Raw genomic sequence first — 72,089 nt, 5'->3', positions numbered from 1 at the left:
AAGTTAAGACATAAATACCCCAAAGAAAGATCTTCTCAATAGTTTATGCTTTTTATTGGCTGGCTGTGCTTGGTTGTTGCTTAAAAAATACTTGTGAGATGGTTAGATAGTAATAAACGCATACATAAAACATAATTTTGAGAGCATTAGCTTTCACACGAAGGGCAATTATTAGCAAAACAACTAGTCAATTACAGTATATTCAAATGCATAAATATCCACTCTGTTTACATGTAAAAGAGGGAAAATGTTTTTGAGTTGTAATTATCAAAAGAGAAAAAAAGAAAAGCCATAACACAAAGAATAACATATGTTGGGTTAATTATTAATTAGCTGCTGAGGTTGGGGGGGGATGATTTATAACTGCCGGAGTAGTTCATTTTTGATTTAATTTTGTACATTTTGTTTGTTTTGTACACACACACACACACACACACACACACACACACACACACACACACACACGCTTGAGCACTTGAGAATATGTGGAGGCCAGAAGATAACAACCTGAAGGAGTCTGGTCTCTCCTTCCACTATGTTGGCCCCAAGAATCTGTCATCACTGCTGAGCCATCTCCTCAGCCATGATGAGATATTTTTAAAAGGGAAACCATGCTGTTGAATTAAGGATGGAGTTTTGATTGACAGTCAGCCAGTCAGCATGAATGATGTACTGTGCTTTCTGTTCCTTCACTTCCATGGCATATTCACAGTAGTGAAGCAATCTGGAATTTCTACTAGGGTATTCTCTAGGGAGCACCCCCTGAACTCATTTTGCCCTTCCTTACCCTGTGGAAGTTCTCTAAAAGTGACCAGCAGCTTCAGGGAACATTGCAGAAGTGAGGCAGGTGGGATGTAAGAGCTGTAGAGGCGGGGTGGGGGGGGGTGGGATGGGGGGTGGGGGGGTGGAGGCGGTGCTGTGAAATGCATCTTCTGGACATAGCCTGGATGGGGGCACTCATAAACCCACAGCAGCTAAGGTTCCCTGCACAAGATGATGCCAACTGCAATGGAGAACACTAACTGAACTCAGTGGATTTAAAAACAAAGCATGGGGCTGGAGAGATGGCTCAACAGTTAAGAGCAGTGACTTATGCAGACCCAGGTTTGAGTACCAACAGCCACAGGGTGGTTCACAACCATCTGAAACTCCAGTTCCAGGTGATCTGACTCCTTTTTTTCTGGCCTCTTAGGGCACCTGGCATTGTATATATTTATCAAACTGTCAAAGAGCAAATAAAAGACCCAAAAGGAAAAAAAGTCAGCATTGGCCAGGTATGGTGGCACACATGTGTAATCTCAGGAATCAAAAGGCTAGGGAGGAAGACCAGGAATTCCAGGCAAGCCTGGGGTATTAGTTTTCTTTCTACCATTGTGATAAACAGCATGACCAAAAGCAACTCGAGGAAGAAACGATTTATTTCAGCCTACAGTTGTTATCCATCCTGAAGAGAAGTCAAGTCAGGAACTCAAGGTAGGAAATTGGAGGCACTAACTGAAGCAGAGACCATGGAGAAATATTGCTGACTGGCTTTCTCCAGGGGGCTTGCTCAGTTACTTATCTTATACAACTCAGTATTACTTGCTTAGGGGTGACTCCGCCCACAGTGGGCTGGGCCCGCCTACATCAATCATCAATCAGGAAAATGCCCCACAGATTTGGCCAGAGGCCAGGCTAAGGAGACACCCTGAATTGACATTCCCTCTTCCTAGATGACTCTAGCTTTTGTCAAGTTGGAAAAAAAAAAAAAAAAAAACCAACCAGCACACCTGGTTTACATAGTGAGACAATGTCTCATACAACACAGGAAAGAGTGACCAGTGTCTTTCTTTCATTTCTCCACCACCCAGTCTTTCTTAACTCGCAGGCATCTGACTACTCATGAAGGTCATCTGTGACCCTATTTGTCTGTGCCCTCTCTGAAATGATCCCAACCCCCACATCACTGGCTTTTCCACACTGCTCTCCCGTGGGAAAATTTTTCTTCCTTGTTCCCACATGTGACCATTGCTAACAGGACAATAGTTTAGCACCTTGTTATTTAGGGATAAGCAGCTTGTGACACAACCAAAAGATCTGGATGCCTGAGGAGTTACACTGCTGAGATAGCTTAGGATAAGACAAGTAACAAGTCTATATATCTATCTTGAACTCATCCTGTTGTTTTCAGATCATCTGTTTTACATTTTTTTCTTTTCCTTTCCAAAATAAGGTTTCTTTGTGTGTAGCCCTGACTGTCCTGGAACTCACTCTGTAGACCAAGCTGACATGATATGTCTGTCTCTGCCTCCCAAGTGCTGGGATTAAAGGCATGCGCCACCGCCACCACCTGGCTTTGTTTTACATTCTTACAAATATCATTTAAAATATTTTTGAACAGTTTTTATTTATTATTTTATGTGTATGGGTGTTTTACCTGTATGTATATCTGTGTACCACATGTATGCATGCCCACAGGGGCTAGAAGAGGGCATCAGATCTCCTGGGACTGGAGTTACAGATGAGCTGCTATGTGGGTACTGGGAATTGAACTTGGGTTCTCTGCAAGATCAGCCAGTGCTCTTAACCATTGAGCCATCTCTCTAGCCTCAGCGAATACTACTTTTGACCAATCTGGAACAATGACTTTTTAAAATAATTTATTTTATTCATGTGTGTGTGTGGTGTGTATGCATATATGTGTATTCCCATATGTGTGGACGTATGGATATTACAGATTAACACTGGATTTCTTCCTTGATCACTCTCTACCTGATTTTTTGAGGCAGGGTCTCTCACTGATCCCAGAGCTTACTGTCCTGGCTAGTCTAACTAGTGGGCTTGCTTCTGGGATCCCTGTCTCTGCCTCCCGAATGCTGGAATTACAGGCAACCACCATAACCACTCAGCTTTGTAAGTAGGCTCCAGGAGACTGAATTCTGGTCTTTATGCTTGCATGGCAAGTACTTTATACACTGAACCTTCTTGCCCAGTCTGTTCTTCATCTGGCTTGTCGAGTATGCTTGCTGGCCAGTTTGATATCCCATCTATTATATCAGTGCCAAGATGGGATGTTAACTCAGTAGTACAATGTTACTTTAAAAGCAAACTCCCTGAAATGTCTGGCCTCAAAGGATGTGCCAATGACTTCTATTCTATGACTTGCTGGCGACTAATATTATAATACCAAGCTTGTAAGACTGCTTTCCTTTTTATTGATCTTTAAAAATCATGTTTATTTATCTATTTGTGTGTTGGGGCTGGTGCATGTGCCTTGGCACAAGTGTCCAGTTCAGAGAACAGACTGCAGGAGTCACTTCTGTCCTCAGTCATGTGGGTCCCAGGGATCCAGCTCATGTCTTAGGCTTGGCTGCAAATGCCTCTACCTGCTGAGCTTTTCTTGACAAAACCATTTTTAGGGTCACAATTGTAGTCTATCTCGAAGAGAAGTCAAGTCGGGTTTTCTTTCCTTGATAAAACCATTTTTTAGCAATAACCTCTGCTAGCATATAACAATTTGTGATACCTCATGGTTTGGTAATTAAAGTAACACAAGGAAAAATTCCATTTCCTATAATGAGTTACAATAAAAACAATTCTGGAGAATTGAGTACTTGACTGAAATTTGCCTTACAGGTGTGTAAAAGGTAGGAAGAAACTAGAGGAAGCTTCAGTTGTGCACTTAAGTTTGACCCTTTAGGATTAAAAACAGATTTCCTGAGAGAAAAAAGGGAAGGGAGAGAAGTGGGGAGTCACGGGCCTGATTTGGCACTGCTTTGACATCCTAGGACTGGTACGGAGGCATCAAGGTGTTTTGCATTTTTTTAAAATCAAGTGAATTATTGATCTTTAAAAATAATTTTAATGATTTTTTTTTATTTCTTTGAGACAGGGTCACTTCGTATGTAACTGAGGCGAATCTGTCTAGGCTAGCCTTGAATTTGTGGCAGTCCTCCTACCTCAGCCTTCTGACTGCTGGATTTACAAGCATGGGCCATCATGCCTCACAAATGAACCTTTAAAAATTTGGGGTCTTATGTTAATCTGTATGATTTTAAAAAGGGAATTAAATAAGGTTTTGTGTGTGCTTCTGGCAAACCCCCCTCACCTCCCAGGTGTTCCTTACCCCAGAGTATGAGGAGGTTTCGTGGTAAATACAGCTATGCTTTGAAGGCTGTCAGAGTGACAGCTGTCCTCTGTTCTACTGGTGCTCCATTCTCTCACCTTCCTAGGAAGTGAGTCCTTGACTACCAGGGGTGTGGTAGGATGAGGCAGGACAGGGAGGGAGGGAGGGAGTGGAGTAGAGTGGGAAGGAGGAAGAAATAAAAACGGACAGGGCCAGACTCTGTGTGTGTGTGTGTGTGTGTGTGTGTGTGTGTGTGTGTGTGTGCGCGCGCGCGCGCGCGCGCGCGCGCGCGTAGGTCAGAGGACAACTACAAATGTCATTCATCAGGCACTGTCCACCTTTTTCATACAAGATCTCTCATTGGCTTAGGACTTACCAAGGCTGAATGACCAATGTGTCATATCTACTTGCCTGTCTCTGCTTCCCCAGGTCTCGAGTTACAAGTGCACAGCAAATTTCCATGTCCGGCTTAAAAATATTGTGCATGTGTGGGAGCCTGCATGAGGAACTATGCACTACATGAGTGCCGGCTTTTTTGTTAAAATGTGTGTTCTGAGGACAGAACTCAGGTCCTCATGCTTGAGAGGCAAGCGCTTTATCAACTGAGCCATCTCCTCATCCCCCTCAAATATATCTTAAATGGTGGAAATTTCCAGAGATCCTGCTTCCTTAGAATTGGATCCAATACGCATTTACAGATTGTGCATCAGGTGATATGGAAAGAAAAATCATCACACTAAAGGAATGTTAACTCAGACGGGACTCAGGTCATGACCCTCTTGGTCACCACGTTCTTTTTACTGGTGTCTAATAAATCTGTGTTAGGCTGTAATGACCAGGAGAGTCCTCTCCATCTTCATCTTCTCCATTTCACCTTAGAGATTCAACAAATACTGTTGGCTGAATGAATGCTATATTCATTCTCTCTCTCTCTCTCTCTCTCTCTCTCTCTCTCTCTCTCTCTCTCTCTCTCTCTCCGTGTGTGTGTGTGTGTGTGTGTGTGTGTTGGGGGAGTTATTACTTTACAAGCGAGGAAATTGCAGAACACCCAAGACCAGACACAAATTACTACAGGATCGAGTATTCCAAGACCAGACCTCTCCAAGTGGCTGCATAGCCTGTGTTCTTCCCAGCTCTCCCTGAATTGGGGGACTGAGAGGGCTAGGGAGCCGCTAGATGGGAGCACCTGCATCGGGTAAGCCTCTACGTAAGAGCTATGAACCAGACGCTGTGAGGCGAGCATAGGTGGGATCCCCCACTCTGCTTAAATCCCACCCACGGAGAGGAAGCAAAATTGTGAGTGGATCCTGCTGAGAATCCAACGCCGATGGGAAGGAGGGCAGAGCTAGGACTCTCTAGGAGCTCGGCAAAAGGTACGAGGACTGGGAGAAAAAGCAGCGTAGCTAGCATTCTTGCTGGGGTCTTGTCTCTTGGGCCCACATGCGCTAGGTACGGTGATTCCCTTAGACACTTGTCGCCTGGAGGGTTCCATCACCTGTGCAGGTAGGGCGACGGAAGGAGCTGTTTACCAGACTGTGGTCTCACCCCTAACTTCTCCCCAGTTTGAGGTGGAGAGTGCAGATAACTATTTTGGTGGGAACCAGGCTTGGTACATAAGGGATGCTAGGGTTCCCGGGAAGATGACGGATGACGGATGACGGATGACATTGCCACCTGGAAGGCTGGGCTCTCACACAAGCATCTTTCTCTACACCTACCTCTGCTTCCAAGTCGACGCGCCCTACGACAGGACTGAGGTTCCTGTAAGCAAGTCCCCGCCCGCCGACTCCCTGCTGAGGACTGGGTGGGGACCCGCGGCGCCGCGGAAAGGCTATTTTGGGTGTGGGAACGCGGCGGGAGGAGGGGCGCCGGCGGGCTGGGCGCGGGCGCGCGGGGAAAGCCTCCAGCTCGGGCTGCCACGGCAACCGCGTCCAGGCAACGCGCCCGGAAGCGGCTCTGGGCGGCGCGCGGCGGCTCGCGCCCTTCCCGGGTGGGGGAGCCGCGAACCCCGGGCCGGGCCGCGCGCGCGCTGACTGGAGCGCGGGCCCGTAGCCGGGTTCGCCCAGCACAGCCCCGCGCTCGCGGCCACCGCACCCAGAGCGCCAGCGACAACATGGGCAGCCGCGGCGCGCCCGATCCGCGCGCGGGTGAGTCCCCAGGGGTGCCTCTCCTTCCCACGCGGCCGGGCATCCCCTGGATCCAAGCAGCCGGTGATCCCGCAGGGACAGTCGATGTGACCTTGGAGCAACCACTCCATGGATAGGCATGGGATAGTGCTGGGGAGAGGGGGATGAGGCGTGAAGCTGCGCGTGCCCCATGTGACATTCTGGACACTAGAGGGTTAACTGCATGCTGACGCGCAGGGCTGAAGTTGGGCGCAGAGCGCAAGTGGCATTGCATCTTCGCGGGGGCTGCAATCTAGCAGACAGCAGAGCCCCCCGGGGGACTGTTTGAGGAAAGCCAAGGGTGTGCAGAGTTTGCCAGGACTAGGACAAGTCTATTACCCCCACCCAAGGAGCTGAGTGACCTTGGGTGGGTTAGCCACATTGCTCCCCCGCAGGTTCCCTGGTTCTCTCCAGTTGCAGCACCAGGCTGTTTTGCTGAGGAAGGGCCCCTTAACCATGTTTATTCGGAAAGGGATTTCCAAAGAGCTGGCTCCCTAAGTGACAAGTAATGTTACCATTTTATGGAAGATTGTGGAGGGAACACTCTGATCCAGGGAGGCTCCTTAAAATGAATAGATTAAAATCCCATCGGTGTCCTTAAGTCCTAAACCCATTTCAGGCTCAAGCTACTGAATACTTTTTTCCTGTAGTTGATCTGATAGGAAACTTTGTGTCTGAACAGGTAAAATCAAAACCCAGTAGTGGCAGGCAGTGGCAAATTAAGTGAGTCATTTCTTCAATGTGCAGAAGCTCTCTCTCTCTCTCTCTCTCTCTCTCTCTCTCTCTCTCTCTCTCTCTCTCTCTCTCTCGTGTGTGTGTGTGTGTGTGTGTGTGTGTGTGTGTGTGTGTGTGTGTGTGTGTGGCGCATGCGTGCACTCATCTTAAAGTCTGTGTGTGCTGGTGCTAGAGATTATTTCACTGAAAGAATGCCGGACTGGTTTGGATCTACAGAGGGAATCTCTTAGAAGCAGGGACAAGCATTTGCATTTGCTCTTTAAAGATTGGTAGTGGTGGTGGTGGTGGGAGCTGACAAGATGGCTCAGTGGGATGATGTCCTTGCCACCTTGCTTGATGACCTGAGTTTGATCTCCAGAACCCACATCGTGAAAGGAGAGAACCATCCAACCCCCACAAGTTGTTCTCTGACCTCCACACCCACACAAAACACACAGGCCAAACAAATAAATGTAGTGGAAATTAACAAATTAGGTTTCTGAGAGAAAATGTGTTCTTTATTAAGAAATGTGCATTGGTATCTCGTGTGTGTGTGTGTGTGTGTGTGTGTGTGTGTGTGTGTGTGTGTAGAGGTGACTTTTAGGCTGTGGTATTTCTTCTAATTTTAGCACTGGCTGTTACTAAAAATGACAAGGAAGTCGTTTTCCATATTTTCCATCCATAAACTCCCCTTTTCTCTAATGGGGTACAAGGGGTGCCCAGAATCCCTGTCACTGGATGCTTGAGATGTCTCTGGCGTTGTGTTTCAAGGACACTCTTGATACCCATGGGAATCTGACTTCCTTCCTCTATGTAAAAAGGAGGGCTGGGAAGCCAAGTTTTCAGCTGATGAGTAAGTCTATCCCAGCTTGCCTACCTGAGGGCTTAGAAATCTTTAAGGGCTACCTATTAGAAATCTGCTAGCAAACAGATACAAAAATCCAGTTGCCGAGGAATTCTGCCAACGAGCCCTCTACAGCCCTTTAATGAACCACAAGTCCTCCACCTTAGAGCCTCCATCAGCAGAGGACTCATCCTTCTGCCCCTGAGGGTGCTAACCCATGTGACACTTCTGCCACTCAGGGTCTCTCCTTTCTTGTGTCTTGGAACCACATTCCTGTATTTTCATTTTCTGTCTCTGAGCTTGTCTCCTCTTTTTCCCCTCCTACCAGTCTGAGTACACAACAGACTTTAAGCTAACTTCCCCAGAACACCCCTTTCTGGGATCCACTCATAAAACTAGGATGACCTTGTCCTAGCTCCTGAGTGTCACCTCTAAGCCATTAACTCTTAGGATGTAGTGCTGTCTTCTCAGCCTCAAGTCTCTCCTTGTGTTTCTGGCTTAGTACTTCCCAAACTTGGTAGCCCTTCTGAAGCACCAGGCACATTTTAAAAAAGACAGGCTCATTTAGACTCTCTCAAATATCAAAATGGAATCATTAGGATGGTTTAAGGCCATAAAACCCCCTAACCAACCAATTAAACAAAACCCTTTCTATAAAAAAAGCAAGGCTTAAGTCAGCAAGCTGGTCCAGCAGGTAAAGACACTTGTCACCAGGACTGGCAACCTGAGCTTGAGCCTCAGAATCTATATGGTACAAGGAAAGACAGACACTTCTAAGTTGTCTTCTGGCTTACACATGTGTGCTGACACACACACAATTAGTTTGCTTGTTTGTTTTGCCTAAAAAAAATGAAAAAGGAGGGAGGAGGGAGAAAACAGCTCATTTGATGCTGGCTCAGGCAGGGAAACCATTTCTCTAGAGTCTAGGAAGAAGGCATAATCAAAGACCATGAGCCCCTAACTTTGGTCTCTGTTCTGCTGGCCTTGTTGATGACTCTGGGTTTACACTGAGACTTGCCACCCTCAGTGACCTTGCAGTGCCTCAGCCTTGACCCCTGTGGCTCAACCTTGACCCCTGTGGCTCAGCCTTGACCTCCATGGCTCCCCCTTGACTCCCATGGTTCTGCCTGCATTTTCCTTCAACCACTAATATAGTAGAGGTGCTGAGGCTGGGCAGTTTTCCACTTTCAGGAGCTTGACTTGGACTTCTCACCTCACCGACTCTGTCCACTTACTATTCCTGTCTTAAATCGTCTCTGAGGACTCCAGTCCCTTCATCCTTGGCTCTCTAATGCTTCAGCCCATCTTCAGGGTACCACATCTTCAGTCTTGACATGTTGACTTGTACTTTTTTTTTTTTTGAGTCAGGGTCTCACCATGTAGCCTGGCTAGCCTGGGACTCACTAAGTAGACCAGACTACCCTCAAATTCCGAGATCTATCTGCCTCTGTCTCCAGAGTGCGGGGATTAAAGGTGTGTGCCACACTGTCAGCCTTGGACTCCTTGTATTCCAGTCTCCAATCTCCAAACCACGCCCCTGTCTGTATTTTCTTCTCCAAGCCTGCGGAGTTATCCAGGAGAAAGTCACAGAGACCTTTGGACTGGTTCCATTTTAGATTGATGCTGGTTCTAATTTCATGAAGGCTTGCTTTTCTGTGAGACACAAGACTTCTATTCTTCATGAACTCAGACTGCATCCACTTGGCTCTGTGCTATGACTTTCTTCCCTTAAACGCCAGGTTCCCTTCCAGAAAGTGGCCTTTGACAGATTAGACGGAAAGCGTCCACGTTCTCTAATACTGCCCTCTACCTCAATGTAAATCCAGCTGTACCCTCCCTCCATGGCCTTATGTTTTTGTTCTAGAATTCAGGAACATTTCTGTGTCTGTCCTGTGTCTAGCCTGAACCCATTCCATGCTCTCCTTTCCTCACTCTGCTCTTGCCTGCCCCAGTTGGGATCTCCTTCCATGTGTCAATTTGTCATTCTCCTTTTTGCTTTTCTTTGCTCCCCCCTTCCTCCACCCCGACCTCATTCCATCATATAGTCAAGTCATCCTTCCTTTAAGTAACTGTGCTGGAGTCTCCTTTCTGTCCACTAGAACCTTCTCTAGTGATGAAAGTGATGGTATTTACTAGCCGTATGTGGCTACGGAGTGCACAGGATGTGAGTACTACAACCAAGGACCTGAATTTTTATTCTTTTATTTATTTATTTTTGAGACAGGGTCTTGCTGTTCAACCTGGGCTGTGTGTTTGAACTCACAACCCTCCTGCCTCAGCCTCCTAAGGGCTGAGATTATAGGCATGCTCTACCACTCCTGCCTTAAACTGAGTTTTCAATTTATGTGGATTTTAAATGAATTTAAACTCAGTTGAAGTAGCCACAGGGAGCTATTGGTTATTGTGGGGGGAGGGCAGAGCCTGTGCTAAAGCCAGATCAGCTGCTGTGTTCCTCTCCTTTGACCAAGCACTTCCTTTATCTTTCTTTGCAAACTGCCCCCATACAGGGCCCCTACAGGAGTCTTGGCTGCAGAACTGAGCCTTCCCTCTGCCCTTCACCTTGGTTGGTGCCCTGCTGCTCTCCTCCCTTGCCTCTCTCTTTCTGTCTTCATGCCTTGTCTCTGCAGGGTCCATTCATCCCTCATTTGGTGACTGTCTTGCTGGCCCCTAGCTGTGGGGACTCTGAGCTTGCCCCCCCCTCCTTCCCTTCCTGGCCTTCTCTTTTCTCCTTCCCAGTGTCAGTGTCAACTCAGAGTGCACCTTCCTGTGCCCCAGTAGGAGCCGATGTTCTCTCTGTCTGGGAGGCCAGCATTATCCTTGTTTTGTGGATGTAGAGATTAAATTAGAGGGACCGCAGGATAACTCAAGGCAGTTCTTAGAGGCAGAGCTGAGACGACAGGGGCTCTGGCCATCAGACCCAGCGAGATCTCCCACCCCAGCTTGGCTAGGGTCCCTGACATGGCTATTTTATCACTCTGGCTTCCTTAACAATTTCCTTCCCCTTTAATTTTTTTTTTTTAATCTTAAACTGATTCAGATTTATGGAAATGCTTCAACAATAAACTGAAAAGTTCTGATCTCTCTTTCAGCCGCATTCTATAAATATTAACTTTCAACCACACTTGTTTTATCTTTCTGGCACTTTCTCCCACTCTCTCTTTGCATCTATTTGTGGATGTGTGTGTTTAGACACACACTTAGCTTGTAATTCCTCCTGCACTGTGCCACAGCAACAGGGAGAAAATGTACCTGTACTGTCCCAAACACTCAAGCATGGATTTCCTTCTTTTAAAAGGACATTTTCTTATATAGCGTTGTCAAAACCAGGAAATTAAGTTTGAATCAATGTTAATCTCTAATCAACAGCTATTAGTCAGGGATCCTAATGGTATCTTTATACAGAAGAAGATCTTTTTAAAAGACTTTGGTTTAGGGTCAGGATCCAATCTAGGGTTGAAAACAATCCCTTTAGTTGTGTGTGTGTGTGTGTGTGTGTGTGTGTGTACACATACATTCATATTCTAAAATACAAACTGCTCAGTCTGTATAATGCTGTTTGTATGTTTTTAGGGCAGACACTCTGGTATTGGATAGCTAATTGCTGTGCTCTTCCCTGGGGAAGGCTATTTCTCCCATTACCAGCATTCCTCGCTGCCAGTAGTTCTTTTGTAGGGCTAAGGAAGTTCTCATGGGCTTTCCCCATCCACTTTAGCATCTCTGTTATTGTCCTGGGTCAGCTCCTGTTTATGCAGTCGTGTTGGTGAGACTTTATGGGTGTAGCTTCTGACATTACTAGGAAACAGAATCTCATAGCAACCCCCCCCCAAGCTCTGCGTCTTACAATCTTCCTGTCCACCTCCCCCCTTCTACCATGTTCCCTGAGCTTTAGGTGTAGGAGTTATGTTGTAAATGTATCCGTTAGGACTGGGCTCCACCACCCTGCACCTTGATTGGTTGTTGTTTTCTATAATGGTCTCCATCACTTTCAAAGGGAAGTTTCCTTGATGAAGGGGTGAGGATCACACTTATCTGTGGTTATAAGGACAAATATTTAGAGTATAGTTAGGGATTATTCTGGTTTAGTAAGGAGTGGTTGTAGGGTGTCCTGCAAGATCCATGACTTCACTAGCCTGGATAGTTAGCTAGGTTTCCAGTACCAGGCATGATTTCGCTCTTGTTGAGGAGGCCACTTCTCTTGTCTCACCATGTAGGGTCCCAGGGACAGCACTCATGTCATCTGGCTTCACAAGTGCCTTTACCTGGCCCTGCCCCCTTTATAGATAAGATCTTACTGCTAGGCTGGTCTCAAAACTCACAGCAATCCTCCTGCCTTAGCCTCTCACATGCTGGGGTTACAGGAGTGAGCCGCCATGCCAGGCTTCTCAGGTTAGTATTGCGTTGTTTTAGCTATCTCCGTTTTTCTCCCTCCCTTCCTTCAGAGAGGGCCCCTCAAGTAGCTTAGTTTGACCTGAAACTTTTGATCCTCTTGCCGCAGGCTCAGTGATGTCTGTCTCTTGGTTTCTTTAATCTGGGTCAGCCAGTTCCCCAGCTGTTTTGTCTTTTATGACCTTGACATTCAAGAAGGGACCAGTATAGGTGTGTTGTAGTCCTATGATTGGGCTAGTGGTTGAATGGGGACACTGAGTCCTGTCACCAGGCCCATCCAGGGGGTTTCTTGCTCTCATCTTCCTCTGAGTCAGTTCTTGAACCCCTGGGGCTGTGCTGACTCTGCTCCTTGTCACAGTTTTAGGGATGGCTGTCTGTCATGTGTGGGGGTGTTTCCTTCACAGACTCCCTTATTTTGTCCATCCTTCTGATCCCATGTCTTCCTGCTTGGGGAGGTGTGGAATGAAGGCCTCTGTACAGTGACCTCAGTGACACCCCCCCCTTCACCACCTGCTTTCCAGCAGGACCCCTTGTGTTTGCTCTTGGCTATTGTCACCATTCCCTCCACTCTGGCCTCTCCCAGTCTTCCCTCACACTATCTCAGTTCAACTACCCTGGAATACCCAGCTCAGATGCCTGCTCCTGGAAGCCTGGTTCACACTGCCCTGCCATCTACCTGGTGGTCTAGCCTGGTTCCTGCTACTCATGTAGTGTTTCCCAGCCTCTTCACTCTTGCTAGAGACTTGCTAGTGTTACTTCCTGTAGCAAGGGGGCTCTATCCTGTTCAGCCTTGTGGAAGCTCAGTGAATATTTGTTAACTGTACTAAAGTATTGTTCTTCCTTTTTTCGGTGTGTGTGTGTGTGTGTGTGTGTGTGTGTGTGTGTGTGTGTGTGTGTGTGTGTGTAGGCCCAAGTCTGATGTAGGTAGACTCATTCCCAGTTGTTCTTCCACCTTATTCATGGGGAAGGGTCTCTCAATCGAACTCAGAGCTTACTGATTTGGCTAGCCAGGTGGGGATCCCATCTGTGCCTTTATAGGTGGAATTATAGTGGTATTTATATGGATTCTGGGGATCTGAACTTCAGCCCTCATGCTTGGGAGAGAAGCGCTTTAGCCACTGAGCCCTTTCCCCTCTCACACTACAGGATTTGCTTCAGTCATTAAGAAAGCAAGTTCTCAGAGCCACTGAGGTACTCTCTGGTGTGACTGGTGGATGTGAGACCTGTGTCCATCCTAAGAGTCGGGTGGGGTTTGGCTCATATAAGATCTTTAGCAAAATGGTGGATCACTTAATAATCAACCTCTTCTGTCTCCCTCCCTCTCTCCCTCTGTCCATCCCTCCCTTCCTCTTTCTGGGTGTGTTTGCATGTGTGTGGGCTGTTGCATGTGGAGGCCAGAACTTGACACTGGTGACTTGATGATTCATCCCCCTATATGTTGAGGGAGCCTCTCAACTGAACCCAGAGCTCACTGATGGACCAGTCTGGCTAACCAGCTTGCTGTGTGGCTCTCCCATTTCTGTTTCCCCGAGCACTGACATTACAGGCGTGCTGCTAAGCCCACCTGGCATTTACACGAGTGTTTGGGATCTGAACCCGAGTCCTCAGGCTTTACTTACTGAACCATCATCCCAGTCTCTGGTTTTTTTTTTTTTTCTCTTTCTCTCCTCCTCCTTTTTGAAAAGGGTCACATGCAGCCCAGACTGACTTAAAATAATTATGAAGCCAAGTATACCCTTCAACTTTCCATCCTCCGTCCTCCACCAGCTGAGTGCTAGGGTCACAGTGGTACAGCACCGCACCTAGTTTTCTATGATTTAGGAGATGGAACCTCGGGCTTTGTTCATGGGGGAGGGGCAAGCACTCTGACAACTGAGCACCTTCCCCAGACCTTGAGAATATATCTATCTCCATGCTGTAGGTGAAATAAATGGTTGCCCCCAATGACCTCTTAATTGGGCATATGTTAAGACAGTGAGCACATATGGTTGGGAAAAAAAAATGAGAAACCTACCAGCATATTTAAAATGGCCCGTGTGGTTCTTCACACCCCAAATGAGCAGCTGAATGTGAGAGAAGGAATTCTCCTGTTTCCTCCATGGAGACTGAGACACCTGCTCCCTCCATCATCTGGCCTCTCTCTCTCTCTCTCTCTCTCTCTCTCTCTCTCTCTCTCTCTCTCTCTCTCTGCTCTTTGTCGTCTCCCTCCATCCTCCCAGGCATCATCCATCCCTTCTTCCTCCTTCCTTCACTGTGTCTGCCAGTTCCTTTCTGTCAGTACCGTCTGCTTCCTCTTTTCTCTACGTGGATGGGTTTTAGCTTGTGTCTTCTTGGATGGGGTTTTCTTTTTCTTTGGGGAAATTATTGAAGTTTAATGAAATGTTCCACCTCACTGGTCCAGCTGGTATAGACAACTGATCAAGTCTGTGTTCAGGAAACACTTGTGGTGACACAGTCGCTGAGGGCTTGCTGCCACAGGCCTGCCTTCTCATAGAGCTCTGGAGCTCTGAGCAACCAGACCCTGCCCTGTCCCCCACTGTACACACACACACACACACACACACACACACACACACACACACTGACCGAAAGGGTACTGATGCCCAGAGCTATCATGCACTCAGGGTGTCTCTGCCAGATCCCAGATGTAGATTCTAGCCAGGTCCAGTGACACAAGGCTTGGGGACACCAAGCCTCCCTGGGGGCTTTCGGAGGCTCAAGACATACCCCGAGGTTTCTGTCCATCAAGGCAGAGTGAGTAATATCATGGTGGATAGGTGGCAGAGAAGTGGGGCCCTTTTGTGTGACTTTCTTTTTGATTGCATGTACTAATTATACATAATGCCAGATTTTATCATATTTTCCTACATGTATAGAATGTATTTTTGATCATATTCACCTCCCCCATCATGCTATCTTCTTCCTCCCCCTTCATGCTGCTTTCCTTCCTCTCTCTAGTGAGACCCACTTCTGCGTTCATGCCCCTCTCTTTGTTGGTATGTGTATGTGCATGCATATATGTATGTGTATACTTGTGCATGTATGTATGTGTGTGTGTCCTTATGGGTTTCACCAGAGTTGCTTACAGGAGTGTGGGTAGTGGTTTGATCACAGGCGTATGTGCACCTTGTCAAGAATCTCCTTCCCCCAGCAACCATAGATCTTTGCAGAGGATGAGGGGGTCTTGGGCCTCCATGACAGGATGCTGATGGGCCTAACCTTGTTCAGACCCCCACAGCTGCTGTGACCCCCCACAGCTGCTGTGAAGGCAACTGATTTGTCATGCCCAGAAGTGGGCACTCCACACCCATGTCCACTTTCTCCAGCTCCTGAGTCTTGGAGAGGGTGATACAGAGATGTCCCATTTGTGGCTGTGTATTTGGCCATCATCTATTCTCAGCACTTTGACCAGTTCGAGTCACTGCATTCACCACTGAGGACTGCAAAAGGAAGCATCTCTGACCAAAGCTGGCCTTATAGTTTGCTTTAATCGAGGCTCTCTCCCACTTCCCTTCCTCCATTCCCAGGATCTTCACGGCTCTCTAATATAAAACCAGATGATATTCGGAGAAAGGGAAAACTTGTTTGCTTTTTACTGTTGGGTGATCTTTTGCTGTTTCTTGTTCATGGCTCAGCAGTTAACTGATATGATCTTATCTTTGTTTTGTGGTTCTGGGAATTGAAGCCAAAGCCTGGAGCATGCTATGGAAGCATTCTGCCGCTGAGCTGCATGCCCCCACAGCCCTTTGATCTTTTAGAAATGTAGTTCTCTGATTTAAAAAAAAAAAATGATCTAGTGGGATACAGTTATCTCTGTTACACCAGAAAAGTGACTGGGAACTGATTGCCTGAGAAGCATCAGAGGGTTTGAATGAACACTTGGGTGTCTTCAGAAGCAACCTAGCTTCTAGGGTGCCGTTCCCTAGGAAGTGACTGGGTCCCACAGGAACCTCCCCTGGGTGCTTGTGGTGGTTCCCTGCTGACTGGCCAGCTCCCAGCCCCTGATGGCCTGTGGCTGTGGCGACTACACTCTTTGTGGATGAAGCTGCTGCAGGAGGGAAGGAAGGCAGAGATCCTGCCGCTGGAGTGTGGCTTAATAAAGAGCATGTTTGTGTGGGAGAGAATGTGTGGGGCTGCTTTTTGAGTTATGGAATTCTTAAAATTGTTTAACTGGGAAGATGTTATTCAGAAACCCCTGGTGCCTTGAGCTTGTTTTTTGTTTATTTCATATTGCTTTTTTTCTCCCTGTTTTTTAATTATCTGTGGAAGGGCTCAAGAGTCCTCCCCTGCACTGTCTAAATAGTTAGAGTGTTAACGTGCTGTGCTGCAGTCATCACTCCAGATGGGAGATTCCTGGGCAGCAGAGAAGGGCAGTGGTATCCGCTGAGTGCCTGGACAAGGGCACAGGCTGGAGGCTGGGGGTTTCTTCCAAGCCCTCACCCTTAGCTTTTCAGTTAGAGTCAGGCAGGGTAGAAGCCTAAAGTCACACACACACACCCAGCTTTCTGCTTGCAGGAGAACCAGAAGTCCTGCCATCTCTGCCTGTGGGTGAACCCCAGTGCAGCGCGGGTGTAGGTAGAGAGTTTATACCCACTTTTAATAATATTTTTTTTTCTGTTCTTGCTGTTGCACTTGGCAGATTCCCTTTTTAACATTTGGTAATGTGTCTTCGCTAATGCTAGAAAGAAAAGTCACCAAATATAGCTGTTGGAAAATGTAATATTAAGACATTTCTTTGGGTGTGGCTGCACGTTTGCAGGAGGAGTGCATGGGTTACTTGCAAGGTGACCTGAAGCTGCTGTCACACTCATACTGGAGGGACATCTTGAGTCAGCCACTGATATGTCACTTGAGTAAAGCACTGTCTTAGTCACTGTTCCATTGCTGTGAAGAGACACCATGACCAAGGCAATTCTTATAAAGAAAAGCATATAACTGGGGCTTGTTTACAGTTTCAGGGACTTAATCCATTATAATTATGGCAGAGAACATGATTCTGGAGAAGTACCTAAGAGATACATCCTGATCCATAGGCAGAGGGGGGGGGGGGGGGGGAGAAAGAGACTGGACCTTTAAAACCTCAAAGCTTGGGGTTGGAGAGATGGCTCAAAGGTTAACATTGGCTGCTCTTCCAGAGGACCTGGGTTCAATTCCCAGTACCCACATGGCAGCTCACAACTATCTCTAACTCCAGTTCCCAGGGATCTGACATTCTCACACAGATATACATGCAAACAAAACACAAATGCACATAAAAATAAAAGTGAAAAAGTCGTTAAAAAAGGCAACCCAAACCTCAAAGCCCATCCCCCAGTGACACACTTCTTCCAATAAGGCCACACCTCACAATTCTTCTCAAATAGTGCCACTCCCTGGTGACCAAGCATGCAAATAAATCAGCCTATGAGGGCCATTCTTATGTAAACCACCACAAGCACCTCAATAATTAAAAAAGATGAGCTTCTCCCCATGAGAGAAATGAAAAGGCTGATGAATCTGTATCTATGAGCATCTGTGAAGAGGCAAGATTCCTGGCTTCCTAGGAGGCACAGATTCCTATAGGGTATGGTCCCTGCTGCCCTAAAGCCCCCATCCACATCATCCAAAAACAGTTCAAATAAACAATAGAGACTTAAATAGCATTTCAAAATAGCTGCTATTAATAGACGAGAACAAAACCAATCTGTTTTTGCAGGGATTCTCCTCACAACACTGGCATCATCCTGAACCCTGGTGAGTGGGCCGAGGCAGTGCCATCAAACTGTTCCTTGCACTCTGGGGTTGTTTGTGAATCCACATGACCCGACAGAAGTCAGCAACTCACTGTGATGGCTGGAAGGCCAGGAAATATATTCAGCATTCTAGAATAACTTAAAATTTATTTATTTTAGATTTAAAATTTTATTTTTATGTGTATGATGTTTGGCCTGCCTGTGTGTATGGATGGAATGTGCATTATGTTCATGACCTAGTCGGTCAAAAGAAAATGTTGGGTTCCCTGGAACCGGAGTTATGGATGATGGTTTTGCATTACTGTGTAGGTGCTGGGAACTGAGCTCAGGCCTTCTACAAGAGCAACAAATGTTCTTAATTGCTGAGCCTTCTCTACCGGCCTTCCTCTCACCCCTTTATTTGAGCTTTGAACTCACTGTGTAGTCAAGGATGACTTTGAACTCCTGATTCTGTTTCTTCCACCTCCTGAGTGCTGGGATTGTAAATGTACACTACTACACTGGGTTTATGCTGTGTGGGGGTGGGGTGGCGGGGTGGGGGTGGGATGGGGAGAGAGGGGGTGTGACCCAGAGCTTCTGCATGCTTGGCAAGCATCCTACCAACTGAGCTACATCCCCAGTCGTCTGAAACACAATGTTATGAATCAAATAGAAATTACCCCTCACCTGTCTAGCTCAGTGGCATTCCTAGTGTGGATGTAATAGAGTGGAGGGAAAGAAAACACATCTTGGCAAGTGGATTCAAATCCATTTCACTAGAAATACCTGCCTGGGACCCTGTAAACCTACGACTCATCCCCTGGAATGGGGGCTTTGGAAATGCTATGGGTGATCCCTTAGAGCGGCTGTGTCTGTGCCATACACCCAAGTGCCCCCTGTGACTGTGACAGAGACACCAGGCTCAGGTCTCATAACTTGCCTGGAGGGGGATGAGAAGGTAAAGCCGACAGTATCTCTGTTCTAATTGAGCCATAGCATCTTTTGAACCCAGAAGGAGGCTTGCTTCTCAATTTTTACAGCCCAAAGTGAGCAGTTTCGATATTTGTTACTGCTTGTTGGCTTGTTGTTTTATTCAAGAAGTGCTTGTTCAGATTTCTGTATAACATGCTTATTACGTATTTTGAAAATGAGAACAAAATAAAAATACCCTTAATGGTATTGGTTACATTTTAGCAAATTTCTTTCTGCCATTTTTAAAATTTACTATAGAACAACAAGGCAAGAGGGCACACATGGGTCATCTCAGCACTCAGTAAGGGCAGGAGAATTGAGATTTTGAGGTCTCTTTGGGCTATATAGCAAATTATTGGCCAGCCTGGGCTCACAAGCTTATGGCAAACAAGATTACTATCACAACACTTAAAGTGGTCAAGCCTCTATCCTGCCCTTTCCAGGGTAGTGGAGGGAGGTTTCTGAGTTTCTGGGGGGTGGGGGGAGTGATGTAGGATCCAGACAGTGTCAAGGAATAGTAAATGAATGTAAGTTATCTGCAATTGGCCAGGTATATACAAAGCTGCATGTTTGGGTGTGAGGACACACATGCCTCACCGACCATATATGATCCTGATGTTCACCCAGTTTTCCTGGGTCCACCTCCTTGAATATGCTGGGCCAGGATTTTTTTCCCAGAAATGGCTCACCTGGTCTCCAAACTTCTGATCCTGGGATGGGCCAGGTCAACTGCCTACGAAGAAGGCCTGGCCTGATTGTGTGTGCTAGCCTGTTGTCTGAGGCCTGTTGGGGATTCATGGACAGCTGCGGATATTGGCCATGGTCTTTCCTTGACTGGTCAAGCTGGATGTGTTGGCTTTGGAAAGTAGGTATCCTGGTTTAAGCTGCACAGTCAAAAAGAGGTAGTAGCCAGATACTGGCCATTCACACCACAGAGGCAAATCCAGCAATCTGGCACAGGGGGAATAGATAAGAGAAGAGGGGCAAAGCATTTGAAAGTAGTCTCAAACTGGAGACATAGTTCAGTTGGTAGAATGCTTGAATACACAAAACCCTAAGTTGGATCCCCATGTTCTGTGTGTGTGGTGGGGAATATCTGTAATGTCAGCATTCAGGGGTAGAAGCAAGGGGATCTGAAGCTCAAGGTCATGCTTGACTGTAGAGTGAAGTCAAGGCTCGTGTAGGCTACATGGAGCTGTCAAAAAACAAAAACAAAAACAAACAAAGAAAACACAATGAAAAAACCTCAAGTAGCCTCAGGTCTGTTCAAGTCGTGTATGGAGAAAGGGACCTGTGGGGTCAGGTGGGAGAGGGAAGGAGAGAAAAGAGTTGGCCTGTGCACACAGGCAGGCAGTGGTTAGCTTGCTGTTGCTCTTGGGTCTCTTCTCCCAGGCATCTGTTCTAGGCTGGGTCAGGACAGCTTCTCACTATAGGAAGCTAGAGGACAAGTGGGCATGGCATGTGGGCAGTGGTAGCAAGAATGGAAAATTTGCAGGATCTTTAAAACCTGAAGTTAAGAGGGTTGGGGACATATCTCAGCGGTTAAGGCTATTTGCTTCCAAGCTGGGTAAAACCCCATCTTAAAATAACACCTCTGCAAAAGAAAACCTCAGGGACTTATGCCAATCATAATAGCACGAGACCCTAACCTTCCTGATTACTATAGACCCACTTGTCAGAGATCAGATCCATAAACTAACGGGAGAGGTTAACTTCAGGCAGGTGCATTGGAGTTGACCGTGGGAAGATCTGGAAGTGCCACCTGGGAAGGGACTTAATCTAGTGATCTATTATTAGCCTCTAATTAAGCTGAAACCCAGATCCCTCCCAATACTGTGGCAGAGTCCTGGTGATACCAACCAGGTGACTAAACAGATGAACAAATTCTTGCAGTACCCACGGAAGGTCACCAGTCCCCAGCATATGTTGGTGTGTTTTATAAACTTATGCCATAGAGAAGTTAATGTCATGGAATCAGTGCTAGTGCCAGATAATGGAAGTGATGAGGCTAAAAGAGCCTGTCTAGTTAAGAGATACCCTTCCTTTCCTCTTACAAAGTTCATCTGACTGGGAATTCTGTAGCTCATGAAGGGGATGGCCAAAGTCTACATTCGGCTACCAGTTTGTACTGAATGGGACTGAAATTCAGTTTCAGTAAAAACAAAACAAAGCAAAACAAACCTCTACAATTTAAGATAATACCTTCATTGCTGGCAGATCTGACTGGGGGTGCTGGACATGTAGGGATGCTTCCTAGTAGATGCTAAATGAGTTTTAAGTTGGACTGTTTCATTAATGAAAATCCCTTAAAAGTGCTATATAACCTTCAAAGTGTAAATGTTCTATGATTCCAAAGTTTCCCCATGGGGCTTGATTCTATTTTGTCTAAATGGTAGATTTTTCTCTTTTACATCCAAGACCTCGTTGAACATCATAGCCTGTTTGACATAAGTTACTCCCCACCCCCCCCAATGTAATTTGTTTAAAATTTGAAGTTCTTTGTCTGGGAAAGTGAAATGTTCACATTTTGAAAGTCTAAAAATAAAACACCAGAGAATTGATGCCAAAACAATGGTGTCAATCAGAAATGCTTTTTCAATCCAACATTGGAATGGTGCTAATTACAGAATCAGCTCCTGGTACCAGCACTCATTGTTTCGAGCCAATTAACCATCGGCTTGAGAAACCTAAGTTCTAAAACCTTTGAAAAACTCCAGTTTTCTGATCAGTTGTAACAGCCAAATAGTGTGCATAGGTAAGATTTGGTATGTATGGTTATCTTTTATAGCCAAGTTTTTTAAGTGAGCGTATCCATGCCATTCTCTTAGTGGACAGATAGGTTCTCCCAAATCAGCTTTCATTAAACATGCACTATTTATATTTTGTATTCATTTAGAAACAAGCATTCTTAATTGCTCACCGGGATCAGATTTACTAAGGCGGCTTATTGAAAATTTCTACAGAGAAGTACAAGATTGAATAAATCTATTAAGGAGATTGCTTTGGGAACTGATGGTGTCGTTGGATGGCAGAGCAATTATCTAGCATGTGGGAATAGCTAGGTTCTAGCCTCAGTATTTCAGGAGGTGAGGCGAGGGTCTAGCTTCTGGAAAAGTGGTTTTGAAGCTCATGGTAGGCAATGAGGAAACTTCTGGAACCTCCATTTAATGGTCCTTGTCACTATGTCTGGTAGGGATTCGCAGCTCTTGTTTCAGAAGCGTTTTGGTTCTCAAAGTCCCCTCTTCCCCTTCATGGGAAGCACTGGCTGTTTGTTTCATGTGTAAAGTCAAAAGCACTTACAGCTGATTGGTGTAGCTACACACCTTAGGAGCCTCCTGGTGCCTTAAATGATCAGAGTTTGAGGTCCTTTACATCCTAGGTATAAACTGTTAAGTAATTTAGCACTTACTTTTTTTCCCAACAGATGTGAATTATTAAAAAGAAAATGGCCCAGCAGGACACTGTATTTCCTTCTCTTGTCACCCAGGAAGGGTATACTATCTGGAAAATATGCATCTAAGGTACAATTTTTCTTTTCACCAGTCCCAGGAGGGTTGCTAGAGGGCATGAGGGTCATGAAAGAGGAAGCCTGTGGCCATTACATTGTAAAGGGTCATTTTGTTAAGGGCAAGAAAAACATTATAGCCTCATGGCTCCTGTGGACTGCTCCATGACCCCAAAGGCAGAGATTTCACAGTGGCTCTGCAGTAGACTTGAACTTCCTGCCAACAGTAAAGTCACTGTGGAGCTTGAGGCAAATGTTCCCATTAGCCCTTTGAAATCAGAAGTTGCATATTGGATGCCTGGGGGGAAATCCTGCCTCACAGAAATGCGTCGCACAGCCTGCATATCGGAAGTCCTTTCTAAATGAGCCATCATTTAAAGAGGGGGTGATCTCACAGCCACATCTGATTTTCCTGGCTCATCCTGAAGTATCATTTTGATAGCTCCCACAACAAACAAATTTTAAAAAAGGACCTCGTTTTCAGATGGCCTTTTTATGGATGGCACAAGACCATGGCACCCCAAGGGACATTCTATCTCCCTAGAGTCTCCAGCCCTTCTGGTTGTGTCCTGTATGATGTCTGTTCCTCATTTCTGGGACTGCCTGGCCCCTAGAGGCATTGGAGCTCATGATCACTGCTTTAGGGGAAGGGAAAGGGAGGCAGTAGGTCAACACACCTCTGGGGCCAGCTTGGTCTGGCTATCACAGCTATCACCACTGATGGGAGGAGCTGTGGTGTGTCCATTCTGACAGCTTCCTGCTTCTTGAAGGCCACAGAGACCACAAACAGCCCACTTAATTTCATGGGCATAGTCACCTTAAAATCCTGCCTAGCTCTCAAAGAAAACTCTTTAGGGTAAAAGCTTTTCCTTTCATCCCATTTGTTTACAGAGACAGACAATGTGTGTTTCTTTGGGGAGTCTTAAATCTGGCTTGAAAGGTTACTTTCCTCCCCACCAATTTTTAGCAATATGGCTCCTTTCCGCAGGCGAGTGAGGACCATGCCCCGACACAGCCAGTCCCTGACCATGGCACCCTACTCTTCTGTGAGCCTGGTGGAGCAGCTGGAAGACAGGATCCTCTGTCATGAAAAAACCACGGCAGCACTGGTGGAGCATGCCTTCCGCATCAAAGATGACATTGTCAGCAGTTTGCAGAAGATGCAGAATAAAGGGGGAGGCGACCGCTTAGCCAGGCTGTTCTTGGAAGAGCATATCAGGAATATAACGGCCATTGTGAAGCAACTGAATCGGGATATTGAGGTAAGGGATGTGCAAGCCAATGGATCATGTTCATCTCCCCAGACCTGGTCCAGGTCAGGTTGCCCAAGTCTGAGTCCCAGCTGTCAAAGAGTCATGTGTGTGCGCGCGCGCGTGTGCGCGCGCGCGCGCGCGCGTGTGTGTGTGTGTGTGTGTGTGTGTGTGTGTGAGTGTGTGTGTGTGTGTGTGTGTATTTGTGTGGGTGGCTGTACTCACCCACTCATGCACAAATATAGGTTGACTTTGGGTATCTTCCTTTATTGCTCTCCACCTGTCCTAGTTTCATTTCTGTTGCTGTGATAAAATACCCAACAAAAAGCAACCTAGAAGACAAAGGGTTTATTAATTTATGTGTTTTTACTTTATGTGCATTGCTGTTTTGCCTGCATGTATGAGGGTATTGGTCCCCTGGAATGGAGTTACAAACAGTTGTGAGCTGTCATGTGGGTGCTGGGAATTGAACCCAGGTCTTCTGGAAGAGCAGCCAGTGTTCTTATCTGCTGAGCCATCTCTCCAGCCCCTAAAAGGTTTATTTTAGCTTACACTTCCAGGTTACAGTCCGTCTTTGTGGGGAAGTTAAGTCAGGAACTTCAAGCAGCCATTCACATCACATTCAGTTAAGAGCAGAGAGAAATGAATTCATGTATACAGCTTGCTTGCCAGTCAGCTTGATTTCTCCACTAGTTCACAGCCACCCACAGTGGACTGGCTCTTCCCACATCAATTAACTTAAGACACCCACCCCCACACAAGCCTGCCCACAGGCCAATCCAATGTAGACAGTCCCTCACTGACACTCTCTTCTTGTGTGTGTCTAGGTTGTGTCAAATAGACAATTATACCATCACACTACCTTATTTTTTGAGACAGGGTCTCTTACTGACCCTGGAACTTGCCTTTTTGGCTAGGTGGCCAAACCTCAGAAATGTGCCTGTCTCTGGCCCCCAGCTCTGGGGTTACAGGTACATACCACCATAGTGGGCTTTTACATGGGTGCTGGAGATCCAAACAGCTCAGCAGTTTGCACAGCACTCACTCTGCCAACTGAACCATCTCTCCAGCCCTTCTCCCCTATGTGACATGTACTCACAGTGTAGCCCAGGCAAGCTTTGAGCTTACAACTTGTAAGCAGTCCTCCTACCTCTGCCTCCCATGCCAGAACTTCAGGCACTTGGCACCAGATCTGAGCTATCTGTCTTGTCTATTATTATTAGATATTTCTAGAACAGGATCTTATGTACTCCAGGTTGGCCTTGAACTCTGTGTAGCCAAGGATTACCTTAAACTCCTTATACTCCTGTTTCTACCTCTTAAGTGCTGGGATTATAGGTGTGTACTACCATGCATGATTTCATGACATTCTGGGTACCCAAACTAGGCTTTTGTGTACAGTAGGAAAGTATTTCATCAACTGAGATACATCCTAGCCCTAGGTTTACTTCAGGATAGGCTCTCATGTGTCCCAGGCTGACCTCAAACTCACTATGTAGCCAAGGTTGTCCTCAAACTCCTGATCTTCCTGTTTCCAAATTCTGGGATTAAGAATGTACCTCACAGGGCTGGAGAGAAGGCTCAGCCGTTAAGAGCTCTTGCAGAGGACCTGGGTTTGGTTCTCAGCTCCTATGTGGCAGCTCACAGCTATCAGTAGTACCTCCAGTTCCTGGTGCCCTCTTCTGGCCTCCTCAGATACCAGGCACACACGGCACACATTCATGCAAAACACACACACATAAAATAAAAATAAATAAATCTTTTCAAATGCTTTGTTGTCTTTTCTTTTTAATTAAAAATTACTATTTATTTATGTGTATGCCAATTTGTGTGTGTTCACATATGTGCATCCATGTACCACGGTGCATGTATGGATGTTAGAGAGCATTTGCAGGGGTCAATTCTGTCCCTCCGTCTCATCAGCAAGCCCTGCCTTGTCTTTTCTCTTCTTTTCTTTTCTTTTCTTTTCTTTTCTTTCCTTCCTTCCTTCCTTCCTTCCTTCCAGCCTTCCTTCCTTCCTTCCTTCCTTCCTTCCTTCCTTCCTTCCTTCCTTCTTTTCTCTCTTTCTTTTTTTGAGAAAGGGTTTCTCTGAATAGCCCTGGCTGTCCTGGAACTCACAGAAATCCACCTGCCTGCCTTGTCTATTCTTTTTTTTTTTTTTTTTTTTTTTTTTTTTTTTTTTTTTTTTGGTTTTTCGAGGCAGGGTTTCTCTGTGGCTTTGGAGACTGTCCTGAAACTAGCCCTTACAGACCAGGCTGGTCTCGAGCTCACAGAGATCCCCCTGCCTCTGCCTCCTGAGTGCTGGGATTAAAGGCATGCACAACCAACACCCGGCTTCTGCCTTGTCTATTCTTAATGATCACCCAGGAAACTGCAAGATTATCCAAGTTATATTAAAGTTCCTGCAGTATCTGTTGGTAATTACTGTCAGTGCTGTTTGTGTTTATTCTAAATTTACCTTGCTGATTATTAAATCATTTTGTTTGGTTTGGATCTCAGTGGAGATGGAGAACTAGACAGAAAGTTTTCCTGTAAACCCCTTCATGCCTTTGAAGACGGTTATTACCTCCTTTACTGGGTCAGCCCTGTGCTCCAGACGAAATGTTTGTAGGCCGAAATGATTATACAGCTCGAGTTGTATTATTCAGGCAGTTTAGGCGTTTGAATGGCTTCTCACACACCTCTTTATTGGTTCTGACCAGGCTAACATTGTCTATTCTTAGAATTTGCACGTTTATTTCTAGTTTTCAATAACCACAGGGACCATGCAATTTAGTTCAGAAAGCTTAAGACCCACCTTGCACAGCCTGGGCTTCTGTCTCTGCACAAGGTCAGTATCTTTCCCATGTAATTTTAGCAATGTGAATAAAAGGTTGATGGCCAGACAGGGAAACTCTTGTTTCCTGTTGGGGGTTGTGTTTCAATCATGCTTCCCTAGGCAGATTTGTAATTTTGTTTTTTTGTTTGGAGGAAAGATCTCATGGGGCCTAGGCTGGCCTTGAAGTTCCTAGTAGCCTAAGACTGACCTTCTGCCCCTGCCTCTGAGTACTGGGATTACAGGTGTGTAATCCCAGTTTATGTAGCACAGATTGAGCCCAGGGCTTCATGCATGCTAGGTCAGCATGTTGCAGTTAAATAAGTTTTAGTAAATTTATAAAGTTGTACAACCAACCATTAGCACTGTCTCATTTTAGGAGGTTGTCATTGTCCCCTCCCCCAATTCATAGGATCTCCACTCCCACCCTAGCATTGAGCAATCCTTCATGTGTGTATTTCAGACAACATCCTATGCTTCCCTGGCTGGCCCCAAACTCCTTATGTAGCAGAGAGATACACACAGAGCTTTGCATTGGCTAGGCTGGTAATCTTCCCTACTGAGCTACCTTCAAGTTAATGTCAGCGAAGTCCGCCTTACCTTGTTTTTCTCTTTTATGGTTCATGCTTTTAACGGTATGGCCTAAAAACTGATTGCTAACCCAAGGCTGCAGAGGCTTTCTCCTGCGTTTTCTGCCCAACTTTCAGTTTTCATATTTGATTTTGTGACTCTCTCTGAGTTAGCTTTGGTAATTGGGGTGAGGTGAGGCAAAGCATTCACTGAATAGAACAGACTGTGAGCTTCTCAGGTAAAAGCTTGTCCTATTCATCTTCCCGATGTTCAAGCACAGTGTTTGAAGGTAACTGGGGAGGCTGCTGGTGCCCATTTGTGCTGCTGCAATAAAAGGCTGGAGAGTGGTTCATTTCTAAACAATAGGAATTTATTTAATATGTGTGTGCACTTGTAGTATTGTGTTCGTGTGGAGACAGGTGTGAGTGCATGTGAGGGCCTAAAGACAACCTCACATGTCATTCCTGTCATCTGTTAAGCTCTGGACCTCTTTGTTTCTTTAAGGCAGGGTCTCTTACTGACCGACATCTCCTCAAGTAAGGTGGCAGGATGGCCAGTGAGCCCAAGGACTCCTCCTGCTCCCATCTCCCTGACACTCACTACCATGCAGATTTTTTTTTATGTGTCTTCTGGGGACCAACTTCAAGTCCTCATGTTTCAAATACTTCAGTGACTGAGCTGTCCCCTAGTTTCCACGGGTCCTTTTAGAAAGGTCCAGTATCTATTCTTGTAGGTGCTGTCCTTGTGACTCAGTCACCTTCCAGTTGTCCCACCTGACACTGCTATAATGAAGATTGAGTTTCAATGTGGATTTGGGAGGGGACACCCTTAGCTAACCCAGAACAAAGCTTATGAAATGGATAGATGCTCAGTGAAGACAGCTGTGGGACTGCTGGAAATGCAATGTGCCTCCTTTTCAGGCAAACCAGAAAAGTGACCCACAGTCTGAAGCCCATCCACAAGAGTGCCGAGGCTAAAAACAACCTCACCCCACAATGTGCTCCTTTCCCTCTTTCATTTTGCCTCTTAGGAGCTCTTCTAGAATCTTGAACTTTCATTTGTCTATTTATATTTAAGACATGGTCCCTTAGAGCCCAGGTTGGCTTTGAAGTAGCTATATAGCAGAGAATGTCCTTGAACTTGTGTTCCTCTGGCCTCTACCTCCCAAGTGCTGGCTGCACAATCCAGAGAGTAACATTTCAGAGTCAGTTTTATAAATTCCGAGTTCTAAGGGCTGGGGGTGTGGCTCAATTGGTAGAGAGCCAGCCTTACGTGTGGGAAACCCAGGGTTTCATCTCAAACCCAACAGAAACTGAGTACAATCCCAGCACTTGAGAAGTACAGATGGGAAAATCAGGAGTTCTAGGTCATCCTTGACAATATAGGAAGTTCAAGGTTGGCCTTGACATGAGACCCAGCCTCCAAAAAAATTAGTGTTTGAACAATTTACAGTGTAGAGAATTTGAAATCACAGTTTTGTTTTTCTATACTATCTGAGACACGTTTTATGTAATGATGTTTCTTGTCTTGTGCAGACAGCACTCTTTCCATTTCCATGCATTTTTAGAGTACACAAATTTTGCAAATGAAAAGATGGTTTATGTTGTAGAGGTGGAAGACTGAATAAAATATAATTTGGGCAGAAAATTTAGTTTGGGTATCTGAATGTTTACTTTCTTGTCACTGGTAATAATTATGCAGCATGTCAAAGTAATGGCAAGGAAGTTTGGAAACTTAAGATTCCACTGTGGAATGCCAATTATATGGATCTGTATATATTTTTAACCTAAGCGTGTCTGCCCAGACACATCTAAAATGAAGAAGCTTGATGAGACATTCGAATTGCTGCACTGTAGCCAAATTTCCTCAAAGGAAAATCAGGGCTGTATTAGTCAGTTCGGGCTGCTGTGACAGATGACCACAGGTCATGCAGCTCAGATAGCTGAGATTTATTTCCTCCAGTACCAAAGAGTACTTGCGTCCTGCCATGGAGGGAGATAGCAGAAGCAAGCTCTTTTCTTTTTATATTTATTATCTATTTTTAGTCAGGAATCATGTAGTTCTGGTCTCAAACTTGATGTCTAGCCAATGATGGCTTGAGCTCCTGATCCTCCTGCACCCTCCTCCCAAATGCTGGGATAACAGATGTGCCTTACCATGTCAACTGTGTGTAGTGCTAGGGAACAAACTCAAGGCTTCACGTATGCTAGACCAGCGCTCTATGGACTAAGCTACATTCCCCAGCTCCCTTGTTGTCATTAATTAGTACAGAGTTGCACATGGAGCCCAGGTCTTATCAGGAATCCTATCCATTAGGATTCTTATCCCTGTAACCTAATGATAGTCCAGAGACCTTCTCCTAACATTGGAGGCTAGGATTTTAACATGTGAATTTTAGGAGGACACAATGATGGAGAATAAAAGAACTTAAAGTCCTAAAAGGAACTCTTTGCTTATCAGCAATATAAAATTGGGAGAGCAGGGTGGCTGGAGAGATGGGTCAATACTTAAGTCCTGCTTAATCATGAGGATCAAAGTTCAGATCCAACCACCCATATCACATGGTTTACAACTGTCTGTAATTCCAGTTCCTGGGCACCTGCACGCATGTATGCACACATACACACACACACACTCAAACTCACACGCACTCACACGTGTATACACACATGCATGCACATGCACAAACACAAATAATAAAAATAAAAAAATATTTTTAAGAAATTATTATACAGAGACGAGATTAGTAAAAAAGATGATAGTTACATATTTAAAATGAAGACATTAATATATTCAGATTGTATTCAGATACAATATTTGTATTCTATTTGTGTATTTGTGTCAGAGGACTAGATTCTTACCGAGTTTCTTCTGTAAATTGCTTTGCTTTTTGTTATCTTTTATTAATGCTTTATACTTGTTTTTCAGTTCACTCTCAAGTTTTACTGGGTATTGTTTTGTTAAGAATCGTGACTGTAGATAATTTTTTTATAATATAAAACTGAAACTAAAGCCAGAGTCAATATCTGAAGTGCACTCCAATCTCTTGGTGCAGCTGGGGAAATGGAGATACATTCATTTTGTGTGTTGGTAAACGTGCCTAGAGAAGCCTTTGTGCATCTTTGTCCTGTGGCTTTGATCACCATTACAGGCAGGAGAAAGGATGGAGTATGTCATCATACCACTAGCCTAGGTCAACCTTAAAGAGACAGAACTGAACCATAACTTCCCTATTTTTAGGGAAGTTAAACTGTTTAGTGTACAATAGGAGCTCAGTAAATGTTTCTTCATTAAGAGCCCCAGGTTCCTTATCCCTCCCAGAATCCTGTAGTTATAACTCATGTTCTAGGAGCAAATTCCACTGTGGAAATGGGCCAGACACATGGCTCATCAGGTAAAGGTGTTCACCACCAAGTCTGATGACCACAGACTTCAAGCCCCAGGATCCACATGGTGGAAGGAGAGAACCCACTCCCACCACTTGTACCCTGACCTTCACACTAGCACTGTGCCACACACACCCCCACACACAAATAAATAAATACAATAAAAAATAAAATGGCTGACTCTGGGATACCAGGACAGAGTGTGCACTTGATAATGGTGCAGTACCCCTCCCCACAGTCTCTCTGTTAGCAGTTTACCCTGTGATGTGGCTCATGGCATCACTTATTTGCTCCTTAGAAACTTTCCACAAATCATCAGCATCATTGTCTCTGTGGGAGAGTTATAATATAGTCAACCACGAATTCTGAATGGCTAGATTTTCCACCCTGTCTTTGACATGAGCAGTTTTCACTCTCCAGGAGCCAAGTCCTGATCAGTCCTGATGAGCCTCTTCTTGCTGGTTAGTATACCCTTTCATGCCAGTCGGATGGTGGGAGAAAGAGCTTGGATGCCCCCACAAGTCCCCTTGGGCTTTTGATTTGTTTTTGGCTTGTGGGGAACCATGTAATGGAATCTGTTACCTGGCTGGTTCGAATCCACTGACCTGCACCTTGATTTCCACAAGCTCAGACTTCACAGTGTCCTGTGGGCTTGGGACATTGACTTTGACTTAGCTGGATATGGAAAACCCAGTCAATCCCATATGCAGCAAAGCAGACAGTACAGTTTATACTGACTTTGCAAACAGACTACTGGAGAATTTAGCAATGGGTGTGGTGTTGGCCTTTATTAACATGACAAATCTGAGGGGAAGTAGGGATGACAATAGAGTGACAGGCAAGAATCAGGTTTACTGGGCACCCAACACCACCAGTGATACAAGAGATTTGGCTCCTGGACTTCATGTATTTACCTGACAAGAGAATTCCAGCCTGCAGCTTTTGTGAACTGATTCTAGTCTAATCACTGTTAGGGGGATATAGGGGCTGATTTCCACACCCCCACAAAAGAATTAAGTGGAGGGCCCTGAGGATTGAACATGGGTCTTTCATGCTAGGCAAGGGCTCTGTCACTGAGTTACATCCGCAGCCTTCCAAATTCATGCTATTGGTGTATAAGAGTTTTATCTGCATGTATCTCTGTGCATCACATGCCTGGTGCCCATATAAGCCAAAAGAGGGCATCAGATCCCATGTAACTGGAATTCCAGATGGCTGTGAGCCTCCATGTGGGTTCCGGGAATGGAATCATCCTCGGAAGAGCAGCCAGTGCTCTTAACCACTAAGTCATCTCTCCAGCCCCCAAATTCATGTTGCTTTTTGTTTGTTTGTTTGTTTGTTTGTTGAGACAGGGTTTCTCTGTGGCTTTGTAGGCTGTCCTGGAACTAGCTCTTATAGACCAGGCTGGTCTTGAACTCATAGAGATCCTCCTTCCTCTGCCTCTGAGTGCTGGGACTAAAGGTGTGCACCACCACACCACCACCTCCCTGCTCATGTTGCTTTTATTCTACCCATTAGACTTGACTCACTAAGAGGAAAGAAACAAAACTGAGTATTCATTAGCCATTCATCATGTTAGCATTGTATTTTGAGTACAAATTAATTTTTAACGTTTTCTAAGTTTTAGAGAATTTCAGACATGAGTACTGTATTTACATGTCATTTCTACCCCACCTTCTCCAACTCCTCCTATGTCACACCCCACTCCCTCTCAACTTCATGACCTTTTCTTCAATTATTATTGTTTCATATGCATTAGAGGGTATGTGTATATGCACACACATATATGTATACATATATATGTATAAATGTACCTGCAGAGTCCATTTGATGTTGCACAAATTAATTTTTTAAATAGTGTATGCTTTCTAGTTTGTCATATATATTTTAAAATTTTTATTACATTATTTTATTTATTTTTATTAAGCATATATACTCATATGTGGAGGCCAGAGGACAACTTTCAGGAGTCTGTTTTTTCCTTCTATCATGCAGGTTTGGGGAATTAATTGAGTATAGATCATCAGGCTTGGTGGCAAGCATTTTTACTGAACTATCTCCCACCCCTGGTATATATATGTAATAATAATATATAATTGCATATAATAATATGTATATGTATATTGAGACACAATCTTATATATCCCAGGCTAGCCTTGAGCTCCCTATTAAACCGAGAAAAACCTTGAACTTCTAGTCTTCCTATTGCCACTTCAGATTACTGGTATTACAGGTAGGCGTCACCAAACTTTGTTTCTATTTAAGTAGGGATTGAACCCAGGACCTTATGCATGCTAGGCAAACACCCTACCTACCAACTGATCTATATCCCAACCCCTGTCTTGTATAAACTTTAGTTTGTCTGAGTTCATTTTCAAGGTCCTGATCATCAATGGAACTGTGATAATCTGCGAGTCTTCCACCTAGAAGACCTGGCCTGAACCATAGAACTAGGAGCTACATCTATTGACAATGAATTTAGGGTGAGGCAGGAACAATTGGAGCGACAGGAGCTAACATGTTTATCCAGAGGTAGAAGGTTCGGCCCTTAGCCCCACGCCACACTCCAGTGGCACGTAGGCGGTGAAGGCTAAGTAACCATAGTAACACTAGCTTATATCAGTGAACATAAGACAATGGGATGGAGAGTAACTATAGGGCTATTTAGAAAAGATGGTTACATGTGAAGGGCATCTGAAGACAGCCAAGCGGGATTGGAGGTACCCAGAGGGCCTGTGCCAGAGGCAGAAAGGGGGAAAGTGGGACCAGCCAGCAGCCTGGAGGGTTGTGAGGTGAAGGAAGGGGCTACTCAGAAGCCTTGAAGACCAGAATATGATGTTTGGGGTTCACTGTAGAAGCCATTGTCTAGGATTTTTGAGGTGGCTTCAAGGGTAAGGGTACTGGTCCAGCCTGATGATCTGAGTTTGGTCCCCTGAACCCATGCTTGAACCTGGTCCTCTGACCTCCCTAAGTTCACCATGAAAGACACACACACACACACACACACACACACACACACAATTTTTAAAAAGTCATCATGTAGAGGGTTGTTTTGGGGGTTTTGTTTTGTTTGGGGTTGCTTTGTTTTGTTTTGTTTGAGTTGAATGTCTTGTTTTGTAGTTCAGGCTATTCTGGAACTCACAATTCCACCTCAACGCCTGAGTAGCTGGGATTATAGCTATGTGCCACCACATCTATCTTCATTACTTTTTAAAGCTAAAATAATTTATGCATACCCATGGTGTTGAGGATGCATTAGTAGATAATAAAACAGACACTTTCCCTGGTGGAGCTTACAGACCGACATGCTCTGGCTACTGTGAAAGAAAACGTTGTCCAGGACCAAGAGCAGAAGTAAAGGGCCTGGGGATTTAGCTCAGAGGTAGAGTACTTGCCTAGCTTGCCCAGGATCCTAGGTCTGGTCTCCCCAAACTGCATAAACAAACAAGAATCATGGAGGAGGCAGGCTCGCAGCACCCAGAAAAGTAGAGTTGTAACAGCAGCAGTTCATCTCAGGGGAGCTGCTGCAGACATGGGGAGCAGTGGGTAGATTTGGGGTTACTTTGAAGGTAGGGATGACAGAACCTTCTGCATGCTGGAGGGAGAGACTTCTGTTTGCGATTTGGCAGGTTTTGAGGGGCCCATGACAAAACTAAATACCAGGTGGAACTAAACACCAGAAAATCAATTTCCCACACAAAGCTGGGCCTGGAAAGCTCTCAGCCTCTGCTTGGAGGAAGAGCCAGGCAGGGAGGTCCCACTTGATGGAGCGCTGCCCTGAGTGGCTAGACCTCACTCCATTGCATGCTCATTTTTAAATCCTTATCCATGTAAGAAGAGGTGGAGATGGAGACTCACGGAGAACTCTCTCTGGGCAGTTCCTAAGCAACTCCGAGGGCCTGGCCTATCAGCTTGTATTCATAAACAGCCTTTCCTTGTTATGCCTTTTCATTACTTTTTAAAGCTAAAATAATTTATGCATACCCATGGTGTTGAGGCACCATTACATTCATGATGCCTCCCTCCCACAGAGTTCATACTCTAGGGTGGCTTTGGGGAGGGGAGCTTCTTCAATGATATGCCATGTCTTGGGAGAAGAAGACATGTTTCTTTTTCCAGGTGGCTGGCCTCTTCTCTCCTGGAGGGGGAAACATCTTTGTCTGAAGGACTTGGCCATATACTTGACCACTCTGTAGTTTTTGCTGCTATAACCCAGTCTCCTAAGGGCATGTCTGGTAATCTGCAGACTAAAGACAGTTTCTCAAACTGACAATGAAAGACAATTCATGTCTTGCCAAAGGCCAGCAGTGTTCTAAAGTAAAAGCTCCAAGATGGCAGATGAGGGCACATTTCTGACATTACTGGGTGTCGGCAGCTTTGCTCTAGAATATCTTTAAACAATACACCCTCTAATGATTTCCGTCTTCATAACCTTTTCGTAATGTGAATAACGTGTCAAGTTCGGACATTTTTTTTTCTGTATTCTTCAAAGCGTTGCTAAGGCAATGCCTCATTCATCTGCATAAGAACTCTAAAAGTTAAAAAAAAAAAGAACTCTAAAAGTTAAATGTGCTTTCCTTACTTCTAAACTGTGAAAGAAAAAGCCACATACTTTCTTCTTCTGGTTATAAACATAATGTGGGAACTATAAGAACGAGGAATCTGCTGTCCTCTCAAACTAGATAAAACAAGAAAGATGTCAACGTTCCCCTATTTTACAAGGCTTTTAACACACAGGGGAGCCAACCTGTGTGTTTATTTTATACTCTTTTTTCTTTTTCAACATTGAACTCTACATCTCCGCCCCCCATCCCCTTTTTTGAGACAGGGTTTCTTTGTAGCTTTGGAGAGTGTCCTGGAACTCGCTCTGTAGACCAGACAGGCTGGCCTCGAACTCACAGAGATCCAACTGCCTTTGCCTCCCAAGTGCTGGGAGGTGTGCTGCCATGTCAGGTTTGGGATAAGAACCTGCCATGCCACTGCCGTGCGTGATCAGATGATCTCAAGGTTTTGGGCATGCTCTGCAAGCACTCCCACAACTGAACTACACCCCCAGCCCCCACTGTATGGTTTCTGTTTCTCTGGTTACTAGAAATGTTGACTGTGTGTGGGTTTTTTTTTTTTTTTTTTTTTGGTTTTTCGAGACAGGGTTTCTCTGTGTAGCTTTGGAGTCTATCCTGGCACTCGCTCTGGAGACCAGGCTGGCCTCGAACTCACAGAGATCCACCTGCCTCTGCCTACCGAGTGCTGGGATAAAAGGCGTGTGCCACCAACACCTGGCCTATGTGAATTATTTTAAGCACCTCTTTTGTGAAATCCTTTCCACTCTCTTTATTAAAGGACTGAAAACCAAAGCAAAGCCTGGGTTTCTTGGCATCTAATGCAATGGCACCCTAGGAGAGGCCTGTGCCTCTTTTGCATCCACCTTCAGGCCCATTCCCTAGCTTCAGCTTTCTGGGGATGAGACCTGGACATGTGAAATGGGCCTTCTGGGTGACATGTATGTACCCCAAAGACATTTGAGCACCTTGGCCTTAGGTCTTATCATTATCAGCAAAAGTTTGAAGAAGCCCAAACAAAGGATGAATATTTCTTTCTATTCACTGCTTCCAATAGTGTCACTTCCCTTTGAGCCCAGAAAGAGAGAAAGGGGGGGAGGGAGGGAGGAAGAGAGAGAGAGAGACAGAGAGAGAGAGACAGAGAGAGAGAGACAGAGAGAGAGACAGAGAGAGAGACAGAGAGAGAGACAGAGACAGAGAGACAGAGAGACAGAAAGAGAGAGGGTGTTTCACCAGCACCTTTCATCAGTGGGAGAGTGCCAGAGATGAATTAGTCAGATCTGAAGTCTCTTTGCAGGAGTGTGCTCAGATGAGTAACATTTTCTCATTCATAGGTAGCTGGTTCACATTCTTCACAGAGCAGGTTCATTCATTCAAAAATCAAGAGCCTTAGGAAACAACGGGTCTGGTGATCGCAAATTCCATTTTCAGTGCCAATGAAATGTAAGTGTTACCAACCTGAGCAATACCAGGGAAATAAGTGCCTGTGTTGGCACAGGAGGTGAGGGACACTGGTGACTCGGTGCCACTGCCTCCTCGCTAGCCCCAGTTTTTATGCCACCTTCCCTAGTACCTGGACGGCACAGACAAGAGGGTCTGCCAGTGGCAGCAAAGCCTCAATCTGGGAAAGTCACAGAGTGAGGCCTTAAGAGTCTGAGGAGGAGCCAGGCCCACTGCCTCCCTCTATGTGCCAGTCTCTTATCCTGTGAGGGAGGTGAGGAGACACTGTGGAGGCTGACTTTTCCGCTCAGTCTTCGGCTGGGACCTGGCACAGGTCCCTCACCGGCTGTACCTCCAGCCCACTGATGCTTCCACTATTGTCAGGAACACCCACCCAAGCACTCCAATGAGCAGAGAAAGAAAAGCTCCATCTCATCCAAGTACTCAGCAGCCAGAGGAGGAAAGCCATGCCTTCCGACAGAGGGAACCCCACGACCAGGAATAAAAGAGCAATTTACATATTTAGGACCCCAGAACGCAGTGTGACACTGCTGCCTTGAACTGAAGAGTTTAGTAAAAGGCAGAAGATTTATACAATCTGAAGAGAAACCAGAGTACATACTTCTGGTGTGCAGGTATATATTTAGGCAGAACACTGTGTAAATAATAAATAAATAAATCTAAGAAGAAAAAGAGTTTAGTGGGTCCCAGGAAAAAGTCAAAGAAACCCCAGAGAGGTGACTGTTAAATTCAGAGTGAATCTGTCAAGAAGGGCAAGTTTTGGTACAGCCAAGTGCCAAAACAGGAATGACAGGAGAAGAGAAGAAATATTGGTTATACAGGAGAATTATGTAGTTGAAGGAAAAAAAGTTTGGAAAGTTCCCCAAGAGTTAAAATGGGTTTTTAAGAGCAGAGTGGGGTTGTAGATACTGGAAAGATGGTTGATTGAGTTCCCAGCACCCACCTGGGTCTGATCACAGCCACCCGTAACTCCAGTTCCAGAGCACCAGGCACCCTCGTCTAGATTTCATGGGTGTTACGGAATATTTGTTTAACTATGTAATGGTGTGCTGCATTTGTTTAACTATGTAAAGATGTGTTGCTGTTTTACCTTGCCTACCTAAGGCAACTGATTGGTCTAATAAAAAGCTGGGTGCCCAATAGCAAGGGAGGAGGTATAGGTGGGACCTCAGGGAGAATGAGTAGGGAGAAATTTAGGCTCAGAAAAGAAAGAAAAGGAGACACTAGGGAGACACCAAGGGCCAGACAGACAGACAGACAGGGAGGAAGCAGGAAAGTAGGATATACAGAATGAAAGAAAGGTAAAAAGCCCCAAGGCAAAACATAGATGAGTAGAACAGTTAAGAGCTAGTGGGACAAGCCAAAGCTAAGGCCGAGCATTCATCATTATTAATAAGTCTCTGCATCTTTATTTGGGAGCTGTTGGTGGCCCAAAGAAAATTCCAACTATACCTTGTTATCCACACACACATATATATAAATAAAAGTTGAAGAACTCAGTCGTGTGCCACAAAGCAAAACTTAGCATATTAAAAATATAAAATGTCTTACAGACTATCATAAGCCACTACAGTGAGACTTAAGGGGTAAAGACAGAGCCCGTGAGATGGATTGGCAAGAAAAGGCACTTTACACCACTCCTGAAGACTTGAATTTGATCCCCAGCACACAAGGTAGAAGGAGAATTGGCTCCTGAAAGTTGTGTTCTGACCCACGCATCTCACTCATCGCTAAATGTAACAAAAATTGTAAACCAACCCCTCCCAAAATCTTAATAGCTTAAATAAAGAAACACAATTTTAATTATGTTTTTAGCTTTAGTGTTTTTTGTTTGTTTGTTTTTTCTGATTTTTTGAGACTGGGTTTCTCTGTAGCTTTCTTTGGAGGCTTTCTTGGAACTTGCTCAGTAGACGAGGCTGGCCTTGAACTCACAGATAGATCCACCTGTCTCTATTTCCTGAGTGCTGGGATTAAAGGTCTGCCTGTGTTACCACTGCCTGGCTTGCTTTAGTTTTTAAGACAGAATCTTGTGATGTAGCCTTGGCTAGCCTCAAATTCAATATCCTCCTGCCTTAGCCTCCTGAGTGTTAGGATTACATACCTGTGCCACCAAGCCAGCCCTCTAATTCTAAGTAACTCTTAGATATTCAGACATCCTTAAATCAAAGAGAAATTTAAAACTAAAATTAAAACAATGTAGAATACAATTACAGGGGCTGGGAATGGTGGTGTGTGCCTGTAATTCCTAAAATGGGAAGGCCAAGGCAGGAGGAGGGCAAACTGGAGGCCAGCCTTGGTCACTCAGTGAGATACTGTCTCAAAAGACAAATAAACAAGTCCATACTCAGCTTAAGACATACAGACAGTGTGCTGAAAATAAAATCCCTTCTGTACTAAGGGAAAAAATAATAAAAAAGGGCATAGTTTTATTGGTAGATTAGGGGACTCTGAGTTGGGAGTGGTACCTCTTTTCTAGGCCTCCTGGTTCTCTATGTTCATCTGTGTTTATCAGTTCACTGCTAAAAAGAACGCCTTACGCAGGCCGATCACTGTGAGTTCCAGTCCAGCCTGATCTACACAATAAGTTCCAGACCAGCCAGGGCTAATAGTGAGACCCTTAGTTTTAAACAAACAAAACTTCCTTATGAAGATGAAGTGAGTGCTCATGTACTTTCCTGAATTATGAAATGTTTGTGGACAACTGTGAATTTGCCAGTGACCCTGAGTGACCTTTGTGTTGCCTAGGTTCTCCAGGAGCAGATCCGTGCCAGGGACAACATCAGCTACGGAACTAATTCTGCCTTAAAGACACTGGAGATGCGCCAGCTTTCTGGCTTGGGGGATCTCCGGGGAAGAGTTGCAAGGTAGGTGTGCCAATTACTGCCCTCGGAATGCCCTATGGAGGTGTCTTCAGGAAGCAAGGACTGTTTGGGCTCGCAGTAGGAGGCTGCAGTCCATCAGGTGGGGAAGCCGTTGTCAGGGGCATGAGGTGACCGTTCTTGTGGAGTTCACAGTTAAGAAAGGATCAGAGGGAGATGGCTGCTGCTGGTAAGCTTGATTCTTTTCCTTTTTATTCAGTCTGGGACCCCACATTCTGGGCAGGTCTTCCCTCTTCACTTATATCCCTCTGTAAATACCTTATAGCCAAGCCCAGAGGTGTGTCTCCTAGGTGATTCTGAATTCAGTCAAGCTGGCCAGAAGATTACCCATCACAGCAGGGATTCAAATGTTGGAGACTTTACTCCTTAATTCTTACTTGACTCTGAGACTGTCAGAAAGTAAAATGCTCTCTGTAGTCTGTAGAAGTTTGTTGACCCAAGCTCATACCAGCATCCATGTGAGTGTGGAGGGCACTAACTACACACACACAGACACACAGACACACAGACACACAGACACACAGACACACAGACACACACACACACACACACACACACACACACACACACACACACACACACCACACGCAGACGCAGTTTCATTCCTGAAGCTGGCCAGGTCTTCATGGGAGGAAATGATCAGAGGGCGCCCTCTGCTGGCTGATGTCATTTGGTCAGGTAATAATAGTATGGTCATTGAATCAAATAATACAGTCAGGGCTTACTGTTTGTTCATCTGAAATGTTCATCTTTGTTATAATTAATTTTTTGTTTTATTTTCTGAAAGCATTGGCTTCCCATAGGCTGGAAATTTTAATATGTGTTTTTCTGTCAACGAGGAAAATGATTCTTCTCTTTACTTGGGTGTGTTCCACAAGCCCAGAGCCTTGGGATTACCTGGGGATTTTAAAAATGTATTTCATTTACATTTACACCTGTGTATTTATGTGTGTGCACACACAAGTGTGTGTACTGTGTCTCGTGTGTGGAGATCAGAGGATAATTGAAGAAGTCAATTTTCTCCACCACACTTGTCCCAGGGAACTCAAGTCATCAGACTTGGCAGCTCATGCTTTTATCGGCTGAACCATATCCCCGGCCCTTACCTGGGACCATATTAATAATGTCAAATATCACCACACCCCACAGCTACTGAACTGGAATCTGTTTCTAATGAGATGCCTGGATTCTGGGCACACTGGTATCTCAGAATTTTTGCTGGAGGCCTGACCTCTGGATTATGTTTAGCTGGCTGGGATGAAGTTGTATGGGTCTCTTCTGCCCTCTGCTGCTACCCAGAGCCAAGTACAAGTATGCAGCTAATAATGGGGACTTGGAGCAAAGAAACATTTCCAGCCTGCTTGGGTGACAATGAGCATAGATAAGCATGGGACTAGGTTAGGGATAGGGCATCTTTAGAGCAGAGACAGCCATGTTAGGGCGTGTTTTCGCAGAAACCTAGTGCTGTGTATGCTGGGTATGTGTGTTGGCAGCCGTTGCTTACGCATCAGTTAACGGCTGGAGGAGGGTTGTGAGGACTGGATGATGGATGCAGTGACCACTCCTCTGTGGCTCTTTGTTATTCTTCTGTTTGTTCACACGTGTGCGTGATTAGATTGGTTTATACAGTATAACCTGACCATCGGATAATGGTCCTCTCCATGCAAGAGGGGTTGAGCACATGGTAGCTGCTTAGCCTGAGAGAGCCACTGGTCTTCTGTCCATGTTGGAAACCCGAAGAAGCTGGAGTGTGATGTCAGTGGGGAAGGCAGCAGCAGCCCCGTAGCAGTAGCAAGAGGGTAGATAACCTTGCTAATAAGACACAAAGGCAATGAAGCAAAAACCAGCTTTCCCCCAGCCCTTTTTTTATTGGGGCTGCCTCAGGAAGGTGCTGCCATTTGGGCAGGGGTATCGTTTTACTTTTAATTGCCTGATCAGGTAAACCCCTCACAGGTGTGCCCAGTGGCTGGCTCCAGTCAAGATGATAACCAAAATTAACCACCACACCACTGTGGGTGCAGGTGGAGATTGAAGGCACATGTGTACAGCAGGGAGGGAGGGAGCATGCCACAAATGGGGACTGTCGGCACCTCAGCCAACAGTGAAAACTGGTGTCGTCTTACTGACATTGTAGCTAGTCAGAGAAGTCTCTTGTAATAGCTGCAGGAATCTCCCGTTGTGCATCAGTGGTTCAACTTCTCCAGCCGACTTGCTCCTTCCCGTTAACAAACACCTTGATTATAACCCTGCCCGGAGTGTTTGCTATAAGCACCCGATATTCTGGGCCTGTTTGGTGGTTATATCTGTCTTCCTCTTGGATGAGTTCATGTGAGATAAAAGCTCTTTGGCAAGATTTTGCCTTTCGTGCATCGATTACATAATTGTGTTGAAGAAGTCTAGCTTTTTAAAGCAATATTACTAAGTTACTAGGCTGACTTATAATTTCTTATTTGAAAGTGTAGTTTTTATGGATCTGTTCGTAATACAGTTAAGAGCAAACATGTCCTATTTCTCACTTGTAGATCTAGGCTAGGCAGGTTCTCCTTGAAGGTGAGGGGCATTCATCCCACTCAGCACAGTGGGATGTCGCCAGAGATTTGTCCATTTCTTCCTGAAGAAAATCCCACTTTTAGCTTCCCAGTTCCTACTGGAATGTTTGGTCCTGTGTTTGGCACATTGTCTGCATTTTCCCAAAACTCGGTGGCCATTTCTTTCTTCTCTGATAGGGTGTGGGGTGTGCCTGGTGGCAAAGTGATAGAGGGAAAATATCCATATGCCAAGGCATAAGTTCCCAACACCTGCCAAGTGGGAATTAGAGTGAGACAGCACTGGGACCTTCACAAGCGGAACAGTGGGCCTACAGTACTCACGCTCCCCACTTCTTGCTCTCACTCTTTCTCTCCCTCTCTTCTTCATTCCTTCCTTCCTCTATTTTCTTTATTTTATGGCATATAATTTTATGATATTTTAATATTTATATTTATTTTATGGTATGTAATTTATTTATATTTATAGAGATTTTATGATATAACTTACATATAATCAACAATGGGTGGAGCAGCTGGAGAGATGGCTTAGCACTTAAGAGTGTTCGTTGCTCTTCCAAAGGACCCAAGTCCCAGGATCCATGTCAGGTGGCTCACAACTCTCTATAACTCCAGCTCCAGGGACCTGACATCGTCTTCCAAACTCTGCAGTTTGGACACACACACACACACACACACACACACACACACACACACACACACACACACACGGGGGCATTTAAAAATAAAACTTGAAAGCATACAATAAGTTTGGTATATTCACTGTGCAGCCATCACAAATTAATTATAGAACATTTAAACAAATCAGAAAGAAACCCCATGGTATTGCAGTACCTCAATCCCTATCCATGGCAGCCAGAAAGTTCTTTCTGTCTCTAGAATTTACCTCTCTGGATGTTTCCTGTAAGTGGAATCGTACCTAACCCTTAGTTCTTTAAGACCAGCTTCTTACACTTAGCGTAGTGTTTTCAGGGTTCATCTGTAAAGTGTGTCAATACATCATTGCTTTCTATGGCTAAGAAACACCACATTTTGTTTCTTTATAAATTGAGTAGATGTGCTGTTTCTACTTTTTGTCTATTATAAATAATGCAGCTGATAATATCTGTTTATGAGGCTTTGTACCTTTGTATGCTTACATTTTTAAAAGTTTTATTTATTTTTATTTTATGTATATGAGTATTTTGTTTGCATACATGTATTATGCAATATGTAAGGGAGACCAGAAAAGGGTGTCATGTCCCCAGGAGTTGGTGTTAAAGATGGTTGTGCATGACCCTTTGTGGGTGCTATGAACCAAACTCCAGTTTTCTGGACATGCTCTTGACCACTGACCCATCTCTCCAGCCCTGAGATAGGTAGATTTTTATACATAGTGTGAGGTAGGGTTCCAAGTTCATTCTTTTGCATGCTTAGTTATTTTTCAACATCATTGGTCAAAAGTCCATTCTATTCCTCACCAAATTGTCTTGGTACCATACTGGAAAATCATTTGGGGTAGGGACACTTAAGTTCCTTCTTTCTCCCTTCCCTTGCTGCTACCTACCTCTCTAACTCTCTATCATTGTGTGTGAACCAGAGGTTAAGCTCAGCTGTTACTCTGGAGCCACCCAACAAACCATCCTGCTGGTCCCAACCTTTGTGTTTGTGCACTAGTGCATTTTTGGGTACATAGACATGTATGCACCATGGTGCCAGTGTGGAAGTCAGAGGACAATTATTGGGGGTTGGTTTTCTCTTGCCACCTTGTGGGACGCAGGGATTCAGTTCAGGTCCTTGGGCCCTGACACACATACCTCTATCCTCTGAGCCATCTCACCAGCCACTTGCAAACAAAACAACAGGATCACTAGCTGCCCTTGAGCTTAACAACTAGGCTAGACTGGCAGCCGGTGAGCCCATGAGATCTAACTACCTGTCTCTGCCTTCCCAGTGCCATGATTACAAGTGTATACTGTCTCTCATCTGGCTTAAAATTATTTTTATTATTTTTAATTATGTGTAGGTGTGCATGTGAGTCCAGGTACCTGGAGGTATAGCCTGTGGTGAGCTAGCTACCTGCCATGGATGCTGGGGACTGAATTCCCAAGAGCAAGAGCAGTACACACTCTTAACCACAGGGTCACCTCTCCAGCACACACCTGGCCTTTTTAAAAAGTGCATTTTTGAGGATCAGACTGTTCCTCGTGCTTTATTGTCTGAGCCTTCTCCACAGCCCAGAAGCTCAGTTTCTGAGGAGACCTTTCATCTCACAGTGCATTTTATAGTAGGAAATAGCAAGGCAGCTATCACACAGGCTTTTAAACTTTAATGAATGTGTGTTGTTTGCCTGGACAGGTGCGATGCCAGCATAGCCAGACTGTCTGCAGAACATAAGACGACCTACGAGGGCCTCCAGCACCTGAACAAGGAGCAGCAAGCAGCCAAGCTGATCCTGGAGACAAAAATCAAGGATGCAGAAGGACAGGTATGGCCCAGCAGATACCTTAGAAGAGGAGAGTTTGTTCTCAGCTAAGAACCAGGTGCTGCTTGGCTGTTGCAGAGCAGCCAGCCACACCACTGTGGGTTTATGCAAATCCTCAGTTCTTTCTGTCTTCCTTCCCTCTGACTTGCTGGAGTGGCCCCTCATGAATCTGGCAGCCAGATCATGGAGAGCTTCTGGTACAGTGCCAATTTAAAGATTCTTTCCTTTTATTCATAGAACAATTATAAATTATTTTACCTCCAAACTACCTCTCGAGCAGGTGAGTGACCCAGTATAGCTTTGCAAGCTGTTTCTCCCAGTGCCTGATTCAGGAAGTACGTTCTTTACTGACTGTGCTGAATTGTTTGTGCTGACTCTCACATGGTCTCTCTGTGGGACCCAATTAGGTCAAAGCTAGAGAGTAAGCTGGCAAAGGAATCTTAGGGTATTTTACTTTCAAATCCATAATATACTTCACGGAACAAAACTCTCAGCATTTCACCAGGTTGGTGTGTGTGTGTGTGTGTGTGTGTGTGTGTGTGTGTACATGAGTGCAGATGCTCCCAGAGGCCAGAGGACTTGGAGTCCCCCTGGAGCTGGGTTACAGGTGGCTATAACCCACATGACATGGGGCCTGGGGACTGAACTATGAGGGATATGTACTCTTAACTACTGAGCCATCTCTCCAGCTCCTACTTCATCAGATTTTTGTTGTTTGGCTGGTTTTTGTTACAAGCTTCCCTTTCATAACAGGGCTAGCCTCCTAGGACTTTCCCTCAGCATCTGGGTAATTTACTGAATAAAAAGTACTTACCCCTTAACTTCAACTATTTTCATCAAGGAACCAAAGCTACTTATGAAAAACAAAAACAAAAACAAAAGGCAGGTCTTTGGGTTTTTTTGTTTTGTTTTGTTTTTGTTTGTTTTAAGATGAGCCGAACTTGGTTTCACAGCACGGGTATATAATCCCAGACAGTCTAGAGGCCAAGGTAGGAGGATTGCACGTTCAAGTCTAGTATGGGCTAAAGAGTTAGGCCAACCTGAACAATTTAGATATCTCCAAATAAAAAGTAAAGACAGGTGGCTCAGTGGGTAGAGGTACTTGCCACCAAGTCTGATGACCAGAGTCCAAGCTCTGGAACCCACATAATGGAAGGACAGAACTGACTTCCACATGTTGTCCTCTGATCACCACACAGGAGCTATGGCGTGTACACATCTATATACATACACACAAAGGAAATAAATAAACATTAAGAACAAGTTTAAAGACAAGGCTAAGGCATAGCTCAGCACTGAGTGTTTATTAGCGTTTACAAAGCTTGAGATTCAGTTCCTAGTACTGGAGCGGGGCTGTGTGGGGTGCGTGGGGGTGGGTGGGTGAGATTATTACATAAGAAAATAGATGCTTCCTGGTAGCCAAGGTGAGCATCACACAGAGATCCCCCAAAAGAAGCATTGTTATTTTGTTGTTGTTATTGATTCAGATCTTACATGTATCATGAATCTTTAAGTAGGAATGTTGAACAACACTTAACTTTTTGGAAAATGTGATCATTTCATACAGGACTAGTTTACCATTAAATTGTGGTGAAAACAAAACCCAAATAAAGACAACGACCACAGATCAATAACGGAGAAAGGAGCAGAGGGATGTGGCCCACACAGGGTCTTCTCTGGGGCTTCACTTGACGAGGAGGTACATTTGGAACCTTGATGCAATTGTAATCCATAGAAATTCCACCCTCCATGACTGGCAGCCACAGTGCTGGTGGAATTCCAAGGAAGCGATGGCTGCACACCATGACAGCTGTGGAGGTGCCAGCTCTGGGCAGGAGTTGGGCTTGCTCATGAGAGAGCTGTGCAGTTTAGCACCCATTGCATGATGACTATTTTGGCAGTGCCCCCAACTTGATTTTTGCTGGGTGTGTAAAGAAGAAAACAAAGGTAGTGTCTAGGTAGATGGTGCCATAGTTAAAGTGCCCTAGGGAGACTGTATCAAAGTTAAAGTGCCCATGAACACAAGCAAAAGGACCTGAGTTTGGATTTGCAGCACCCACTTAGAGCTGCTCACTGTGGGGGCTGGAGAGATGGTTCCACAGTCAAAAGCACTTATTGTTCTTGTGGAGGACCTGAGTTCAGTTCCTAGTACCCATAGTAGCTCACAATTGTAACTCCAGTCCTAGGGAATCTTCTGAGCTCCTCAGGCACTAGGCATACATGTGGTGTACATACATTCAGGCAAACTCTCATACACATAAACTAATCTAGAAAAGTGTTTTTAAAAAGCTGGACACTGTAGTATACCCAGAACTGGGCAGTGGAGACAGGGTGATGTCTGGAACTTATTGGCCAGACATTCTAGTTAATAGGTGAGCTCCATGTTCAGTGAGAGACCCTGACTCAAAATATAAAGTGGAGAATGATTAAGATAACTCCTGTTGCCGGGCGTTGATGGCGCACGCCTTTAATCCCAGCACTCGGGAGGCGGAAGCAGGTGGATCTCTGTGAGTTCGAGACCAGGCTGGTCTACAAGAGCTAGTTCCAGGACAGCCTCCAAAGCCACAGGGAAACACTGTCTCAAAAAACCAAAAAAAAAAAGATAACTCCTGTTGACAACTGGCCTCCATATGTACACACACACACACACACACACACACACACACACACACACACACACACACACGGAAAGAGGACACCAACTCCTAAATGGACTTAAAGTGACTCTTAATGTCACTGGCCAGCATAGAGCATATGACATGTCTTCTAGAATGCCCTCTGAAGACACGATGTGAGATCTTTATAATCCGATCTTCTTTTCCAGATTTCTCAGCTTTTGAGCAGAGTGGACCTGTCCATTTCAGAGCAGAGCACCAAGCTGAAGATGTCCCACAGAGACAGCAATCACCAGCTTCAGCTCCTGGACACCAAGTAAGTCATCATGAAATTCACATTTTCTCCCTCTTGCTTTTATTTTAAAATATAATGTTTAAATTTTGTCTGTCGTAAAGATTTATTTTTATTTATGTCTATGTGGAAATGCACATGAATGCTGTGCTGACAGGGACCAGAAGAGGGCATTGGAGCTGGAGTTGCAGGTGGTTGTGAGCAGCTGGATATGGGTGCTGGGAACTAAACTCCCACCCTCTGGAAGAACATCAAGCACTCTTAACTGCTGAGCCATCTCTCCTGCTCACCTCTTGATTTTTATTTATCACACAGAGTGAAAACAATAGATGAGGGTCAGCATTGGGCATCTTCTTCTATCTTGTTCCACCTTTTTTTTTTTTTTGAGGCAGAGTCTCTCACTGATTCTATCAGATTAACTGGCCAGTGAGACTCTTTTTCTATCTCCCCAGTGCTGGGGTTATGGATGCCATCATGTCTAGATTTTTCATGGATTCTGGGCATCCAAACTCTGGTCCTCATGTTTGTGCAGCAAGCACTTTACCCACCGAGTTGTCTTCCCTGCCCCTAGTATGTATTTGTCAAGCACTTGACTAGGGGCCATGGATCTAGTAATGAAGAAAAAAACAAAACAAAACAGACCTTGTTCTTTTCTTCTTTTTTTTGTTTTGTTTTTTTTTTTTTTGTTGTTGTTGTTTTGAGACAGGGTTTCTCTGTGGCTTTGGAGACTATCCTGAAACTAGCTCTTGTAGACCAGGCTGGTCTCGAACTCACAGAGATCCACCTGCCTCTGCCTCCTGAGTGCTGGGATTAAGGGCATGTGTCACCAATGCCCGGCCCAGACCTTGTTCTTAATCCTGTAGAGTCTACAGTTTAGGGAGCTGATGACCAGGTGTCAGATAAGGAGTTAATCAGGGTATGCGGTTATGTTAGGTTAACTAATGGTTCCCCCAAATTCTCTATGTGAACATTTGTTAATTTTTAGGGAAAGGAGCATGCAGGTGTGACTAAGTAGCTTCATCTGGGAATGTAGCTCAGGAGTAAAGTGCTTGTCTAGGATGAGTGAGGCTCCCAGTACTAGAAAAAAACATGCCTTTAAAAAAATCTCTGTGTGTGAGTGCATACCATGGTATAGGGGTGGAGGTTGGGCTCAACCTGGGGTGTTAGATCTCATCTCCACTTTGTTTGAGAGGGGGTCTGTGGTTGTTCACCACTGTGTACTCCAGGCTAGGTGGCCTGAGAGCTTCTTGGGTTTCCTGTCTCTGTTTCCCATCTTGCCATGGGGGTGCTGGAATTATAGACCACTTCTGGCTTTACATGGGTTCTGGGGATCAGAACTCAGGTCCTCATGCTTGCACAGCAAAGATTTTTACCCACCGAGCCCTCTCCCTAGCTCCCTAAAGAAAGTTTTAAAATGGATGGGTCATTCAAGCAAGCCTGACATCATCACTAGAGTCCCGAGAGGAAAGCACTGGTAAAGAATAGCAATCCTGGCCATGCTAACTTCTGGGAGAGTGTGACAGGCTGTAAACTTGGGTCTTCTAAGTCCTGATAGTGGCTAATGTCTCAGTCTGTTCGGATAGCGTGTATTAGTTCAGCTGCAGGATGGTTCAGTGTTCTGTGGTCAGTGTTCCAGGGCAGACAGGGCAGCTCTGACGACTCAGTGTGGCGCCCCAACAGCTCTGGCCCTTGCACTTCCCCGGCTGCCACAGAGGGAAAATCCAGGGCAACAGCTCCGTTTTGAAGAATGCAAATCAGAGCCATGCACTTTTTCTCTTTCCTGCACTGCCAGTCACTTGACTTACTGGTGCACTGCACTGTAACTATTACTTTTTTTCATTGCTGTGACCTACAAAAAGCAGCTGAGGAATGAAGATGACAGTTTGGCTCACAGTTTGAGGAGATACCATCCACCATGGTGATGAACATGTGGTAGCAAGAGCATGCGGTGGCTAGTCTCATTGTATCCATAGTCAGAGGCCAAAGAGATGGATGCTGGTGCTCAGTGTACTTTGTCTTTCCCCCCCCTTTTTATTAATCTGGGACCCCAGTCCATAGGATGGTGTTTTACACATTCAGAGTGGGTCTTCCCTCTTCTTTAAATCCCTCTAGAAATACCCTCACATACAAGGTATGTCTCCTACTTGATTCCAAATCAAGATGATACAGAAGATTAACAATCACATACACCTTGCTGCAAGGGAAGCTAGTAAATGTGATGGCTGGCTAGGGTCTTTAGCCACTATCAGGACTTAGAGGACCCATGTACTCCAGTGACAGGTGAAGACTCCTTATATAAGAAAACCAAAAATAGACATTTCAGAACAATTAGTGACTTTAGTGGGTGCTCTTGTTGTTATTTAAATACTATATCTACATCGATTATTCATCTACACATATCTTTATATATTCTATACTTTCATCATATGTTATAGTACAAATAAGGTAATTAAGGGAAGTAGCATGCATTGATCGTTATTTTAAAGATTGTGGGAAGGGCAGGCGCTAGAGGAATGGATTGTTGTAGAGGTGCTTTCCATTTTCTGTCTGATTTTTTGTCTGCTTGTTTTTGTTTGTTTTGAGACAAAGTCTCAAGTAGCCCACGCTGGCCTTGGATTCACTATGACCTTGATCCTCCTGGCTCTACCTCCCAAGTGCTGGGATTGCAGGCATGTTCCAATATGCCTAGTTTATTTCCTACCGGCATAAATCAGACTTTGTCCATATGGGGAAAGAGCAATAGGTAACATGAGAGAGAAAACAAGCTAGCCTTTAGTCCCGGGAGATACAAGGAAGGAAAGTACAGGTGAGGAGAGGATTCTGAAAGAGGAGATGAAGGATGGTGTGTCCTCTGAGCAAGGAGAACGTGGACCCTTAGAACTGCAAAGGTTAGTAGCCCCTGGCATCTCTATCACTGTGTCACCTCAGTGCCTATGCTGCCAGCTCCTATGGGTAGGAGCATCAGCAGATGCTTTTCTGTTGTATGTTTCTGTCCTCCACCGGCCTCATGTTGCATGTGGTCCTAGGACACCATTCTCATTGAACTGATATTGTTTAACATTACTTAAAACTGTCTTACATCCAACTTGCTTACGTGCCTGCTCTTTCCTTTCTTTTGTTATTATTTCAGATTTAAAGGTACAGTCGAGGAGCTCAGCAACCAGATTTTATCTGCGCGGAGTTGGCTGCAACAAGAACAAGAACGGATAGAGAAAGAACTTCTACAGAAAATCGATCATCTTTCCTTGATTGTTAAGGAAAACAGTGTAGGTGTTGACGTTTTTTCAGTAACAGATACTCAGTGGAGGCGTGCAGTGTCTCACTAGTACCTAAACACCTAGCACCAGTTAATTTGGCGCCACCCAAAGGTGTTCGGGCATTCCCACCTTTGTATAATTTCCACATTCCTTTCCTCCTCTCCCACTTCCCCTTTCTGTTTCTCTTCCTTCCTTTGTTCTGGGGATCAAACCCAGGTTCACATACCTGCTGTCTCAGTTTCTTTTCCTGTTGCTATGAGAAAGTAAATACTCTGACAAAAGCAACTTAAGGGAGAAGAAGTTTATTCTGGTCCACAGGTCAAGGTATACTTCATGATGGTGGTCAAGGCGGCAGGACGGGGGGCACAGATGGTCATGTTGCATCCATTACAGGAAGCAGAGAGGGGTGAAGACCGGCCGCTGCTCAGCTCTCTTCCCACTTACACAGTTTGGGGTCTCATCCAGGAAATGGTGCTTCCCACAGGGGTTGGGTCTTTCCACCTCAAGCAAATCAAAATAACGCCCCTCAGGTGTACCCAGAGGCCTGGTTCCCGGTTGGTTCTAGATTCTGTTAAATTAATAATTAACACTGACCATTATAAATGCTAATCTTGAACTTCATCACCCAGCCATGCCCCCATCATCCCCTGCCCTTCATAAAGACAGGGAGTGCTTTGATTTATGTTGGTTGACAAAGGGCAAACTGAACATTTCAGCTAATAAATGCAATTGTCTACCACATATTTCTAAATAAAGCTATCGGTTACCTACTTGATCCTGTTTTTATATTTGTTTTTAATGTTGCTATCTAATTTTTTTCTTTCACCAGTGTTGAGTGACTCTCTGTCCCTCCAGGCCCCTCCAACACACTGTAACAACAGTGTGCCTTCACTCTCCCAGGGCGACAGGTCACACTCCACCATTTTCTCAACCGCTTCTGCTTCCATCCCCTCTCTCAAAGAGCTAAGGTTTGCAGAACTGCTAAAAAATATCTTCAAAAAGTCTTGCATTTATCGTATTTAAAAGCATTGGGTTTGGAAACCGGTGACAGACAGGCAAATTGTGCTGGGTTCTCTTTTCTTGCCTGGCTTCCTCCCGTGGGGTTTTGACTGAGCAGAAGTGGCTGGTGTGGTTTGCAGGTCCATCCGACTGCTTGCTCCAGGTGTTGAGCCGTTCCTTGAATTGTAGGCTCTGTGTCAATGCCAGCACAGGAGCGTTGTCATGTCACACCTGGTGAGGGCTTGGTGTTCATAGTTTGACCAGTAAAGCACCTGGATGCAGAGTTTCACAAAACACAGGTATAGTGAACTGCAAGGACAAGGAAATACTCAGTATTTCAGATCTTTCCCTTTGACTCTTCCCCTACTTTTCTTGGATCTACTCATGGTTGTGCCTTGGCACATCCTGACCCACTTGTGAAGTTCTGAGTCTGTGGTTTACTGTTTGATTTTCGCATGGGCTTAAGCCAACAGTAAGCTCCATGATCACAGTGGATTCACTAAGATGGAAGCTTGCTTGTCTCTCATGTGAACAAATACAGGTGGGCGTCTTTCAGGATAATCGTGAGGTGAGGGCTTACCAGTCTTCAGGGAGCCAGATCCCTTTTATGTTAGCTTTCTGCCAGCCTCGGAGAGCAGCCCTTGTCCCCAGGATTCAGGATGGCTGAAAGATCTCCAGCCATTGACCGAATGGTAGAAACAGGAGGGAAAGGGGGGAGAGGTAAGGATATACAGCAAGTGTATTTTCCCTTTTTCTGGAAGCAGTTACATGCACTTGTTCTTACACCTCATTGGCTAGATCCCATGGCCACACCAAACGCAGGAGACAGAAGGAAATGTAGACTTCCACTCTGAGTGACCTTTGAGAATGGACCCAGGAGGGACAACAAGAAGCCATTATGGTTCTGGTCCCTGCAGATGTTAAGTGCTATATGGTCGATGTGAGACAAGGCCTATGCTCTTCTTTTGCAATAACCAAGTGTAATTCTTATCACGGTCCCCAGGGAGCCAGTGAAAGAGACATGGAGAAGAAGCTCAGCCAGATGTCGGCCAGACTTGACAAAATTGAGGAGAGCCAGAAGAAGAATGTGGAAGGACAGAGAGGGAAGCCGGAAGAGGAGAAGGTGCATGGGCGGATCAGCAAACTGGAGTTACAGATGAGCGAGGACATGAAGGAGATGAAAGCGGAGGTTAATGCTGGTAGGTCAAAACCCCGAAGCTTGTGAGGCTTATTTGTCTAAAAAGCCATTCATTGAGATTTCCCCTGAAACCGAGACTGAGCTTGCTAGGAAAACAAAAAACAAAAAACAAAAAACATCGAAATGTCTTTAGTTGCTTTTCTAAGTATCTGGGCAGTATTGAACAAAGATGCTAGCTAATTTATTTATTTATTTATTATATGGTGCAACTTGCTAGGCAAGCTCTCTGCCAGTGAGCTATACTCCCAGACCTAAAGTACTAGTTCAATTGCAGGTCTATGAAACATCTCCATGAGACAGACAAACAAAATGTTTAACCCTGCTAATGATGGACATTTTCTTTAGTGCCACCTACTGATTCCTTTCTGTGTATGGCCAAGATTGATGGATCTCTGAGGCACTTTTGACGGCTACTTCTGCACTGCTGGCCACATGCATGTGGTCCACGGGTGTGGAGTCAGCTGTCTCCCACCTTTTAAACCCTTTTCCTAATCAAAATCTCATTTAAAAGATTCTGTGTGTGTGTGTGTCTGTGTCCGTCTATCTGTCTGTCTGTCTGTCTGTCTGTCTGTCTGTCTCCCTCTGTGTGTGTGTGTGTGTGTGTGTGTTTGTGTGTTTGTGTGTGTGTATACACTCATGGAGGCCAGCAGGGGCATGTTAGATCTCTGGGAACAGGAGCAATAGGTGTTTGTGAGCTACCTGATGTGGGTGTGGGGATCTGAACTCCAGTCCTCTGATAGAGCGGTACAGTGTTCTTAAACTCTGTTCTAGCTAGGGGTCCTGTTGCTGTGATAAAACATCATGACTGTTATAATTAAAAAACAAAAAGCAGCACAAGAGAGAAAGATACCATTCAACAGAGCTCATGTGGAGAGTTTTTTGTTTGTTTGTTTTTATTAAGGAAAATGGAATGGGACAAGGGGGAGGGGAGGTGGGAGAATAGTCTCTGGGGGACAGGAGCAGCAGAAAAAAGGCAGAAAGGCACGTCGAGGGAGGGGGGAGACACAGAGAAAGAGGAGAGAGAGAGAGAGAGAGAGAGAGAGAAGAGAGAGAGAGAGAGAGAGAGAGAGAGAGAGAGATGGGAGGTCGGTAGGGCCCTTTCAAAAGGGAACATAGTGAATGTGCACAGGTGGTGCTCTTAGTGGCTGCAGCTGAGGACCTATCCCGTCAGAGCCCCAAGGGCAGGCCAATACAGATGCGTGAATACTAACAATTACCAAAGCAACTTGGGGAGAAAAGGGTTTATTTGGCTTACACTTCCATATCACTGTTCATCATTGAATGAAGAGTCAGGACAGGAACCGAAGCAGGGACCCGAGGCAAGAATTGATGCAGAGGCCACGGAGGAGTGCTGCTTACTGGCTTTTCTGCTTTCTTATAGAATCCAGAACCACCAGCCCAGGGGTGACAACCTATAATGGATTGGGCCCTTCCCCACCAGTCACTAATTAAGGAAACGCCTACAGCCCAGTCTTATGGAAGCATTTTCTCAATTGAGGATCCCTCCTCTCTGATGATTGTAGCTTGTGTCAAGTTGATATAAAACTAACCAGGGCAACCACTGATACATCTCTTCAGCCCTCAAACATTTTTTAGATTAAAAAAATGTTTATTTGTATATTTAAAGCTTGTGTTTTGATGTATGTAACAAACTGGTGACTTCACATAAATTAACCTACCTATCATCTCACATGGAGGTGGTATATATGTGTTTGTGTCTGTTATATATGCTATATATGTGTGTATATGTATGTGTATATATGTGTATGTATATTGTATATGTGTATGTATGTATAGATTATGGTGTGTATGTATGTGTGTATATATATGTGTGTATGTATTCATGTGTACCTTGAGTCAACTCTTTCAGCAAAAACCCTAAAGACAATATATTGAATTTTCCTCAAGATGTGTATTAGATCTCTATCGGGACTTGTTCATTCTATGTATTGTGCTGTTTTTACCCTTTGACCCGAGCCTCCTTACTCCCTATCTGCCCACATCATGTCCCTTGTATCTGCCATTTTATTGTTTTTATTTAATTTCTTTTCCCTTTGAATCGTCATATGAAACCATGAAGCATTTCTTTGTGTGTGTGTCTCCCTTCATTCAGCATAGTGTTCACAGTCTCAGCTGTGTTGTGGCAAACAGTGAGGCCTGCCCTTTTGTAAGGCTGGATAATTTTGATGGCATATACACATACTGCATCATCTTTGTTCACCTCTCTTGACAGACACTTTAGGTTGCTTCCGTGCCTCAGTTATAGGGAATAATGTTGCAATAAACGTCAGCATGCCAGGGCTGAAGAGATGGCTCAGCAGTTGCATAGTGAGGCCCCGTCCCCCCCCCAAAAAAAATAAAACAATAAAAAATTTTTAAAAAAGGCAGGCAGTCTGGCTGTGGTAGCATAGGCCTTTCATCGCAGCACAGAGGCAGGGATGTGAGTTTGAGGCCAGCTCAAACTACAAAGAGAGTTCCTGGGCAGTCTTGAAACACCTCTTCCCCCCCAAAAAAAAAGAAAAGAGGGGGGAAAATGGTGGGGACACACACCAGAGTGAGGATCTCGTTATGAGGTGCTTGTTTCCTTCTCTGCGCGTGTCCGGTAGTGGCATTGCTGGGCTGTAGGATAGCTCTGCTTTTAATGTCTGTAGAGGCCTTGCTGCTGTTTTCCACTTTAGCTGCAACTTTTTTAAATGCATGTTTTTATGTTGCCTTGGCTGGTCTGGAACTCACTGTGTAGACCAGGCTGGCCCAGAATTCTGCCTCCCAGGTGCTGGGATTAAGGGCATAGACCACCACACTGGGCCTTTGCTACATTGTGTTTAATTCCCACAGCCATCTTTGGGATTCTGCTGTCCACATCCTCAGTGCTGGTTAGTCTGCTCTTGCTCATGGCCTTCCTAAAAAGTGTTAGCGACATTTCAGCAACTGTAGCTGTGCTTCCTGATGAGTGATGCTGAACACCCTCTCTTATACATCTTCCTTCGTTCCTTCGTTCCTTCGTCCCTCCCTCCCTCCCTCCCTCTCTTCCTTTTTCTTGATGAGGTCTTTGATCCAGGCTGGCCTCAAACTATCTAGGTAGTGAGGATGACCTTGAACTTATGATCCTTCTGCCCCTAACCTCTGAGTGCTTATATCACAAGTGTACGATACCAAGCCCAGCTTAATGGGTGCTTTACTAGGATGGAACCCAGGACTTTGTGCATGCTAGGTGAGCACTGTAGCCAGTTCTTTACCTCATTACAATTCAAATCTAGGATCACACACAGTTGTTGGCACTTATGCTCATTTACTTAGTCTTGTGTATCTGGATCAATTCCTCTGTGATGCAGTTTTGTTTCTGAGATGGAGTCTAGCCAATCGGTAGTGGCACATGCCTTTAATCCCAGCAGAGGCAGGCAGATCTCTGAGTTTGAGGGCAGCTTGGTCTACGAAGAGCAAGTTCCAGCACAACAAAGGCTGTTACATAGGCTGGGGGGGAGGGCAGGGATGGAGGGGGAGAAAAGGAGTCTAGCTGTGTAGAATAGGCTGGCCTCAAACTCATAGTCTTATCTTAGTCTTCCAAGTACTGAAATGCAGGCATATGCCACCATGCCTGGCTGAGCCCAGTGGATGCCCTCTGCTCTGGCCATCTGATCACAGGTTTAAGCTGTGATTTCTCTCAGGGATAGTGGTGTGAGCTTTGATCACGTGGTGAAAGTAGCATCTGCCATATTTCTTAACTGCAATAGTCCCCCTTTGTAATTAAAAAGCAGTTTTCATGGAGATCCCCATCCAGGGTTGACCCCTAGAGTCTCAGCATTGTCAGAACCAGCCATTACTGGTTGTAGATGGTTAACCCCTGTGATGTTTGCCTCTTCCTCAAGGGTTTACAGCCATCTACGAAAGCATAGGATCCCTCAGGCAAGTGCTGGAAGCCAAGATGAAGCTGGACAGGGACCAGCTACAGAAGCAGATCCAGCAGATGCAGAAGCCAGAAACTTCCATGTGAAGAGGGTTGGGACAAGGACCTGACAGGAGATTGCCTGTGGGGCTAAGAGCCAGACACCTCTGCAGCCAGACCATGGCTGCATTCTGGATCCCATCAAGGGTGTGCATGTGCCAAGAAACGTGTTCTCATGGGTCTAACCGTTTACCTTCGGTATTGAAAACACCCTTTATTTAAAAATCTTAAATACAATTTTTACAACTTTACTTCCCTATCTAAGTGCAGTTGAGCCCTATGCCCTCAGATTTTGAAAGGCTTTTATGAATGAAAAGAATTTATTTTCAATGCTTGATGCTCTAGCCAAGACTACTATTTTGGAAAAAAAAAAACTGCCATGGTAATTTTTTTTTAATTAAGAAATGAGTGAATTGCTACAAGTATATGATGCTCCTCACCCTACATTAAGAGTGTGTCCTGGTAGATTAGATTTCAGCTTTAAGTCCACATCTGGATTGTATTACTGTTGTCTATGCATTTTTTTTAAACGTCGGGTTATTTTCTTGTAAATCACCTGTCTTTTGTAGAGAGGAGAGATTTAACACTGGGGGAAGAAAACCTTGACATTTATATAATGAAAATAGTTTTTTAAAAAGTTGATAACTGCCATATAGATTACAAATTAAGTGGAAACTGACAACATTTATCTAGATCCCACAAGGCACAATATTTATATCCACCTAGAGGTATCAGCCTTTAATATTTAAAGCTATTTTTGGAACCATTCACAGCTGGTGTAGCCAATAGCCATATATTTAATAATGGGGTGGTGGCTAAGCAGTCTGTTTATCGAACAGTTAATTGTTCCTCAACTGTAATGAACATGAGAATTTTTCAGACTTTACGATTTCCCTAAATGTTCCCCAAGTAGATACTAAGTGGTAGGGTTTATAGACATTTGCTGTAACTGTATATTTGTGCCTTGGTTTTTATCACATCACTGTACTGTCCCATGTTAAAAAAAAAAAAAAAAACTAGCAAAACAAAGTGTGGTAAACACTTCAGGGTTGTGATGTAAAACTGGGATTCTATGTATATTTTTTTAAATGTCCTAACAGTTTTATCACCATGACCATGACAGACTGCAATTAGCATCATTTACACACACTTTTGTATGGACAGAGAGTCAAACTGATGCTAACTTTATCATACCGTGAAGAGACATGTCCTGGCACATTGGTAGGTGTTTGAGTTGTTATAGACTTGAGCCTGTGCTGTTTGCTCGCCTGTGAGTCTGTCATAGCTGACAGAAGACACCCGTGTGAAAGTGTGAGGGCACCCCAGGAGAGAACGGGAGCACTTAGAAGTTCCCCGAACACCACCTTGTCTTTTCCTTTCCTCTCTCATTTGCAAGGACTCAGGAAAATAAAAATGGTTTTCTACTTCTAGAATAAATCACAACAAGATTCTAACTGGCTCTTACTGTTGACCCGTGTAAGGTATGCTGCTAAAGTACCTAATATTTCACTCTTGGTAGCTTGACAGTGTTTGTTTTCATTTGGACTCATGAGAGGCCATGTGAGGAATATGTATCCATCATGCATTTCTTCTTTTCCCCGTAAATATTTTCATCTCTAGATAAGAAGATCTTTCTGCCTAGAAGTCCCTGGTGTTCAGAAAGTGCTTTTTTTTCCTTTGTGCTAGGTTAGCCCTGTTTCATGGAGAGATTAAGCACAAGTCTCAGGACAGGGCCACGCCCCCTTAGCGTCTCTCTCCTTTGGGGGCTCTAAGGGAGAAAGAAGAGCACAGATGACACCTGGGAAGAGGGGGGCAGGTGACACCAGCTGACTCTGGCCAAGCAGGTGGTGTAAGCAGGTGACGCAACTGCTGGTGGAATCGCCTAGGTGCTCAAGATGTTTCCTGTGTGTGACAAGGAACTGGGGCGGGGACTCTACACCCTAGTTGATTGGGGTCACTTGGGGGAGTTTAAAGAGCTACTGATGCTGAACAACCTCCAGACCAATTAAGTCAGCATCTGGGAGGCAGCCACCAGCATCAGTATGTGTCACCCCCCAACCCCGCCCCTCCCCCCGTTTTTGGGTGTGCAGCTGGGAGGCCAGCCATCCAGCGAAGACAATGGAGCAATCTTCTTGCCAAAGTTTAAAGGAGAATCAGCTATCCTGTCTTTTCCTTTACCAGAGATTTGCAATAAAAAGAATAAAATTTCCAAATATGTGTGGCATGGGACTTTTAAATGGGAAGAGTTTTTTAGTGTGGGGTGAAAACTTTGGCAGGCCAACTGCCTTAGGAAAGGTACCACTTTGCTTTCTTGAGAAATCTGATGCAGGCACGAGTGTGTGCACGTGTGTGTGTGTGTGTGTGTGTGTGTGTGTGTGTGTGTGTGTGTGTGCATGAGCCTTGGCTCAAGACGTCAGAAGAGGGCGTCGGGACCTTTGGAACTGAAATTACAGATGGCTGTGAGCCACCCACCATGGGTGCTGGGGACTAAATCATGTTCTCTGATCTTAGCTGCTATACCATCTCTTGAGCTCCTGTGTGTGCTCACTCATTTTGTTTAACGGTATCTAGTTAAGTACCATTCTACAGAGAAAACGGAGTCACAGAAAAATGAATCAGCATGCCTCAGATCCCACAGCTCATAAATAGGAGCCCTGGTTCTGGTAGGTACCTGGATTACACATCCTGGCTTTCCTATGACAAGCCACCACCATGGCCTGGCTGACCATTCTTTCTCATTACCTTTGTTTGAACTCACTCTATAGCTGAGAATGACCTTGAACTTCTGATCCTCCTGCTGCCACCTCTCAAGGGCTGGAATTAGAGGGTGGAGCCACCGTGCCCACACTTACCTTATTTTTTAATTATATTTTTTACTTATTTGTGTGGGTATATACAAGTACATGTGTGTATTTGTGTGGGGGTGTCACGGTGCATGTGTAGGGGTCATTGAAAAACCTGTGGGAGTCAGCTCTCTCCTTTCACTAAATGTGCTTTGTATAAACTGATGACATGACCATCTATGGTGTGATTAAGGGGAATGTTTTCATTATAGATATGAGAGGCATCTGGAAAAGTCTAGAGCAGAGAAGAAAGAAGTAGAATGAACATGGCCAACAGACTGGACCCGGCCAGGGCTAACTGTGAGAGAGAGAAGAATAGTAAGGGATAGAGAGTAGAGAAAACACAGAGAAGCAGAGAGAGACAGAGCATAGTGAGAATAGCAGGGTTATAAGGAGAATGAGTAGTTGGAGGGAGGGAGGCTGGTGAGTCAGAGCACTTGACAAGAGCAAGGATGTCACCATGAACTTTGAAAGGTATAACAGATACTTAGGATACTGAAGGAGCCTGGAAGCCAGCTACTGAGCACCATGGGTAGTAGCCATAAGTCTCATGCCAGAGATAAGGAAATGACTCCTTTTGGTAGAGGAACAGGCTTCACAAGTTCCTGAGGAATGCTCACCTTTGACTGCCAGAAATCCTCCTATAGTTCAGGTGAGCTCATTTCTGCATTTTGGAATTTGGGATTTGAGTTTCCTTTGGATCTGACAGGCTGGAGAGCTCAAACCCAGGTCAGGGGGTTTTGCTGTAAAGCCTTTACCTGACAAGTCATCTCACTGGCCTTGAATTCACTAACTTCTGTATATCAATAATTAACCCATTAAAAAAAGGAATCAGGCTGGGTGGTGGTGGCACATGCTTTTAATCCCAGCACTTGGGAGGCAGAGGTTCAAGGCCAGCCTGGTCTAAGAGTGAGTTCCAGGACAGCTAGAGCTACACAGAGAAACTCTGTCTAGAAAAAAAAAAACAAAAACAAAAGTCAGGAAGACATTCTCATTCATAACAACCCCAAAATAATAGCAATAGCAAACCAAGCCAAAATCTAGGAATAAACCTACCCAAGATGTTAAAGACCTCGACACTAAAACTATAGAACGCTGAAAAGAAAAGAAAAAAAAAACTACTAGAAGGTATAAAGACTGCTCTTGTTCACGGATTGGCAGAATTAAGATTGTGAATGAAGTCATATTACAAAACAACTTATTGATACAATGCAATTCCCATCAAAATTCTCTTGTCATTCTTCACAGAAATAGAAAAATGATTATAAAATCCATGTGGAAGCACAAATGATCCTGAACTGCAAAGGCAACCTTGAACGGAAAGAGCAATGCTGTGATAAAACACCATGACCATAAACAATGTAAGCAGGCAAGGGTTTATTTCAGCTGTAACTCTCAGGTCATTCATGCTCTACTGCTAAGGGAAATCAAGACAGGAACTGAAGCAGAGACCACCAAGTGCTGCTTACTGGCTTGCTTCCTGTAGTTGGCTCAGTCTGCTGTCTTACACACCCCAGGACTGCTGCTGAGGGGTGGTACCATCCACAGTGAGCTGGACCCTCCCACATCCATCGTTAATGAAGAAAATGCTGCAAAGACTTGTTCACAGGTCAATCTGATGGAGGCAATTCTTCAATTGAAGTCCTCACTTCCCAGATGACTCTGGCTTGTGTCAAGTTGGTGATTGCTACTAAGTCTGATGACCTGGGACCCACGTACTGAAAAGGACAACCTCCTATAAGTTGTCCTCTGACCTCCACACTACTGCACTTGCATGAGTGGGGGCCAACAAGTGAAAACATCTTTTAAAAGGCCAGATGCACACTTTTAATCCCAGAACTCAGAAGGCAGAGAAGGGTGGATCTCTGAGTTTGAGGCCAGCCAGGACTACATAGCAAATTCCAGGCCAGGTGGGAGTTAAGTGGTGAGATCTTGTCTGAAAATAATAAATAAATAAATAGATAAATAAACAAATAACTGACATATGATATTGTGTCAAGCTAAAAAGCCACACATCAAAGGAATCAATTATAGGAGAAAGGAACCTGAAGAATAAGAAAAAAATTTCGGTCAACTATTCATCTGATAGGAAATTAATATTTAGAATATAAAGAACTAAAAAATTTAAATGCCTAAAGAACAAATAACCCAATCAATCAAAAAATTCAATAGAATTTTCAAAAGAAGTACAAATAAATGGTTGATAAAGTCATGAAAGATGTACATAGCCACAATTAGCCACCAGAGAAATGCAAATCAAAAGTACGTTGAGATTCCATATCACCCCAATTAGAATAGCCATTCTTAAGAAAACAGACAGGGTGGGAGACAATGGCTCAGGGGTGAAGAGTACTTAACTGCTCTTCCAGAGGACCTAAGTTCAATTCCAAGCACCCTTATAAAAACCTCACAAGTATCTATAACTTCAATTTCAGGGAATCCAACACTTCTGCCCTCTGGGCACCTGCACCCACATGTGGGCATGCATGTGTGTGTGAACACACACACACACACACACACACACACACACACACGATTTTAAAAGTAATAAAAATAAAATTTAAAAATAGAAATCAAGTAATTGGCCAGGTATGGCACCACAGGCAGGAGAATGGAAAGTTCAAGTCTAGCTTGTGTTACACAGTGCAATTGTCTCAAAAGTCAAAAGAATACAAATGCAGGCAAGAACACGGGTAAAAAGGAACCCTTGTGGCTGAAGAGATGGCTCATGGTTAAAAGCACTGGCTGTTCTTGAAGAGGACCCAGGTTTGGCTCCCAGCACGACATGGTGGTGACTCCAGTCCCAGAGGATCCAACGCCCTCTCTGGCCTCCGTGGGCACTGCACACAGGTGCTGCACAGATATAGCTGCAGACAACATATCTATACACATAAAAATAATAAATGTTCATAAGCAATTTTTAAAGGAACATACACTGTTATAGGAATGTAAACTAGTTCACCTACCCTGGAAATCAATATAAAAGTCACTAAAAAACTTCCATATGATACAGTCATCCTACTTCTGGAAGCAGTCAAAGTCCACATAAAACCGGAATGCCTGCACATCCGTGTTTATGATGGCACTGTGCACAACAGTGGAGTCTTGGGATCAGCCTGGACATCCAACATTGCATAAATGAATGAAGGAAAGATGACATAATCTTCAACCATGATGGAGAGTGGCGTCACACCATTTTTAGGGAGATGATCATGTTAATCACTTATTTAAGTCAGACTCAGAAAGGCAAATATCACCTATTTCCTCTTATATATAAAATGTAGAATTTTTTTCAAAGGCATTAAAGCAGAAGGGACACTATTCAAGGAGAAGAAGGCACCAATGGGATGAGTGGGAAAAAAAGAGAGGGCACCGAGGGATGAATGAATATAATTGAGCACATTCTATATATGAATGTAAATTTCATGATACATATTGGTTTGTACAATGAGTGTATAGTAATTTTAAATTGAACAGAGTCTGGCTAAAGTGCTTGCTTCATAGTCAGGAAAACCTGAGTTTGGATTCCCAGTTGCCATGTAAAAAGCCAGGCTTGGTGGCATGTGCCTGTATCCCCTTCTTTGAGAGAGTAGACAGGTAGGTCACAGGGGCTCACAGGCCAGCCAGTCTGGCTGAGATTAAGATACCTTGTTCAGGAAGGACCCTGTCCCAAAAAACAAGGTAGAGACTGGCAGAGGAGACCATACTGAGGTCAACCTCTGACCTCCATATGCACACACACACATGTGTATGCATGCATAACACACATACACTTGAACAAAATTTTCTTAAGTAAAGGCCAGGAACTGGAGAGAGGTTCGGCACTAAGAGTACTTACTGCTCTTCTAGAGGACCCAGGTTCAGTTCCAGCATCTCCATGGTGGCTCACAATTGACTGTAACTCTAGTTCCTGTGGATCCGATGGCCATTCAGACACACATGTAATACACAAATATGCCAGCAGGCCAAAACACTCATACACACAAAACAATTTTTAAAAATTTAAATAATTTTTGTGTCTGTGTCATCTGAGGCCATTCTTCACACTCGGAAGCAATATTGGATATTTCATTTCTCTGGTGTTTCTTTTTTTGGTTAATTTTTAATTTTAGACATATTTTAACCATGTGTTGCTTAGCCTGATACTGAGACCTCTGGCTCTCCCTCCTTTGCACTTTGCATTAACTTCAGGGCTTCTCTTGCCTTACCCTAACCCCGATTCTGCTCGGATATGTGGAACTTTTGGACTAAATGCAGCAATCAATAAATATGATTAGCTTGTCTTGGGCGTATCTGATCACTTTGGATGGTCCCTGGTCTGTTTTTTTGCTTCTGTCATTCTTTGTTTACTTTGAAAACCTTGTGGACTCAGCTTTTCTTGGGACTAGGTTGGGCCACAAGATCTGACTGAACTGTGTCACCTAATATAGAAGGGGAGGGGTGGGAGGGAGGAAGAAGTAAAAAGGTGTTTGCTGCCCCCACGTGGCAAGAATGGAAACTGCTAAGGAATCCGACCTGGGAGAGCCCAGAAGCAAGCAAGGGCATTGATTCATTTCTGCCTCAATGAAGGGGTCTGGGAGAATTTCTGGGCTCAGCTCTCTCTGGAACAACAAGCTAATGGTAGAGGAGGCAGAATCGGGCTTTTCAGGAGGTATGCACAGCAGTACAGGAAGCCAGCGGTAGCTATAGTGTGGACAGTACAAGCTCTGCAAACTAATAGGTCTCCTCACAGAGGTGTGAGTCTCAAAGGAGGTGACAGAAAACAAACAAAGTGAATGCCAGGCTTGACAGCAGGTGATGCATTTTTTTATGAAGGGACTGGTATAAGCACAAGACACTCCAAAACCAAGTTCTCAGCACAAAGGAGATGTATTTGTCCCAGAGGGACAGAGGGCAGGGATAAGAGACAAAGACAGGAGATAGAGGATGAGGGAGAAGGGGAAATGAACCAGGGGAAGGGGACAGGGACAAAGGATTGCCTCTGGATAGAGAGGAGACAATTGTGGCCCATAGGCAAATGGCAGTTTATAAAGGTAAAAGAGGAAACCCTGTGCTAGGAAGAAGTGTCTAATTTTGATTGGGGATGCAAATTAAAGCAGCCAAAGGGGGCTTTTTGATTACTGGACTTCAATACTTCAAGACAGCTGGACCTTGGTAGTCAGCCTTAGGAGGAGTAAGTGGTCAAATCAGGGGACAGACCTTGGTGGCTCGCTTTAGGAATGCAATCTAACAGTTTTTAGCAGGGAAGAAGGAATGGGAGAGAAAGGCATATGCTCAGGCCAGCTAGAGTCCCTTCAATTTGGGGGAAAACAAAATGTGTGTGTAGGTCATAAGACTAGAAGGGGGAGAGTGCAGCAAGGTAGGGCTGGGGTGGGGAGGGGGGACTTGCTGCACAAACCCGACCAACTGAGTTTCATCCCTAGAATCCAAGTAAAAGGTAGAAGGCAAGAAATGACTCCGAAAAGTTGTCTTCTGACCTCCACACGCATGCGGCAAGCACACAATGGTAATAAATAGACTTAAAAACTAGAGACTGTGAGACGTAAGGAAGAGATTTTAAGGAGGGGCGGTACTGGAACATGTGTGATGTAAAAAGCAGAAGTGAGGACCATCTGGGAAAGAAGAGAATCAGCTGGAGGGACGTGAGGAGCGAGGGAGAGGTGCGTGGGGGAGGTAGGTGAATTAGAACGACAATGACAATGACGTGGATGCATGGAAATGTCCCAAGGAAACCCATTATTTTGCATGCTAACTAAAAAAAAAATTAAAGTGTGTTAGTTACTTGATACGTGGCTACATGCCTGACAAAGGCAACTGAAGAGAGGAAGGGTTATTTTGGCTCACAGCTCAAGTACAGTCAGTCCACAAAGGTCCAGGCATCACAGCAGCAGAGGCTAGGCTGATTGTCAAGTCACACTGTGTCTGCAGCCAGGAGGAAAGATGGACGAATGCTATGCCCAGCTCATTTTACTTTTTCCGTTGTATTCAGTCCATGCCCCTAGCCCATGGAACTCTGTCACCCACTTCAACTTACTATCTAGAAACTCCTCACAGACAGGACCAGGGGTTTGTTGCCCCGAAGATTGTAATCTTATCAAGCTGGTCATCAATATTAGCCATCACAATCAGGGAAGGAGGGGGAGAGGGTGGGAGCCCATATACATGGCATCCACTCAAACACACATAAGTAAAAATCAAATAAATTGGGGCTGGAGAGATGGCTCAGTGGCTAAGTGCACTTGCTGCTCTTGCAGAGGACCTGGGTTCAATTCCTAACACTCACATGGTGTCATGCACATGGCACACAAACACACATGCAACCAAAAACACCCATACAAATACAACAATAAATCCTTTAAAAGTTAAATGTGATTTAAAAATAATGAAAAAAAGAACAAAATGAACTAATGCAATTTTATTAAATAATCTTTCTGAAGAGTCTGTATTTGGGGGGTAATATTCCCCAAAGGAAGGTAAGACTGTTGGGACCCATTAAATGAAGCCTTCCAAACCTCTCCAAAGTGCTTTGGGGGCATTTCACCTATTTATTATTTTGTATAATGTGAAAAATACATTTTTTGCAGGTTTCTCTTACAGTCATTTCAAAATCTAGAGAGCATAGATTTATCCGATTTCATAAGACCCAGGAACCAGAAATCCTCGGCTCAGCTGTTTTAAAAATGAATCCGAGCCGGTGTTTGCCACCAGATGGCGCAATAAGTCAAACTGTCAAGAGCCAACTGCTGCTCTTCCAGGAGGATGACTTTGTGACTCAGGAACCACTTTTACCCAAGAGCCCTTCTAACACCATACGTTACTGTCCTTATTTCCATTCTCAGACAGAGAAATTAAGTTTGTTTTTAAAGTTATATTACACTTATTCATTTGTGTGTGGAGGCGGGAGGGGATGGGCAGGAGGTTGGAGAGCATGCCTCAGCGTGTGTGTGTGTGTGTGTGTGTGTGTGTGTGTGTGTGTGTGTGTGTGTGTGTGTGGAGATCAGATCTGTTCTCTCCTTTGACCACGTGGCCCAAGGGATTGAACTCAGGTCCTCAGGTTTGGTAGCAAATGCCTTTATGGGTGGAGCCGTCTGGGTGGCCCCAAACTTACTCATTTTAATTGATTGCCATCTGTTTGTCAGACACTTCAAAGTACATATCTCATTTCACGGCCCAGTGAGCAAGAAATTCCTGTCTCCACCTTTACAATAGGAAAATGAAATTTCTAGCTTGGATCAGGGCACTCAGGGAGTGAAGAGCGGCTGTGTGGCCAGCTCTCCAATTGCAGACTTCGTGGTTTCCTACCACCATTTAGGACGGGATGTTCTGGTCACATCTAGGAAGAAAGCTCTGTGTTGGAGCCTTCTGCGTTTCTTAGACCCTGAGAGCTCCTGACAGCAAGCAGGAGATGTGAAATGTCTGTGTGTGAAACTCTGGCTTTCGGATACCAGGGGGGCCGGGAGTCACACACGAAGTAACAGCAGGAAAGCACAGTGAGCCACATGTTGTTGGCTGTGGCTCCTGGATGGCGCTCTCCCACCTCTGTACACTGAACAAAGGGACTGAGTCCTGACAAGACCTGATGCCATTATAGTATCACTTGCATTGTGGGTTTAGTGTGCCCCGCTTTGTGGCCTCTTCTAGAGGTTCATGGGAAGAAATACCTGAAAAGGGAGATCCGATCCACAAGGATTTGGAAAGGAAAAGATAATCAATCACCTTACACCACGAGTATCTCACCCACTTCATAAATATTCATCAAAGCTCCTTTACAATCCACCATGCAGAACTCCCTGGACAACTTCCTGCCTTGGGGAAGTCCACACCTATCTTTCTTGACAGTGTCTGCTTTGCTTAACTTTGCTAAGTAAACTTCTGCTTAAATTGAAACTAGCTTTTGACTCAGTTCTTTCCTTCAGAAGGTCAGGAAGCGAGCCCTCTGGGCATGGGTAAACATGCTGTCTACCACACCTGCCTACCTGAGTTTGACTCCTTGGACCACCGCACAGAGAACAGACTCAAGTTGCCCTTTGACCTCCGTGTGTGTGTGTGTGTGTGTGTGTGTGTGTGTGTGTGCGCGCGCGCGCGCGCGCACACACACACGCGCGCACACACACACACACACACACACACACCAAGGATGTTCAGCCACAAAAGCTCAGCGCATCTTGAGAAACAGTTACCAAGACGCAGTAGCAGCCATCCTCAGTACCTCCACATCTAAGCCCTTGCTTTCCAGGTGTCACTTCCAGCTTCTTCCCTCACTGCATCTCTTGCCATGTGTCCCCTGCTGTTCACTGTAAGTGGCTGTAGAGGCTTGACCCTTCTTGAAGAGCCTCTCAGGTGGTCTTTTATTTTGAATTTGCCTCACTGAAAATGCTTGGTAGAGACATGGCCCCTCTTTAAATTGTCAACTACAACTCTCCAGATCCTGACTCCCTCTCATAACGTAAACTATTATCTAATGTCCATGTGGTGATTTGAGTAGGAACAGCCCCCACAAGCTTGTATATTTGAATGCTTGATCGTTAGAGTGTGTCACTACTTAACAGGGATTAGAAGGTGTGGCCTTGTAGGAGTATGTGTGGCCTTGCTGAGCAAAGTGTCACTGAGGGTGGGCTTCCAGGTTTCAGAAGCCCAATCCAGGCCTAGTGGCTCTCTGCCTGCTGCCTGCAGATCTGGTTGTAATCTCTCTGCTACCATGTCTGCCTGCCTGCCACTATGCTCTGTTCTGCGAGGATAATAGATCAAACCTCTGAAACTGTAAGCAAGCCCCAATTAAATGTTTTCTTTTGGCCTTTAATCTCTGAGTTCAAGGCCAGACTGGTCCACAGAGTGAGTTCCAGGACAATCAGAGAAACCCTGTCTCAAAAACAAAACAAAAAAAAGCTTCTTTTGTAAGCGTTGCCATGGTCATGGTGTCTCTTCACAGCAATAGAACATTGACCAAGGCAGTCTAGAAAATGGGTGATAATAGATAGCTTACTGATTCTTTGAAATAATAATGTTTACAGCAGAAGAGAAGCTGAGAACTTCCTGAGAGTCCAGTCATGGCTGTAAAGGCACTTCCATGGGTGGGTGGGTGAGTGGAGGCTTAAACTTGGTTCAGATGGCAAATGTGGGGAAGAGGCCCAAATGATTAAGGAAACAGTCAGGTAGATGATGATAAAGTGAGGGGCCTACGATGTCACCAGAGTTAGGGTTAGGGTGGCCAACAGAAGCTCTCACTGTTTTTGGAGATCTCACTATTTGGCTCAGGCTGGCCACAAACTAAAAAGTCCTCCTGTCTCAGCCTCCCGAGTAAGTACTGGGATTAGTGGATTCACTCTCAGAGATGGCTAAATAATATCCAATGCCAGCTACATGGTGTCTGTGGCAAACTGCAATTCCCTCTCATCAGTCAGAACATGTAACAATTTTTTTTTTTGAGACAGTGTCTCACTATGTTGCTCTGGATGGCTTGGAATTCTGTATGTGGCTAAACCAGCTTTGAGCTCTACCTTCCTCTACCTCCATAGTTCTGGGATTAAAGACATATTCTGTTAGGTCTCAGGATGGCCATTTGTCTAGAAATGAGCTCAAACTGGATTATAGGATTTCTGTTAGTTAGATAAAAGCCAGCATTCCACAGGAACTTGTGAAACTGGTTCCTATCTTCTAAAAAGAGTCATTTCCCTTACCTCTGGCAGAAGAGACATGTTGCAGAATATTTGCTTAACTAGGCAAAAATGTGCTGCATTTACTTAACTAGTAAAGATGTGTTGCTTTACCTTGCCTGCCTAAGGCACCTGATTGGCCTAATAAAAAGCTGAATGTCCAATAGCAAGGGAGGAGGTATAAGAGGGACTTGTGGGCAGGGAGAATGAGTAGGGGGAGGCATTTAAGCTCAAGGGAAGACAGAAAGGGAGACACCAGGGGTCAGCCATCCAGCCAGACAAGGAGGAAGCAGGAAAGTAAGACATACAGAATTAAATAAAGGTTAAAAAACCCTGAGGCAAAAGGTGCATGAATAGAAACAGGTTAAATTAAGTAAAAAGAGATAGTGGGGACAAGCCTAAACTAAGGCTGAACATTCATAATTAATAAGTGTGGTTGGCAGCCCAAAGAAAATTCCAACTAAAGGGACATGTGGCTCCCTGAGGCAACCATCAGCACATCAAAGCCCTTGCTGGCCTCCAGGCTCCCTTAGTATCACATGTATCTATTCTACATTTCAAAACTCATGCTAGCCTCATGCCCTTTACTACCCCCCGTTTCTCATCCTACTTATAATCCACATGATTTGCTCACCTCAGACTCTATTCCCACTCAATTTTCAAAAAAACATAGGGGTGTGTGTGTGTGTGTGTGTGTGTGTGTGTGTGTGTGTGTGTGTGTGTACACCATGGTGCATGCATAGAAGGTAAAGGACAACTTTCAGGAGTCAGTTCTCTCCTTCTACCATGTGGGTTCCAGGGATCAAGCTCAGGTAGTTAGCCTTGGCAACAAGTACCTTTATCATTGAGCCATCAACCAGCCCAGAGTAGCATTTGTAACCATTGTTCTGTATTGGCCACAAAAAGAGTCAGCGGTGGAGGCAGCTGCTAAGAACAAATGGGCCCTGAAACTGGCTGGAGAATCCGGAGGTAACTGAGCATTCCTTCTGTTGATCAAAGCAGTGCACTCAAAGCTAAGGCTTGCACACGAAGCCTCCAAAGCAGGGTCCTCCATCCTGGCTGATGCTGTCATCTCCTGGGGAAGCTTTAGAATGGCTGGTGCTTCACTCATACCTTCTGATGTAATGGCTTTGGGGTGCTGCTGGGCATTGGGGTTGCTTTCCAGTTTCCTAGGGGATTCTGATGTTTAGCCAGGTCATAGACCTTCAAGGCTTCTCCCAACCCTTGTGTGGTGGTGTATGTATGTGTAATTACAATGCTGGAGGGGAGACTGGAGGATCCACAGGGCTCACTGACCAACCAGCCTAGCTGAATGTCAAGCTCCTGAATCAGTGGGAGACTGTCTCAAAAAATAAGGTGGTACCCAGGCCATGTCATTAATCCCAGCACTCAGGAGGCAGAAGCAGGCATGGATCTCTGTGAGTTCAAGGCTACCTTGGTCTATATAGAGTTCCAGGCTAGCCAGGGCTACATAGTGAAACCTGAAACCTGGTCTCAAAAAAAAAAAAAAAAAAAGTGTACAGTGAGAGTTAGCAAGGGAAACACCAGATGTCAACCTCTGGCCTCCACACATATATACATGTGCGCTTGCGTGCATTCTCAGACACACACATACACACTGGAAAAATGTAAGGACAAGTTTTTAGTTTCCAGGTACCTGAGAGTTCATGAGAATTTAGCTGGATTAGACTCTGGAGTGTTTTTTGTCATCATGGGGTGCTCTCTCAAGTCTTGGTGGGGTTATCTATGGGAGACAGCAGGGGAGGAAGCAGTGTGTGTGGAGAAATGGGCCAGGCATCCTTAAATCAAGGTAGGGTTTCCCCATACCTTGCTCACAGACAGAGGGCTCTGGCTTTCTGTCTGTCTGTCCCTGGAAGAGGGGAGTCAGAGGAAAAGCAGTGGGCTGTGCTGGAGATAGGGACAGGGTTCTGCTCGGGTCCTTACCGTGGTTAGCCTTTATCAGACAGAGGAACTGACACAGACTGGGTGACCCTAGTTGCAGATGAGCATGGTTTATAGAAGCAGAGTGACTTCCCTGTTTGCCCATCCAGGTAGTGGCAGGGGGCGGGGACTCTTTCCTCATCAGAACGTTTTTCAGAGTCTCGGTCCACCTGTCGTGAGCATTTTCTAGCTACAGGGAGACCAAAAAGGAGAGTATTGTTCTCCAAGCCCTTACCACACGTTCAAGGCTCCTTGGCATTGAGTCTATTTTTTCTCATAGATGATTATTGTAATCCTAGGAAGGTGGTTATTGATTTCAGTTACTTCCAGTTAGTTTGCTAATAGTTTGTCTTGGAGGACTCATGAGGAAGTAACCACTCAGACAGGCAGCTGAGATAAACCATTGTTCCCTGGCTTCTTGGGTGCCTGCCTTCCCGCCACAGGTGCTTGCAGCCAGTGGAATGTTCTCCACCCTCTGCCTCACAGACCCAGGCCGCTGCACATTTGGTAGAGTGGGCTGAGACAGATAGGGCACCTGGTGTCTCCTTGGCTGCTTCCTCAGCTCAGGCTCTTGGGGTCTCAGACCTACCAGTTAAATCCCACGGCTTTCCTGGAAATGGTCCCATGCCTGGTGTTTGCCTGGGGTTACTGCCATAGGGTCTGCAGGAAGCAACCATCTTGGGAAAATTCCTGAAAAATAGTTCATTGTTCCTTTTTTTTTTTTCCTAAGTAAGAGATTGATGGTCATATTCTCTCTGTGTTGTCTCTCCCTCCATCTCTCCCTCTCTTTCCTTCTCCTCTCCCCTTAATGGGCCTCTCCCATTACATATCCCCCTCCCCCAGTATCTGTTGAATGACTAGATGGACAGAGGGTCCTCAGCGGTGGCACATGTTCATGGACTAGTCATGTAGTATAATGTATGAAGTGTGGGGGCTGAGAATAGCCAAGGTGAAGAGTTGAGACACGATTTTGCCTGCCAAGGGCATTCATTTACTTTGAATCAATAGCCATAAAA

The 72,089-nt window shown here is 45.0% G+C and overlaps 1 protein-coding gene across 1 annotated transcript; it reads left to right on the top strand.

Moving 5' to 3' along the window:
* Nucleotides 1-22,404: 22,404 nt before the first annotated feature.
* Fam81a (family with sequence similarity 81 member A) lies at nucleotides 22,405-56,833 on the top strand. The gene is made up of 8 exons (XM_035444452.1): nucleotides 22,405-22,418; nucleotides 23,391-23,664; nucleotides 39,189-39,307; nucleotides 44,206-44,335; nucleotides 47,157-47,263; nucleotides 50,370-50,505; nucleotides 52,499-52,694; nucleotides 56,560-56,833. The coding sequence occupies exons 1-8, from the start codon at nucleotides 22,408-22,410 to the stop codon at nucleotides 56,682-56,684; spliced, it is 1,098 nt and encodes a 365-aa protein (XP_035300343.1). The 5' UTR covers nucleotides 22,405-22,407; the 3' UTR covers nucleotides 56,685-56,833.
* Nucleotides 56,834-72,089: the final 15,256 nt, after the last annotated feature.

This window comes from Cricetulus griseus, chromosome 4, assembly GCF_003668045.3.
Source record: "Cricetulus griseus strain 17A/GY chromosome 4, alternate assembly CriGri-PICRH-1.0, whole genome shotgun sequence".
Classification (NCBI taxonomy): domain Eukaryota; kingdom Metazoa; phylum Chordata; class Mammalia; order Rodentia; family Cricetidae; genus Cricetulus; species Cricetulus griseus.
This window is presented reverse-complemented; position numbering and strand designations above follow the sequence as displayed.

Bases quoted from the DNA above. Each gene is read 5' to 3' on its own strand.
- Fam81a (XM_035444452.1), top strand. The intron at 39,308-44,205 runs GTAGGTGTGCCA...TTGCCTGGACAG, and splicing joins CTCCGGGGAAGAGTTGCAAG to GTGCGATGCCAGCATAGCCA. The intron at 52,695-56,559 runs GTAGGTCAAAAC...CTCTTCCTCAAG, and splicing joins GAAAGCGGAGGTTAATGCTG to GGTTTACAGCCATCTACGAA.